Here is a 72,089-nt window from a genome sequence, read left to right on the forward strand (position 1 = left end):
TGATCTTCTGGGGGGAATCAACCATTCATATTATGGAGACATCAAATAACAGATTTCAATTTCAGACTTTTACAGAAGATGTGTCAAAATGGCTAAGATTATGTTACTCTTCAGAGCCTTGAAAAATAAGACACGAGAGTTACTTTGATGAGCATAAACAACTCAACAGTATATGTTCAGATAATTATAACATCAGTACTCTGCGGATCACCATTGAAGATGAGCTCCATCTGATTGTACTTCTCAAAGAGCTATTTGGGGGTCTATGGGGATAGAGACCATGACAACATATAATGGACCAAAAGAGAATAATAAAAAGAGAGAAACAAAACAAAAAGAGAAAAAGCCTGTGGGCTTATATGATGAAACATTCATTACTTTGTGGAAAAGCAGCCAAAGTGATTTATACTTGAACACTCCATGCTGAAATCAAAGAGAATAGGATAGAAATGTCGATGAAACTCTGTGTGGGAAGCTCTGTGAAATAGGGCCATGCAAAAGAATATTTTGATTGAGACACTTAATGGCAATTCAAACAGACTAATTATGAATTAAGGTACTAAAAATGCATGTGATTTCACTTCTGAGGCAAACAGCTGAATTTTTATTTCTAGATGCAGTATTTGGCTACTCATCCTAGTATGATTGGGACAATATAACTTTATTGTGTAAGCGATTTTGAGCCAACAATGTGAAAACTGATTTTCAGAGCCTGCCTATACATAAAATGGAACACATTGAAGATACTGGTTATTCTCTTTCAGCTCTTTAGCGTTTAGAAACAAATCACACAAGAGAACTAATGTTTTTTATGGTTTTCCAAAAATATTGTTATTAGGGAACAGCATTCTCACAAAAGTAAACATTTTAATCTTGACAACATGCACATAATTCATCGTGTTTCAATTTAGTTCCCTTTGTTGAGAATGTTAAAGGAAAGATTGTGATCATACAGCAAGTCTAGGGTAATAATAGAAGCTGAAGTTACTGGAAATTTATATTTGAAAATCCCTTGATATCATTTATTTTTCTGTAATTTCTCTTTAACATAAATATACAAATTCAGATATTACATAATAAGTATTAAGTTTTATATTTAATTTGCGTCAGCGAGGTAGAAAGTACATGTGTGTGCTTCAGGTGTGATGATTCTGTCTGTGACATGCTAGTTGTCCAAACAGCCAGATAGGCTCTTAATCATTTCCATTCTAAAAATATCTCTCGGCCTTCATCTATAAGTCATTCTTGATGTTACTCTAGTTTTATTTCTTTATGTTTCAAATTATGGTTCTCATCAATCCTTACTAGATTTCTACTTCTTCCTGAGTTATGGAAGAGAAAATGTCCGAATCGAAATTATTCCGTATCAGTTTTTGTCTCATTACATTATGAAGATAGAAATGAGCCCCAGGTTGTGCAGCTATTCAACCAAAATAAACAAAAATGCTCTACAACTGGTTTAGAATGCTAATTTGAATACATTTTGCCACTGACTTGAAAATAGCTGACTTTAATTTGGATCATGATGTAACTTTTAAAGAAAATACTATCTAATAGAATAAAAATATAATCACTATTCTAATAAAGGTAACATTTTTAAATGACCCCATTAATGGGCTTTTTTTTGTAAAATTATAGACATTTTGTATTATTTAATTGTTTAGATATTCATAATACATATTAATGTTACATAATACATGTTATATTGTATGTCAAACAAAAAAATGAATGCCAATTTTAGGGAGGATTTAAATGTATCTTTTCATGATGAACAAAAACATTTCAGTAAGTATTACGTAGTTAACTCCAAACTTGTATTCATGTGTCAAAGTTTCATACAGATAAATCTAATTACAGCAAAATATTTCCCATATAAACAAGAAATGTATTTATGCATTTATAGATGTTTAGAATTTATTAGGTTGACAACTTTTGAAAGTATTTGTCAACAGCTAAATCTAGAGAAGGTCATGAATATTTTAATCCTCAAAGTGTGGTTATTAAGAAACACTATTTTAATAAAGTATATTTAAAAATTTTTCTTACTACTACCTATGAAGGTAATCATGAAGACTAAAAAAAATCATGGCTCTAAATAACATAAAACATTTCAGTGTAAATAAAAGAGGAAAATTATTCAATTAAACATGAGTTAGTAGTAAAGGTATTTTAGAATACCTTTACATTTGAATAGGATGACCTTAACATAAAGAAAAAAGAAAGAAAATTCACAGTAAATATACCAGGTCTGATGGTGGAAGAGTTTTTTCTCCATTAAATGAATGTAAAGGAAAAAATTAAATGTGTAGGCAGATTGAGAGGGGTCAGTTCTGACGAGTGACTTGGTACGTTTAAAGTTTTTATATACCTTGAAGCATGTCTCCTGTTACTGTCATTTACCCAAAGACACTTTTCCTTATCATCTTTTCCCTGCCTGTAAATCCAACACATTTTATCACACTCTCTGTTGAGCTACCAGTGTACCTTATTCAAGACACCACTGTTGCATTTTATGGCATTAGCATAATTTTTATGCATATCTGCTCCCCTGATTAGACCTCATTTTGAAGAGAGCAAGAATTATGATTCTTTCAACAGCATATTTTGTTTCTTTAATACAATACCCAGCACAGTGTAAATGCTTCAGTAAATATGTGTGAATTAATTATAGGGTAAGAGGCCGGGAGTGGTAACTCATGCCTGTAATCCCAGCACTTTGGGAAGCCAAGGCAGATGGATCACCTGAGGTTAGGAGCTCAAGACCAGCCTAACCAACATGGCAAAACTCCATCTCTACTAAAAAATACAAAAATTAGCCAGGCATTTTGGCACATGCCTGCCTGTAATCCGAGCTACTAGAGAGGCTGAGGCGTGAGAATTGCTTGAACCTGGAAGGTGGAGGTTACAGTGAGCCAAGATCCTGCCACTGCACTCCAGCTTGGATGACAGAGCAAGACTTCATCTCAAAAAAATAAATAAATAAATAAAATTAAAGGCTAAATTAGCTCTTCCAGAGATTTTTGTCTTTGAAGAGAGCATTCCCACTGAGCAAAATGATTTTATTTCTCAGATTTCCTAGAGTTTAAATGCTGCTATGGGACTAAGTTCTGGTCAATAACGTAAAATAGAAGTGCTTTTTTCTTTTTAATAGACTTTTAGAAAGCCCTTCAAACAAAAAAGGGGATGTATCATTCTTTATACCCTTCTTGTAGAGCAGGACTTAATTTGTGCTAAATATGTGATTTGTAATAACTAGAAATCCAGCTGTTATCATGTACCATAAAGAAAAGGAATCTACTCTAAGAATATTGGAGAAACGAGCTGGAAAGATTGTGTGTGGCTTTGTGTGTCTTTACGGAACCAGCACACTAGGTCAGTGTCATGGACCAAATCATGCCTTCCAAAAATTCATAGTTAGGCCACTACCCCCGGTACTTTGGAATGTGAATTTATTTGAACGTGAAGTCTTTACAGAGGTAATTAGGATGAAATGAGGCCAATAGTGTGGCCCTAATCTGATATGACTGCTATTTCTATAAGAGGGAGTAAAGAGACAGACACACACTGGGAGGCCAGTGAAGACACAGGGATAAAGTGACCACCTGCAAGCCAAGAAGAGAAGTTTTAGGAAAAACTCTGCTTATGCTGACAACTTGATTAGACACTTCCAGCCTCCAGAATTGTGAGAAAGTAAATTTTTGATGTTTAAGCTGTCCAATATGTTGCACTTTGTTTTAACAGCTCTAGCAAACTAACATGCAACTGGGTACAGGGGAGTCCACGACGCTGCAGCAAACACTTGTGTGAGTATAGTTTTGGAACTGGATGATGCGCAAAGGCTGGAAGAATTTCGAGACGTTAGAAAATGTTTAGATGGTCTTAAAGAAACTGTGGATATAAATATAGAAATTAAAGGTAGTTCTGGCGAGGCTTCATACAGAAAAGAGAAGAGCTGTAGAGATATCTTCGATTGTCTTAGGATACGAATATATCATCATGAAAAGAGTGTTGGTAGAAATCTAAACATTAAAGGTGTTTCTGGTGATGTCTCAGACAGAAATAAAAAAAAAATGTTTGTAGAAAGAAGAGAAAAGATTGTTCTTTTTATTATAAAGTGCAAAGAATTTGGTCAAACTTTGTTCTCGTGCTCTGTGGAAAATAGAACTTGAAAAGGATGAACTTAGAAATGTAGCTTGGAATATCTCTGAGCAAAGTGTTGAAGGACATCCTGGCTTCTTCTCGGTTCTTATAACAAAATATGAGAGAGGGGAAGTAAAGAAGGAATTATTAAGCAAAACACAATTAGAACTTGAACGTGAAAAATTATCATCTTAGCCATGTCTCAAAAAAAAAAGAAAAAAAAAAAGCAGGGGAGAAAAAGTGTTCTGGAAAGAACATCAATGCTGTGGATGAACAACCATTTGCTAAAGAGATTATGGTGCGTGACCTAAGGACATAATCCACTCTCTCAGCAGAAGTCAGGAACGGAGATGGGGGGTAGGCAGGAAAGACGCATGGAGGACCCTCTTTGATGCCCTGGAGCCTGTGAATTACATGGGAGGCCATCGTGGGTTTCAGCCAGCAGAAATCTTGCTGGCTTGAACTAACAGAGATATGCAAAGAAACGGAGGCAGGATTTCAGAGTTTTGTAATTCTACATAATGGGTCAAACATGCATTATCCTTCGAGAACGGAGAAGGATGACCCCAAACTTAGTTCAGAGGTTGACAGACTTGCCAATGGCACTACAGGGGATACAGGCCTGGAGGGACACGATTGCTTCCTCCTTGGGTCCAGGGAGGTTGGTCATCTCTTTAATTAAGGTGGGAAAGAACAACTGGCCCGGGGCCAGGGAATCAGGGCCACCTGCTGGGCCCAGAGGACAGATTCCTTTGGAACCAATGAGGTTTATTCTCAAGCTTTAAAATCGAATGCAACTTGCCCTACTAGTTTTCAGACTTACTTGAAACCTATGATCCTTTTTTTTTTTTTTTTTTTTTTTTTTTCTAATTTCTTCTTTTTGGATAGAAATGTCTATCCTATGTCTGTCCCACAATCTTATTTGGAAAGCACACAACTTGTCTGGTTTCACACTTTCAGAGATGAAGAGAAATTTTTTTTCCCAGATGAATCACACCTTGAGTTGATGTCTTCAGCGTTAAGCAATCAGAAGCAATGGCAGCCCAATCCCAACGCATGCAGGCTGTAAACATGATGAATTAGAAGATTGTTTAAATGAGTAGATTTTAGTCCTAGTCAGGGCTGGCATTCTATGCCTGTGATTTGTACATTCTCTTAAGTCTCAATTTTAGAAGGGCCCTGTGACTGCTTTAGTGCTCCGTTTTTCAGTCAATCAGTTCTGCAGAATTTTAGCTGTGAACTTGTGTTTTGCAAGAGAAGTCCGAAGGAGCCGTGGAGCATGTGCGAGAGCAGAGGAGGTACAGGCAGGGGGCCATACTGGAACACACAGCATTGGCCCCTCAGGCATGGCAGGCAGTCAGGTAGAGGCCAATGTGCACATCGAGGAGCTGGACTGAAGGCCCTGCAGGCACATGTAGGAGCAGCCTGGGACACTGGACCTACGTCCAGATTGGCAGGAGTAGCAGTAGCAGCATTAGCAGAGGTAGCAGCCTTACCCAAGAGAGAGAGGGTGGGGAAACTCCTGATAGGGACAACCTTGGAAATAGAAATTAAATTAAAAGCCTGTTGTTGCATTTGCTGGAAAAAATTACAGTTTTCATGTTGAAGCATTCTTGTAGCGGGAGATATGGCTACATTTATATGCATAAGAACAAATTTTAAATTATTTCAAAATCATGAAGCCATTTTTCATTTTTGTGAAACCACCCCAAGTTAAGGAAATAAGAAAAAAGTCTTTATATATAAATTTACATTAAAAATTAAACTCAGACTTAATTAAACTGGTTTAATAAGAAGAGTTAAATCTTTTCAGAAAAATTCTCCCATAAGAACCATCCATTCTGTATATATTAAGACTGACATCTAAACTAACTTATCAGAATGTATTCATGTATTTAATGTTCTTAAAGGATATGAAAGATTCTTAGCTCCCAGAGAAGTTGTGTTAGCAGAAAGAACTTTTTCAACGTTAAAAATTATCCAAAAGTATTGGGATCTTATATTTGCCAAGAAGGACTAAAGTAACGCTTGACTAACATGACTTAAAATAAAATTGCTAAAAGAATCATTTTTTTAATTAATAAGTGAATATACAGAGAAAAGAGGCAGTAGAATTTTATAATCAACCATGTTATCACATTAAGAAAATATTATCAATTATCTTAAGTTATAATACTAGAAATATTATTTTTGTAATTTTTACATTTAAGTCTTTATTACTCCTAGCCCTACCTTATTTCATAAGTTGTAAAATATCTTCTCATGTAAAGCCTCAATATTTTAGTAACTTTAGTCCTACTTTTCATATTTTTTAACAAAGGGACTTGAATTTTCATTTTGCACGGGGCCTAATAAGTTTTACAGCCATCCTTAGACTAGCTGCCAAACAAGCAAACAAGCAAACAACCAAACAACCAAACAAAAAAACCACTACCAGTGTTCAGATGCTTTTCCACATATTGAAAAAAGGGTTATAATTGTGTTAAAGTATCTGGAGGTGCTTTAATAAAAGTTAAGCAAAAAACTTAAAGCAAACAATAAAAACAAGGCAAAGAGGAAACTGAAATGCACCAGAAAGAAAATAAATGTAGATTACACTTCATGCTTACTGTGAGCTGTGTTTATGTTATCTTTATAATGAGAAGACTTGGTATGAAAACCAAAATTTTTTTTATATCTGTAACAGAGGACATTATAATCATAAAAGTGGGAGGTAGGCAGGGTATGGTGGCTCATGCCTGTAATCCCAGCACTTTGGGAGGCCAAGGTGGGCAGATCACCTGAGGTCAGGAGTTCAAGACCAACATGGAGAAACCCCATCTCAATTACAAATACAAAATTAACCGGGCATGGTGGCACATGCCTGAAATACCAGCTACTTGGGAGGCTGAGGCAGGAGAATAGCTTGAACTGGGAGACGGAGGTTGCCATGAGCCAAGATCACGCCATTGCACTCCAGCCTGGGCAACAAGAGTGAAACTCTATCTCAAAAATAGATAGATAAATAAATAAATAAATAAATAAATAAATAAATAGATAGATAACGGGAAAATGTGTGTGTATGTGTGTGAAGGCATAGGTAAGCTAGATTATGATTTCATTTTCCAAAGTAACATGGTAATAAATAAACGCATAACTGCAAAAGAGACATTTTTTACTAGAACATGCTAATTAAAATTGTAAGTTTAGATACTAACAAACATTTCCAGCAGTGTTGAAAATTATACCTCTATGGAGCAGGCACGGGAGAGGGTTGGAAAAATGATTTTGCCTTTTTGTGTGTTAAGTCTTAAGTTTCTTTTCAAACAAATGTCACCATAATATGAATCACTTTAATAAAAACTTAAATTTAAAACTAAATACTACAAGATAACATGGAATATTACTAAATATTCAGCGAAAATGTAACAATCAACGGCTAAACAAAAACCATATTAATATTTGTAGGTAGGAATATAAAAAATTAACATTTAATATGTTCAGGGGCCCGTAGAAACAAAAGTGACTCGTTTGTGGTTTACACTTTTACACTCTTCCCTGTTATGTTGTCTTTTTCGCCACTATTGACAACTGTTAAGTTTTTAAAGCTGCAGTCTTGCCTTTATTTTAATTCTATAGGGTTCTCCAAAATGTCCTCAATGTCTTTTTCGAGGATACGGGAGAGTTCCTAAGTGCAGCAAGCTCCTCTCAGTCCCATCACCGTGTTTTGTAGCAAAAATAACTTTGCTCAGGTGTTTGAAAAAAAAATTAAAAATACATGGATTTAGTGTATTCATTATTTTTAGGAGATTCGTGACAAATTTTACAAATTGCAAAATACTGAAAAAATTTTTTGAAGACTATGGATTAGCAGTAAAGAGTCTGTTGTATTTTGATATGCATTTTACTGGATTTCTCCCTCTGAAGTGAATAAGTAAAAGTAATACAAATGAGTTCATATGCATACAACTTGATTTTAATTAAGTCTGCAGGTCACAATAATTGCTTGGAAAGCATTTAATCCCTTAAGTTTATTACATGAGATTGTTCTATATCTCTGTTTTATGTCTCTAAAAAGTCAGAATTGGTCAGACAATTGGGTCTTCTAGGTAACTAGTTTCTTTAAAGGGTGTGCAGATCATGATTCTAGCCCTTTGTCATCCATTTCAGACTTCCAATCTCCAGTAGTATAAGACAACACATTTACGCTGTTTTAAACCACTAAGCTTACAGTAATTAGTTACAGTAGCAATAGAAATGTAATACAAAACATTTCGTAACCTGTAACTGCAATCCAAATTTTATAACCCTTTTAATATACTTAGCTTAAAAAAGTGAGACTGGAAGGAAAAAAAAATTAATGAACACATCTCGTAAAAGTCGTTTCCACCACTCAGTCAACCTTTCACAAAGGTATTTCAGAGGTATATATTTTATCAAACATTTACACATTCAAAGGATATCTTAACACTATCATAATGACACCAACATTACACCTTTCTCCTCATTGAGAATTCTTATGTATTATTCAGTGCGTGAACTTTTTCAGGGCAAAGTGAACACTTATTTTTAGAAACTTTAATAAATATAAAAACAATTTCTCCTCCCAGATGTTAAACAAACCCCAAAAATTTTTATTAATAATAACTTTTAGAAAAAATTTATGGTCTAGTTAATGGCTTTATAGAGAATTCTCTGTTGAGGGTGAAAGACAGCACTCTAATTTCATGCCAACAAGCCTGCCTTTACATCTTTTTAATGTCAGCCAAGGGGAATTTCCACAGATATGGTGGAAAGAAAGCAGTCCATCATGTTCCCCCCAAAGACCATTAAAATGCTCATTAGATTAGTTGTGAAGGAAAAATAATAGAGAAACCGACACCAACGAAAAATAATTAGCCCTAAATTATATAATAAAGTTTATGTATCTTCAAGAGTCTTAGAAAATAATAGCACTAAAGCAGAAATTGTCTTTATATATATTAAAGCATATAAAAGTAAGTGTCCATTTTTCCCTGAAAAAGTTCATCGGACTGAAGAATACATAGGAATTCTAAGGCACATTTGACCAAAATATAAGGCTCAGTGTAGAGAAAGGTACAGTGTTAGTGTCATTATGATAGTGTTAAGATATCCTCTGATTGTATAAATGTTTGATGAAATATATACTCTGAAATACCTTTGTGAAAGATTAACTGAAGAGGTGGAAATGACCCTACGAGTTGTGTTCATTCATTATTTTTTCCTTCAGTCTCACTTTTTCAAACTAAGTATATTAAAAGGGTTGTAAAATTTAGATTGAAGATAAAGGTTATGGAACGTTTGGTATTACATTTCTATTGCTGCTTTAACTAATTGCTGTAAGCTTAGTGGTTTAAAAGGGCATAAATGTGTTGTCTTATACTACTGGAGACTGGAAGTCTGCAATGGATCGCAAAGGCCGAAAATCATGATATTGGCAGGGCTGCATTAGTCTGGAGCTTCTAGGAGAGAATTCGTTCCTGTCCTTTTTGGCTCTTAGAGACCAGGTTTCTTCAGCACGTGGCTCTCTTCTTTCATGCTCAAAAGCAGCAATGGTGTTTTCAACAAATCCCTTGCATAGCACATCCTTCCTAGCAAGCTGAGATAAGTTCTATGCCTTTAAGAATTTATTTGACAAGATGGGGCTCACTCAAATAATCCAAAATAGTTTCTCATTTTCAAGGTCCTTAACCTTAATCACATCTGCAAAGTCCCTTTTGCCACATAAGGTAACATATTCTTTGGGTCTGTGGATTAGGACATGGACATTTTGTGTGGGTCATTATTCTGATATTGTTGAGGTTCAGGGGTTCAGGGGAGCCCTTAGCTCCTCTGGGAGGACGTTTCTCCAAGGTTCTTGGTTTCCTGCTCTCTCAAGAATGAAAGAGGGGACCAGCTGTGCTCGTAAAGTAAATACCAGCCCCCAAACACTGTTGCAGAAAAGTGGTTTTATTTAGGTAGAGAAAGAGAAAAAAAAGGAGAGGAAGAGAGAGAACGGCCACAACTTCCACACGAGAGAGAGTGTGTGTGGAAGGGGATCCAAACATAGAGCCCAAAGGGGTGTGGAAGAAGGGGACGTTTAACCTGGGAGGAACCCCACCTTCTCTAAGAACCCTGGCCAACGAAAGGAGTTCCTAAGAACTTCCCCTGGAGTGATTGACTTTCAGTTCTTCCCGCACCTGCAAAAATTAAAACAGAGACAGTTGAATCTCCCGGATGGAGAGAGACGGGAGGGGGCATGGCTCTGGGAAGTTTTTGCCCTTAAAACTATGCTCCCTTGTGGACCCAAAAGAAAACACATTTGCTCAATACCACATCCATAAATATATAGAATGGAACCATAAACCCACTTAACTTGTTTTAAATATAATGCAAGCATTAGAAGAAGCTGTTATAATGGCAAACGGTAAAAGGAACACTTCATTTTGCTCTTGTTTATATCAGTGGTCTTTCAATGATAATTATTGAACAGCACCATGAGGTCCATTGGGAATTAAAGTAGTTTCAGCACCATACCACACCAAAACTACTGTAAGAAAAATGAGACGTGAAGCTCAGCAACCTATGTTTTACCAACGCCACAAGGGAAGGCACATGCAGGCTAAAGTTTAGGGCCAAACTCTCTATCTTATGCAATTGCAGGTTAGGAGAAGTACTTTGATATAATCTTGCTAAAAATAGTTTGTGAAGCTCCTTATTAATATCTCTGAAGAACATCAACACACTAAATATTGCATACTTTTTAACTGTGTGTTTATTTAAAAATTAGTAATCACGTATTATTAAATGCCATTTTAACTGTTGAAATTATTTATAAACATTGATTATTAGTCATATATTATGCTTAATATGATAATAATATATTGCATGTATCTCTTCCCAACTCTCCTTTCTGATAATAACACATTATAAGCATCTCTTCCTAACTCTTCCTTCAGACACCATGTGAGAGTATCTGTACCACCGTGGTGAAAAGATCTACACCATGAAAATCAATAAATGCTACAAATCAACTCAAATCAGAGATCGTTTTTCCAATGAGCTAGTTGCCAAACATTTGTCACCAAATCATTGGTAACGCTAAGGCATAAACTCCCTGTTCTCAAAGAGATTTCATATAACCTTGGATAAAAATGTAGCGAAGAATTAGAAATGACAAAATTATAGAAATAAGAGTGAATTTATATAATTTTGGGGAACAGTGAAGGTTGTTGTGTTCTTGGTTTTTATTCATTTTCCTTTTATTTAAATTTTCTCATTGTTATTACTTTACTGACAGTATAAAATGAAACATATTGAAAAGTGAATCATTCCTTCCAGACATATACATAGAGAGATCAAAGTCACATGTTAAAACTAAAATAAATTCAAAAAGTGGGTTATAAAACAAAATTAAACTCAATGCTATGTAAAAGAGACATACTTAAAAAGAGGAATTCAGAAATGCTAAAAAAGAAGGAAATGGGCAAAGTTAAAAAAGAAAAAAAGGTGCAATCATGTTAGCTGTGTAAGAATTAAAGAAAGAGGAAAGAAACATGAAAAGTCAAGACAGATTCATTTCAGAGAAAACAAACCTGAGCGGCGCCTTCTGGCTGCGTTAGGTTAGAGGGGCACTCTCTGATAGCCTAGGAATTTTTAAGGACTCAGGGGGATAGAGTTTATCAGAGGCTTGGACTGCTTCTGTGTCTCTTTGTTGTGCTTATCTGGGAGGGAGAGTTGCGTGTCTGTTCCCAAACATCTTTTTGCAGCTGCAGGCATATTCCCCAAGTCTGCTTTTTAGCTTCCCTATGCTGGTGCACCTGGAGGGAAAGGAATGTGATGATGAAGGCCCACTGTTGTACTAGGGCCCATTGCATGAGAGTCAAGTTTGGCAGTTACCCAAGAGACTTCCCTGACCTCCCTCCGTGCCCCAGCTGTCTTATCTGTGTTTTACTGTCTCTTCTTTCTGGCCGCTTGTAGTTAGAAAAGAAGTGATTTCCTTGAAATTCGCGAGGCTAGAAAGGGAGTTGGAACTGAAAGTGGCGGTGTTTGTCTGATATGACAGAGCTCCTGCCCTGTCAAGCTGATGAAGTAAAATTTAGAATAAAAAAGCATTTAACCAGACAAAAAGAAGAATCATTATTTCTAAAGCTCACACTATACAAAGCATCATGAAGTGACCTAGAACAAAAAAAAATAGTATCCTAGAAAATTAAATGTCAATATATACTAAAATCATGTCGATTCAAAAAACATAAAGGTCTTTGGAGCACTGCATAATTCCAGGTCTCTAGGAGAGGAAGAACAAGGTAATCCTAGGACATCTTATAGAACAAAAATTTAAGAAAATGTTCAAAGATTGTTTTAGAGGGATCAAAACGTCACCATGACACAGAATTTAATCTGAAGAGACAAAATTAGCTGAATTGGGACAATTTGTGTTTCAAAAATAATAATGATGCAATTTACATTATAATACTATCCAAATAAAAACCTAGAAATATGTAGTAACAGTCACAAAAGCAGAAACTAAATGCTTCCAAATAATTTTTTATGGATACAGAACAAGAACTGTATATCCTATAAGTGAAAGGCGCTATCATGAAGTTAAGAAGCATAATAATTACTAAACCACCAAAAACTCTTGCACTTTTAGGTTAAAATATCTGTTACTGCTAATTTGTTTTTTAGTATGAAGAAAACAAGAGGCAACAGTCACATAAAGCTACTATGAAAAAAAATAGAAAGTCACTTAAAAAATAGTTTTCAAACATACTACTCAAAAAATTATCATAAAGCAAAATTTTTCAAATAAAAAACCATAACAAAACACTGTAATATAGATTTCATATAAATAAATAAGCAATTGCTAAAATAGAAAATGCTCAAAGTGGACATTTAAAATCTTGGACTGAAAATATTCAGTGAGAAACTGAAACAATATGATAACAAATACCAATATAATAAAAAATTTTCAGTAAATAGAACCATAACAAAACACTGTAATATGGATATCATATAAATAAGTAAGCAATTGCTAACATAGATTATGCTCAAAATGAATATTTAAAATCTCAGACTGAAAATATTCAAAGAGAAACTGAACAACATGATAACGAATACCAAAAACAAATTGAAAAAAAGTCATTCATGAAGACTAGTAAGATATTCAAAGAAATGTAGGTGTCACTAAAAATATAAGAAGATATCCGAAAAAAGGAAAGCAACCAAGAAATAGAAAACAAAATGGAGAAAGAAGTATACATAATTATAAAGAAATTGATACATTAGATGTACTTACACAAACAAAAGCACATATAGTTGTCCTTTGGTATCCATGGGGGATTGGTTCCAGAATCTGTGGCAGATACCAAAAGCCCCAATGCTCAAGTTCCTTACAAAATTGTGTAGTATTTGCATACAACATGCACATCCTCCTGTGTACTTTACTTTATCATATCTAAATTATTTATAATGACTAACATAATATAAATGTTACACAAATAGTGTTAATACTGTAGGGTTTAAGTAACAATTACAAGGAAAAAAAAATCTCCACATGTTCTATACAGACACTTTGTTCTTTTTCAAACGTTTTTGATATATGGTTGGTTAAATCCAAAGATGTGAAATCCTTGAATACACAAGGCAAATCTTATATAAAGAGATAGATAAATAGATTGTGTGTGCATGTATTTGCATGTGCGTACATATAAACACACTTATAGGCAAACTTATAGGCAAAGACGATCCAACATAACTATAATTGGAGCCAAGGAGAAAGAATACTAAAACAATGGAGCATAACTAATATACTAATATTTTACCACTATAGTGCATGGTATCACAGAAGATGACAGAGTAGAAAGCTCCAGAATCCATCCTTTCATCCAAAAACTATTGCTACAGTGTAAAGTGCCGAAGTAACTACTCTGGAGCTCTTGTAAACTGTAGTTGAAACATGTCCAACATCCAGGGGAGAATGTGTTGAAGAGGACAGTTAAGTCACAGTCACTTTCAGCCTTTTTCATAAAAGTTACCTCATATCATATGTATGATAAGAGAGTAATTTTTTTTTGGCTTTGAACAGTTTTATCTTAAAAAAAAAAAAGGAAGAAAGAAAGAAAGAAAACCAATCCCACAAGGGGGTAGAGATTAATATTTAGAATATGTAAGAACTTTCTACAACTCTACAGCAGAAAAACAAACAACTTAATAAAAAAATGGGCACAGAATTTGAAAAATATATATTTCTGCAAAGAAGATATACAAACGGGCAAGAAGAACATGAAAAGATGTTCAGCATCTTAGCTATTATAGAACTGAAAATAAAAACCACAATGAGGTACGTCTTCACTTCTATTAGGATGATCATTATTTTTAAAAAAGACAATAACACGAGTTGGTAAGGATCTACAGAAATTGGATTATTTGTGTATTGTTGGTGGGAATGCAAAATGGTATGAACAGCTGCTATGGGAAACAGGCAGTTCCTCAGAAAGTCAGGATTTCCATACAACCCAGCAATTTCACTCCTTGGTATATACCCCAAATAACTAAATGCAGGAACTCAAGCAGATATATCTGGAACAGTGTTTATAACAACAATATTGAAAATGCAAAAGGTAGAAACAACCTATTTGTTCATTAAGAGAAAAATGAAGAAGCAAAATGTGATATATAGAAACAGTGGAACAGTATTCAGTCTTAAAAATAAATGAAATTCCAATATATGCTACAACATGAATTAATCTTGAAAATATTATGCTAAGAAAATAAGGCAGATATAAAAGACAAATATTGTACAATTCCAATTATATGATAAACCTAGTATAGTCAACTTCTTAGAGATGTAAAGCATAATAGAAGTTACCAGGGCTGAGAGTAGATTACTGTGGGGATTATTCTGTAAAAAGTACAGGGTTTCTGTTTGGGATGATGAATAATTCTGTAAATATGTAGTGGTGATGGCTACCTAAAATTATGAACGTATTTTATGACATTGAATTCTATGCTTAAAGTGATTATGTATATATTGCTACACTAAAAATGCAAAGAATACTATCACACAAAAAACTCTATAAATAAAAGTGTTGAATTTCTGCTTCAGATCAGACATGTAAATCCATGGTCTTTGTTATTCACATCCTTAAAACGGAAGAAAGAATGAAAACAAGACAAAACAGAGCACACTAAAAGATAATGACTTTTCAGGAGCCCATCAGAAAACTGAGATTGCAGGGCATTGGCTCTCCAGAAATCTGGGGACACAGGTGCATCCAAAGACTCATGTACAACAGGAGTGCCAACATTTTTGGCACCAGGGTTCAGTTTCATGGAAAACAATTTTTCCATTAACCAAGGTTGGGAAATGTTTCAGGATGCAACTGTTCCACCTCAGATCATCAGGCATTAGATTTTCATCAAAAGTGCACAACCTAGATCCCTTGCATTCACAGTTCACAGTCAGGTTCACGATCTTATGAGAACCTAATGCCACTGCTGATCTGAGAGGCAGAGCTCAGGTGGTAAGACTCACTTGCTGCCACTCACCTCCTGCTGTGCCAACTAGTTCCTAACAAGCCACAGACCTGTACTGGTTCCCTGCACAGTGATTAGGGACCTGTGATGTACAAGATCCACCTGTCTGGAGCTGAAACTACTCAAGTCATGCACTGGTACATCACTTACATGTTTATTTTGATTAATTTCTGGAAGCTGAATGTGGACTAGTGTAAGTGAGGATCTACTAAGGGCTTCAGTCGTAAAGAGTCTACACTCTTTCTAAGGTTTTACTTCCAAGCTCTCTACACAGCACTCAGAGTAAAAGTGCTGGGATAAACACTTTATTGCTTTAGGACAGAAAGGGTGGTAGGCTTTACAAAATTGATGACATTTCGAAATATGCCCATTCTGTTTCCATAGGAAAGGTCTAATATCCAGAGGAAAAGACTATCAGAGCCTTATCCACCAGAGACAAAGAATTTTCCCCCACTAAAATCCCCTCTAGCATTCTTGTTTCTACTAAGGTGAAGGTACGGTGAAGGGGAGCTATAGCACTGGAGAAACTCTCATGAAACCTGTAATGCCTTGAGATACAAATCCTCTAAAAGACTGAGATGTGATCACAACATTATGGAATAATTACCCCCCACTGGAACTTACCACCAAACCAGCAAGACTCCCAAGATAATAATGAATGAAATTAAAAAAAAAAAAAACTAAATCAGAAAATAATACTAAATATAGAGATTAGATAAAAACAACACCAGAAACATAATATCTTCAGGCACTTAGAGCTACAGAAGATATTTAACAAGCCTGGCTTCTCGGCAGAGTGACATACTACCTTACTGTAATGACGTTTTTCTTTCTTTCTTTCTTTTTTTTAACCTCAGTTTCTATTTCATGATATATTATGCCTTGCTTTCAACAAAATCTTACATGGTATGCCAAAAGGCAAGACAAAGAAGATAGAAGAGATAAAGCAAGCATCAAAACCAAACTCAGATATGAGATAAATGTGGGAAATATTGAATAACAATTTAAAATAACTATAACATGTTACGGTCTCTAAAGAGTAGACAACACAAGAAAGATAATGAAACAATATGCTTTCATTAGTATGTGAAATTAGTACATGAAAATTCTAAGAGAGAATCAAGGGGGAAATCAAAACACTGCAACAAAAATTAAGACTACCTTTGATAGACTCATCAATAGATTAGGCATAATCAAGGAAAGAATCAGTGAGCTTACAGATAGGTCAACATAAAGTTCCCAGGCTGAAATGCAGAGATAAAAAAGGAACAAAATAATTTTCTTAAAGCACAAAAATTTCAAGAACTGATTTTTTTAAAGGTACAGTATGAGAATACTTGGAATATGAGAAGGGAATAAAAGAATAGTAGAACAAAATTATTTGAAATTATAATTGGTGAAAACTTCATAAAATTAATTAACAATCACCATCTACAGATCAATAATGCCCAAAGAACACCGACTCAGGAAAAAGCCTTATACATAAATATCTCATATTTGAACTGCAGAAAATCAAAGGCAAAAAATATACACATTGAAATGGAGGGGATATTTTACTGTATTAGTCCATTCTCAACACTGCTATAAAGAACTGCCTGAGGCTGAGTAATTTATAAAGAAAAGAGGTTTAGTTGACTCAGAGTTCCACATGGCTAGGGAGATGTAGGGAACCTTACAATGCTGGCAGAAGTTACTTCTTTTATAACCATTGGATCTTATAAAAACTCCCTCGCTATCAAGAGAACAGTATATAGGGAACCATCTAATGATTCAATTATCTCCACCTTGTCCCACCCTTGATATATGGAGATTATGACAGTTCAGTCTGAGATTTGAGTAGGGACACAGAGCCAAACCATATTAGTTGTCAATGGAGGAACAAAATTAAGAAATAGAGTGAACTTCTATTCAGAACCAAAGTAAACAAGAAGAGAGTAGAGTGAATTATTGCAAACACACACACCCCACACACACCAACACACACACAATGACACACTGATGCAGCAACCTTAAATGCTATATGAGATAAAATTATCCTTTAAATGCAAATGAGTGTGAAAAAAAAATCAAACAAAAACGTAGGAAACATTACAAAACAACAACAAAAAAAACAAAAAAACAAAAAAACAAAAAAACACTTTTCCTGTAAGAAATGTTAAAGAAGTTTGTCAGCGAGAATAACAATATAGGTTAAAAAACAAACAAACCAAAAAAACCCCGGATTTACATATTTTTTTAAAAGTAAGGCATTGAAGAATTACATTAAAAAAGCCTCTTATCTATATTCTTATTTATTTATTTATTTATTTATTTATTTATTTATTTATTAAGACAGAGTCTCACTTTGTCGCCAGGCTGATGGAGTGCAATGGCATGATCTCAGCTCACTGCAACCTCTGCCTCCCGGGTTCAGGTGATTCTCCTGCCTCAGCCTCCCTAGTAGCTGAGATTACAGGCATGCACCACCACACCCAGCTAATTTCTGCATTTTTAGTAGAGATGGGGTTTAAACATATTGGCCAGGATAGTCTCCATCCCCAGATGCTGTGATCTGTCCTACTCAGCTTCCAAAAGTGCTGGGATTACAGGCGTGAGCCACCATGCCTGGCCCTCTTACTGGTATTTGTAATTGATATAAAGGGTATTGAGATTAAATTAATAATAGTAACAATACATTGGCTGATTATATCACATGGGCGAGTGTAATGAATGAAACAATGTAAAAGGTAGAAAGGAAGTAGTAGGAATACTATTATAAGGTTCCTGCCCTACATGAAAGCAGCACAGTATTATTTAAAGGTACACTCAGGTGATGTAAAAACATATATTTGATGTTCTAAATAAGTCAGTAAATTCTTTAAACATGTATGATTGATAACAAAGAAATGTATAAAATGCTCAAATAAAACCTGGGAAGAAAGAAAAAAGAGGAAAAAAAGTCCAAAAATAGAAAAGTTATAAACATGGTAGATATTAATTTTAGTATTCAATCATCTGTTAAATTTGGACAGTTTATACATACTACTTAATAGGCAAAGATGATCAACATGAGTAAAAATAACGATGATATGTTTTCTACAAGTAACCCAATGATATGTTTTCTACAAGTAACCCACTTTAAGTATCAAGATTCATGTTGGTTACAGTTTAAGAGGTGAAGAAAGATAAGCCATGCTAACACTAATCAAAAGAGAACTGGGGTTAGCTATATTAATTATAGACAAAGTTGACTTTAGGATAAAGAAAATAATGAAGGATACAGAAGGACAATTATATAATTTTTAGAAAGTGTCCAAGTCCCAAGATAGTATAGAGCAAAATGATTCTTAGTGTGCATGTGTCTAAAATTAGTGTGTAAAAATATGAAATAAAAAGAGATAAAAATAACAGAAGAAATATGCAAATCCACTAATATAGTTAGAGACTTTGACACCACTCTTTCAGTAATTATATTCCCACATAATTATACAGTAACTGATTTAATCTCAAAGTGTCCTATTTGGACCATATGGTCATTCTACAAAAGACCAATTGCAGACATTCAAAAGAACATTAGATCTATCTTGAAAGAATTTTATAGCTAAATATGGAACAGGTGAGCATCAAAATTTCTGATAATATATTAAATAAAGAAAAAATCAAGACAAAAAGAGAAAAGAGAAAAAAGATAAAGTCTTGTTACAGAATATCAGCTCAGAAAAAAATAATTGAAGTAGAAAATCACTATTTTGTAACCACAAAGATACCATAGATTCTATTAAGGATCATCAGTATAATAAAACCATTGGGTAAATGCTACTGGATAATAAAATATTTGTACAGATTCAAAATATCACCCAGGAGATTAATTCATAATTTCCTTTGTAGTGAAGATATCTCACAATTGCTACAGAAATACCTCAGAAAATTGGGGGTTGGTTTCTGAACACCACAAAAAAGCAAATATTGCCATACAGTGCGTCACATTTTTCAAAATTACCAAGTGCTAATAAAATTAATGTTTAAACTATATGTATTCCATTAAATGTGTAATAACATTGTCTGAAAAATATGCATACCTAAATTTAAAAAAAGCTTCATTGGTAGAAAAGTACTAAGTATCATCTGAGCCTCCAGCAAGTTGTAATCTTTTTGTTGGTGGAGAGTCTTGCCTTGTTGGGAGAAAAATATTCAAAACACAGTAAAAGGATATTCTTTACATTTGAGGTAGACAGTCGATCTATTGGAAGAAAAAGAAAGAACAGGTGTTATGCAAATACAAATACAAATATGTTTGTGGAATTGACCCAAGAGTCTCTTTGGCTGTTCTTTCAGATAAACATAAAAATTGTCATTTCTGATCTTAAAGCTTGACACTTACGTTGGTTTTATCTGGCTTCCTTCCTCAAGAAAGGACCCTCAGGTCTCTCAAAAAACATATCAAAGAACTGAAACTCACCAGATCACCACATCCATGCAATGAGATGCTGCCCCTCATTCATCATGACTGATTCCTTGTCTAGTCATAGTTCCTGTTTTCTTACACATTGTTACGTTTCTTTGCTGGTAGTATATAAATCCCTAGTGTTAGTCAATCAGGCAGATAGATTTCAGGCTAAGCTTTCATCACCTTTGCTTCAGTACCTGATTAAAGCCTTAATCCTTGGCAATACTTGTATTCTCAGTGACTGGTTTTCTCTGTGGGGAGCAACAGAACTTAGACTGAAAGCCTGGTGTTTTCATAACAGATTTTGGTTCCCTGACAAGGAATGTGTTGTCTGTGGCTCAGCTGCCACAGGCTGGGCTTCTCAAAATCTCTCCTAAGCAGCTGCCCACCCAATGTTGGCTGGAGGTGAGTTTCTGTTTCTCTCTGCTCCCACCACAGCTGACCCCAACCATGTTCCTGATTGTCTTGGAAGAACTGCTTTTGAAATATGATGTCTGCATCTGGATAGGTGAGTGTCCTTTGTGGGCTCAGACAGCTCCTCTTAATTTGGGAAAATTTTAAATGAATTCCCATTTGCAGATTAAACAAGGCCAAGTGACCAAGAGTGGGAAGCGCCTTGACCGTTTCAGTATGGACATTGTACCCGGGCAAGTGAGTATCCTTTGTGGGATCAGCTCCTCTCAATTTGGGAAATTCCTAAGAAATTTTTGTTTGCATTTGATCAAGCCCAAAGGAGAGAGGCACCCTGACTGTTTCAGTTTGGACAGTCTTGAGGCTTGTGGCTGCAGCAGTTGGATTTTGTTTTGGTGGTTGTGTGTGTTGGATTTAGTCATGAGGAATTTTAATTCAGTAAACTTGTTAGTTTTGGAATACTGTTTGTCCCCAGCATTGTTCGGAATTTAAAGTTTGCTGTTGAATGGGAAAGTGGGATGGAGTTGCATGTATCCAGGCTTTTGCGCTGCTGTCCTAAACAGGATCAGGCCTGGTTAGTATGTGATGCTCGTCTTTGTTGCTGTTTGGCCCCAGTGTTCTTTTGAGTCTGGAGAAGTTTGACCTTTAAAAATCAAACTGCCATGAAATCTGCTTTACCCCAAATTTCAGTTCTTCATCGGATTACCCATCAGGGCAAAAAAAGAAAAAAAAAAAAAAAAAAAAAAGCGTAACCGTGCAAAACCAGTGAGTTTCTGTTGCTATCTCATGGCCAGAGTTCCAAGGTAAAAGCTATTGGGTTTTCGTTTGCGTGTATCTATGCATGTGTAGCTGTATTTATTTGTATGTGCATTTAATATTACATGTTATGTCTACCGAGTTGGCTTATCAGTAAAAGAGCACTCATAAGTTAAAGTAAGTAAGTCCCAGCAAGTTTTAAATTCATATGACTTAAGGGAACCTTTAATAAACAAGCTGGCTTTAAAGTTATTGGTAAAATGAAAGAGAAATGTCTTCGGAATTGTCAGCATACATTTTTGAGTTTTATATTTGTCTTTATTTGGCATTTTGAGATATCAAGATTTGGTACAGAACTTTATAATAATCTATAAGCCCAGCCCAAACAAAATGGCCTTTATGTGAAACTTACTTACTTTATGTAAGTAAGGCTAATTTGATGTTGTTGTTTTAATGAAAACAGTTGAATTTTCTGGTGAAAGATTTTCATTGGTGAAAATGCCCAACAAGTAAACTTTAAGGTTCTTATTTAGGTGCACACCTGATACTCACAGTTTATAAACTGGATAACAGGAAGATTATGCATAAATAATCTAGATAAACTGTCAAAACTAAAATGTGAATGGGTAACTGCAGGAGGTAAACTTTCTGTATAATTTAAAATATGCTCATTGGATATCTGGGTCATTTACAGTTAAGAAAAAGTTATGATATGAGGAACTATGCTTCTGAAAATTGTGGAACTGTTCTCATCTATAAAATGCTAGTACTGGATAGGCAGCTCAGGATTTCTGGCTTCCTAGGTTTTTACTAAAATTTAAGTTTACTAAGGAAAAAAATTATAGTTAATATATAATTCTGTATGTAAAATGTGCCAAAAGATGTGTTATTAGTGAGAAAAATAATTTTGCCTAATTCCAAAGTTATATAAAATTTAAATTATATTAAATATTATATAATTTATTTTATAATTTAAATTATATAAAATAGTTATATAAAAATTAAATTAGGGAATTGAAAAATTTATTTATAAAACAAGGTAGTAAGGAACCAGTAAGTAGGGGAGAAAGATATGAAGAAAGTTAGGCAAATAACAATATATTTCTGGTAAAGAAGGTTATAAAGAAAATGGTAATTTTGTATGAGAAAGGATCCTATATGGTAACATTTTTTGGCCTACAGTGAAATGGCCAGTTACTTTTTTTTAAAAAAGTAAAAAAAAAAAAAAATGGGTCCTGAATGGAAAGCCCAGGCATATCATGGATGGTCTGTGTAAGTCGGATATATTTTTTTATGCTTCTCTGTGTATCTATCTTTATGCATATACAGAGAAAATAGAAAGATGAACAAATTTAGATAATAAAATATTCTTTAAAACCTGATAAAGAATTGGAGAAATTTGGCTAATTAACATTTTCATAGTTAAACCTCTTAGTCTTGATGAAGGTAAAATAATAAATATTGTGAAGAAATGCACTAGCAGTTCAGCAGTTCCTTTTTAATACAGTTAAGCATGAAGCTGAATTTAGTGTTGGAGCCAAATCTCGCATACGTGCTTGCTTTGTTTCACGCTAGGTTTGCCATTTTGCAAAGATAGTGTTATGTTCCTAGAGTGAATTTCTTGATTGCTCAAATGTATGGTGATACTGGTGGAGTTAAGAATATTGAATTGTGTGTCAGGAATTAAATATTCATCTTGTGGTTTTTTTGAGCTCTAGGTAACACTTTGGCCTTGAAAGGTAACTGGGTAGGAAAAAATTTAGGGTTGATTTCCTGCTTCTACCTTTTGTTTCTTTGTTGTTTATTTTTCTATGGGGTTGGCTTGTGTGGGCATATATAAAAAAACATAATTTTTTAAAGTTTCTACTAAAAGGCTTTTATTTGGTTCCATGAATACTTTGTTTCTTGTGCATTTTTATCAAGTCATCATTTGTTCTATTTATCAGGGATTCTTAGGCTGCCTTTGTCGGGCCTGTGGGAATTGATGAAGCACACTTGCCATTTGAATTTGGTTGGTTTTGCTTGCCTCTGATGATCTAGAGAGCTATGGAATCTGTACTGTTCCTGGCAGAAAAAAGAATACTTAAAAGAGGTTTTAAATTAGTTCTAAACAAATAATAGTATATTATTATTTGAAAAAAAAATGAGAATAAAATGTCTAAGTGATGTTTATTTCAAAGACAATTCTATTAACTTAATAATTTCAGTAGGTTTCAGATCTTTTCCTTTAGGTAATAAGGAAAAACTATGACATTGTGATATGAGTACAAAATTTTAATGTTCAGAAAGGATTGGCCTTATAATGAAGGAAATTATATTGACTGGGATTTCTCTCAAGCTAATTTAGTTGTGTTGACCATTATTAAAATCACCTGACATACACTTAGATTAAGTAGTAACTAAAAATAATTATTTTAGTGACTTTCTAGTGATATTTGATCTCAAGTCCTTTATCACTGATGGGCATTCTTCATGTATGTACTTGAAAACAAAATATGTGCAAGTGTTGCCCTGGTTTGAAGATTTTAGTTTTGAAAGTTACCTAGTCAGCTGTCAGTAATGTATCTATAAACTAATCTTGGAAATACATGACGATGTGTTTAAAAACAGCTGAAAAGAAATTATTTTTTGTTTATTCTTACTTTGTACTCATTTTGTTGTATAGTAGTTAAGAGAAAGGAGATTATTTAATCTTATATTGAATTCCCAAAACTGATATTTGCATTTACTAATTTTTAATGTTGGAGAGAAAAGTTAGCTGTCTTACTGTAAAAAGTTTGGCATAGCACCATGACATTTTTTATGCTTTTGGTCATACTACTGTCACTAGAATGCTGGAAGTTAGATACAGGCAATGGACAAATTAACTACTTTAATACAGTGGTGTGAAGTACTGCATGCAGTAGCTCCTAAGCATCAAATCACAGTCTTTTAATTTGTAACGTGGTAGAAAGAATTATAGGACTTCCTGTAGGATAATTATCTTACTAATGCTTGTGCCATTAAGTTACAGGGCTTTGACTCCTGGGTTAAAAAAGACGCTGACCCCTACTAAATTCTGAGGATTGACACCAGTTGAAGCCTCATCATCACACTCAGGAGAAGGTGACAATTAAAATGAACTGCTTTTGTAAGACACAGTGCCAAGAATTAAAACTATTCAATCCCTCTAGGCCCACGGACCATTGCAGAAAAGGAGGACATATGAGATTGTAAAGACCAATTTTTGAGTGATAAGAGTAGTTGAGAGATTTTCTATAAATTAAACATTGATATCAAAAACACTCCGATGCAAGGCCAGCATCTGGGCCCATATGTCAGAATAACAGGATTTTCTTGGAGCATTCATCTGCCATTGAATAGAAAATTGCAGAGGTTATAAAAAGCTTATGGAAATCTACCTGATTAAAATTAGGTAGATTTTTTTTACAAGGTTTTAAGATCAGCTTCACATTAATAATACATCATACAAAGGTAAGCTTTGGTTTTCTCTTTTGAACAAAATATTTGTGTAATATTGAAAGATAAAAGATTTACTTAACTACTGAGTAAACTGCAAGGAGAAAAAGGATTGGGGAGAGACAGATATAGTTGGCCTCATGCTGTCTGTATTAGAGCTTACTGTTTGTGAAACTGACTCTCCTCTCTGTCAAAAGATAAACATTTTTCTTTTATTATTTAGGCTAAATGAATGACTATATTATAGTGACCTGTGATCCAATTTTGTGATATCGAGTGTCTTAAAATTTTAATATTTGACAGAATTTCCAATACCAAAATTTTAAGTTCTCAATTCAGTCTTTTTGACCTTAAAGTCACTTTTTTGAATATTAGGTTCCCTGAAGTCTGAGACATATTAGGCTTACTTGTTATGTTTGTCACTATTATGCAGCAAACGTTGTCAAATCTGAGGTGGCATTTAGCTTTCTTTTGATTTAATTTATCACATACATTTGTCGTTAATACGTGTTTCAGGATTTTATGACATTCCTGAAATTCTGGTATGTCTTAATAAATGCTGTAATTATTGTTGTGTTAAATTGTTGTATGCTGTAGCAAAACCAAATTTCCTCGTCTACTCTGTCTTTAACTAAGACTATCTAAAGGCTTTTGTCATTCACTATTGATGTTTTGCTTTGATCCTTCTGAAAAAAAAAAAAAAAAAAAAAAAAAAACTTATATTCTGCTACAGTTCATGAAAAGGACCCTTGAATGCAAGTTCCTTAATTTTGGAGATTGTGCCATTGGATTAGAGAGAAAACTTCCAGGACACTAATTAAAAGGCTGTTGCGTTCATAAAGATTGCTAACCCAATATAAAGCAGAGCAGGAGTCTTTTTGTAACCCTAGGTTCTTACATTTGAATATAAATGAGGTGTTCAGTAATGTCCTGCTATAAAGCAGGCATCCGCAAACTTTTTACAGAGGGGGCCAGTTCACTGTCCCTCAGACCATTGGAGGGCCGCCACATACTGTGCTCCTCTCACTGACCACAAATGAAAGAGGTGCCCCTTCCTGAAGTGCAGCGGGGGGCCAAATAAATGGCCTCAGGGGGCCACATTCAGCCCACGGGCTGTAGTTTGGGGACGCCTGCTATAAAGTCTCTGGAGCAGTATCCTTGACTCATCTCAGGATACTCAGTGGGTTATGCCCTCCTGCTGATCTGGTCTGATATAATCATTCAGTTCCTTTCTGTGTCATCCAGGGCACTCCTTACATCCAAGCTGTCTAAGTTATGGTAGAGAGGGCCAAAGTTCTGTGGTTGTGTGTAGCAGATACTGCTATTGCCCTGCCCAGGCTGCTTCAGCCCCTTCCATTTCAGGGCATGCTGGCCTGACTCCTGTTCACCAGCACCTGCTTCCCAGCTGAGGACTTCCTTTATCCTCCAACTGTTAGTTAACACATACAGTAGGAGCCCTCAACTAATGACTAATGGGAGTATATTGCATGAACGAATAGAGGGCTGAGATAATTTTTATGGCTTTTTAAAATGTGAAATATTGCAGATGCATTTTGTTTTGTTTTTCAGAGTCTGAAGAGATGTTTTCTTTTGAGCTATTTATGGTCTTGAAATATACTTTAAGTGTATTGAGTAGACCATACTTTTGTAAACATAATTTTAGTTACATTTCTCTCCCTCTTGCTGCCTAATTTCTCCAGAATTTATAAACTATTTGTGAGTATTCTTAACTCATGGCATAGGGCATGTTTGCATACAGTTAATAACATGTTTTCTTTTGTAGTGGGACACATTGAAGAAACTGGTTATTTTCCCAGGGCTTTAACTGAAAAGTCCATGTGAGAGGTTCCAGAAAAGCCTATTTGGGAAGTTCCATACAGACAATGATTCTTGCTGCACTTTGTGTGGTTAATCAGGCCAATTATATGGGACTGAAGTTTATTTTGCAAGTGGATTGGCCCTGCTGTGATTTGTCTTTGATGTAAGTGGAAGACTAGAGGGATGAATATGTCATAAGAAAACTCAGATTAACCTTTGACTCCTAGGTGGCCACATGATCACCCATGGTATATAGCTGCCTATGACACCCCTCCTCAGCATGAATCAGCCAGAAAGTTTTATGACTGGATTCCTTATGATTAAAAGATTAATAAATAGGAAGTAGGGACTGAAATCCACCCAAGAATCACATAGGCTGGTCTTTTGGATAAATATAAAAATGGATCCTAGTGGTCTCAAAGCTTAAAGCCTACATTTGTTTTATCTGAGTTCCTTCCTCAGGAAATAAAAGAATCTTCAGGTCTCTCTCTCACAAAAGTATCAAAGACCTGAAACTCTCCAGTTCACTACATCCAGACAGTGAAATCCTGGACCCCTCCTGGATCATGCCTGCTTCCTGGCCTCTCCCTAGTTCCTGTTTTCATGCACATTGTTACATTTCTTCCCTGCTATATAAACTCCTCGTGTTAGTCAGGGAGATGGCTTTGAGGCTGAGCTTCCATCTCCACTGTAGCACCTGATTAAAACCTTCTTCCTTGGCAATACTCAGGGTCTCAGTCATTGGCTTTTGTGTGGCAAGTAGCAGGACCTAGTCTCTAGCGTTTTCATAACATTTGCATTTGAGAAGGTGCATTGAACATTTATGCTAAGTGGAAAATTATAGAAAAAGAGACTGTAAAGTCTGACATAATCAGATAAATACAGTAGGATTACTGGGCAGTACACTTTGATGTTAGTAATCTTGAATTTTTAGCAGAAAAATAATCTGTATCCTTTTGAATCTTTCTCTAGCAATATTCAGCTACTATGGTACAAATTATAGGATGGAGTATAATTCCTTTAGCTTTAATCAAGTAGACAAATGTTCAAAAGCAAAACAAGTGGAGTTACATCAACAAGTTAAAGGAATATAAAGGAAAAAGAAAGAATAAAAATCTCCATGTTGTTCTTCTCCTACAGGAGACATTTACTTAACAACAAGATAAAGACAAGATTGTGTTTGCAAGGATTCCAGAAATTAGTTGGGAGGTTGCAGTACCCCAGGTGCTGCAGCCAAGCCAAAAAGAGGCAGATTGGAGGAGGTAGCAAAATTTGTCATCCTTACCCATCCTCAATGCCTGACCTCTTCCCATAACTAAATTGCAAAATCAGGAGAAAACTCCTACTCACAGCTACTACCACAGCAGGAAAACATAAAGGTAGGAGACTGTGCATCCAAACTACTGGCTTTTTGCAGGGCATCTCAGGGGACTGGTTTCTGTCTTACCTGAGTGGCAATGCTGTTGGTTGAGTAAGCTGCACTCTTTTTGGGGTGGAGAGCAACTGAGAACAAAAGCAAACCACACGAATTGGTATCACAGCACAGAGACTGAAATACCATAGGAAGGCACCAGAGAAATACCAATATTAAGCTTGCTACACCACCAGACATATGACATAAAGACACAAGGGAAACTCTTCAGTAGAAACAAGTAAACTTTAGCTGGGAGAGGGCATAAGCTTTACGTGCTTTACATGCACAAGCTCAGAGGAGTGTTTCTAGAAAGGTTTTGAGAGACACCTAGAATCTCGAGCCAAGATAACTGATGAAGCCTTTCCCCAGTACAAAGATAATTCTTAAGAATTGGGAGAGGTAGTTATTCTTATATGTCCACATTTGAATGAAAGATAACAAGGCATACAAAATTGTAAAAATAAAACAAAAGAATGCCCCAAGGCTGGGCAGGGTGGCTCACACCTGTAATCCCAGCATGTTGGGAGGCGGAGGCAGGTGGATCACAAGGTCAAGAGATTGAGACCATCCTGGTCAACATGGTGAAACCCTGTCTCTACTAAAAATACAAAAATTAGCTGGGCATGGTGGTGCACGCCTGTAGTCCCAGCTACTTGGGAGGCTGAGACAGGAGAATTGCTTGAACCCAGGAGGCGAAGGTTGCGGTGAGCCGAGATCGTGCCACTGCACTCCAGCCTGGGTAACAAGAGCGAAACTCCATCTCAAAAAAAAAAAAAAGAATGCCTCAATAAAACAAAACAAAACAAAATAAATCTCTAGAAACTAATACTAAAGAAATACAGCTCTATGCATTATGTGCATTAAAATAATAAAAATTAAAATAAGCATTATGTATATGCTCAACGAACTAAAGAACATAGATAACGAAACGAATTCAGGAAAACTGTGCATGAACAAAATGATAAAATAAACAAGAGAGAAACTAAAAAACATATCTGGCTGGAATTGAAAAATTTTCTAGAGGGAGTCAACAGCATATTGGATTAAGCAGAAAAAAGCATAAACAAATTTGAAAACAGGTCATTTGAATGTAACAAGTTAGAGGAACAAGAAGCATAAAAACTAATGAATAAAATTGAAGAGAGTCAGGGGACTCATGACATGAGCCAGTTGTTCAATATAAACATTTTGCATCTCACAGAAGGAGAAGAGAGAGAGAGAGGAAGCGGTCTGAAACCTATTTAAAAAAATAATCATTGCCTGAAAACTCTCCAAACTTGAGGAAGAAAATGGAGATACAGATTCTAAATCTAAATAACTCTAAATAAGTTTATACCAAAGAGAGTTGCATTGAGACACATAATTAATCTGCCAAAAATAAATGACAACACTCTAGAAATTAACAAGTGAAAAGCAGCTTGACATGTAAAAAGAGCTGACATAGAATTATTAGTGGCTTCCTTCAGCAGAAATATTACAAGCCAGAAGACAGACAAATGATATGTTCAAAAAGCTGGAGGGAAATAAAACTGTCAATCAAGAATACTATATCCAGAAAAGTCACTTTTCAAAAGTACAGGATAAATTGATACTTTCCCAGATGAATAAAAACAGAGTTCATCCTGCCCCACAGGAAATTCTAAAGGTAAGCTTTTCATGTTGAAAAGAAAGAATACTACACAACAATATAAAATGTTAAAAAATGCATACCTCTCTTAAAAAAGTAAAACCATATGCAAATAGAGAAACCTGTATTACTATAATGTTGCTGTCTAAATAACTTTTAATTCTTGTATAGAATTTAAAGAACAAAAAAAATCAGTTAAATAATGTGTAATATGAAGGATATGATACATGACACATGCAATTAAAATTAAACTGGTAAATACATAGTTTTATTTTAATCTACTTAAAATATATAGGTGTAACTTTAAGTTGTCACATATAAACCCTATGTTAACCACAGAAAATACTAAAATAGCTAAATTTAGATATGAAAAAGGATACATTATCACAGATACTATAGAAGTAAAAAGAATTATGAGACTACTATGAATAATTATAAACCAGTTAATTAGTAACCTAGACAATGGATACATCATAGAAACATTCAACCTACAAAAACTGAATTATGAATAAATTAAAAAAAAACCTGAACAATCTTTAACTAAGGAGATTGAACTGCTAATCAAAATCGTGCAAAAATGGAAGAGCCCAGGACCAGTTCACTGGATCATTCTACCGTATAATCAAATAAAAACTAATGCCAGTCCTCTTCCATCTTTTGAAAATAATTTAAGATGAGAGAACACTGAAGCACTCCTCTTGTAAGACCAGCATTACTCTGGTAGTAAAATCGCACAGATATCACAAGAAAGCTATAATATAGCCCAATATTCTTGAGAAATTTTGATGCAAACGTTCTCAACAAAATTCTAGCAAGTCACTTTCAACAATACTTGTACCAACGCCAGGTTGGATTGATCTCTAGAAAGCAAGAATGGCTCAGCCTACAAAAATCAATCAATGTAATACATTCTATTAACAGAAAAGAAGACAAAAACCACATACTCTCAATTGATGGAAAAAAATTATATTTGCCAGAATCCAACATGTTTTCATGATAGAAATTCTCAACAAACAAGAAACAGAAAGATACTATCCCAATGTAATAAATCCAACACATGAAAAGCTCATCGTAAAACATGATGATGTTGAGAAACTGAAGGTTTCCCTCTAGGAAGGCAACATTGACAGATTTTATCACTTTTATTCAACAAGGTACTGGAAACTCTATCCTTGGAAAGTAGATAAGAAAAGTAAATAAAGGGCATTTAACTTGACAAGAAAAAGGTATTTCTTTTGGCTGATTATTTCCATTGGCTGATTAAATGATCGTACATGTAGAAAATCCAAAATGTTCTATAAACAAAGTAAACTGCTAAAACTACAAAAGAAATTCAGCAAAGTTGCAAGGCACAAAATCAGCATTCAAAAATAAGTGACATTTCTTAGACACTAATAGAGAATAATTCAATAAGGAAATTTATGATAACACTATAAAGAAGAAAATACTAACAATAAATGTAACAAAGGAGGTAAAAGACATATAATGAAATTATTACTGAAAGAAATTACAGAATACACAAATCAATGAAAAGATATCTTGTGTTCATTGATTGGAAGGCATAATATTGTTAAAATGTACATGCTTCCAAAAGCAATACACAGATTCAATGCAATTTCTATCAAAATTTCAATGACTTTTGGCAGAAATACAAAAAATTAAATTTATATGGAATCTTTAGTGACTCAGAATTGATAAAGCAATCTTGAAATTAAAAGAAGAGGCCTCACACTTCCTGATTTCAGAACACCATAAAGCTGCAATAATCAAAACATTGCGTTACTGGCATAAAAAAACACACAATGATTAGCGAAACAGAATTGGTTGTTTACTGCATTTCCCCATGGAGAACCGTGGAGTCAAATTTGTACCTTACTGCTACATATAAAAACTCAAAATGGATTAAAGACCTGAAGGTATGATCTAAAATCATAAAACGCCTAGAATTAAACACAGGTGAATAACTTTATAACATAGGATTTGGCAACGGTTTCTTAGATACAATACCAAAATCACAGGCAACATAAGTAAACATAGACAAATGGGACTATATCCAACTCTCAAAAGCTTTTCCAAATTCAAAAAAAAAAAAAAAAAGTCAACAGAGTAAAAAGACAACCAATAGAAAGGGGGAAATAATTATAATCCATACAACTGACACAGGGTTAATTTTCAGAATTAACAAAAAGAACCTGATTAAAAACATGAGTAAAAGGTCTGAATAGACATTTCTCCAATGAAGAACATAAGGTGATCAAGATTACTAATCATTATAGAAATGGAAATAAAAACCACAATGATATACCCCTCACATCCATTAAGATGGCTACTATAAAAACAAAATGAAAACCAGAAAATAAGTGTTGATGACGATGTGAAGAAATTAGAATCCTGGCATTCTGCTGGTGGATATGAGCAATGGTGCAGCCATGGTGGGATACTACGGATTTCCTCAGAAAACCTAAAAATGGAATTGCCATCCTATTCAGCAATTCCACTTCTGGATATATGTCCAAAAGACTTGAAAGCAGAATCTTGAGGAGATATTTGCACACCCATGTTTAATGCATTATTATTCACACGAGCCTAGAGGTGTAAGGAGTAATGCCTGACAATGAATGAATAGATAAATAAATATGATGTATACATACAATAGGATATTATTTAGCCTTAAACAAGATCCTTTCACATGCTACATGATGAACCTTGAAGATATTATGCTGAGTGTAATAAACCATTCACAACAGGACAGATATTTTATTATCCTATTTATGTGAGATACCGAGAGTAGGCAAAATCACAGGAACAGAAAGTAGGGTGGTGGTTGCCAGAAGCTGATGGGGTAGGGAGGGAAGAAATGGAGAATGGTTCCATGGGTGCAGAGTTTGAGTTCTGCAAGATAGAAAAGTTTCAGAGATTTGCTATAAAACAATGTGAATATAGTTAATACTGTTGAACCATATGCTAAAAAAAAAATGGTTAAGAGGTTAAATTTTGTCTTATGGGTTTTTAGCACACAAAAAGAAGCCAAATAAGATAGTCTGATATTGGCAAAAGGTTTTAGAAGAGAGAAAAGATCAAGTAGAACTGTGAGAAATGAGAAGAGGAAAAAAGAAAAAGAAATGTAATAGAAAAGTAGAAAATCAGTGTGTCCACAGGCTGGGATTAATACAATTATGGAACAAAGATCTTTTTGTCTAAAAATAGACATTTATTTATTTGTGACTTGTGATTTGAAGATTTGTGACTTGAGGATTTGTGCTGTGTGATATGTGATTAGCGATTTGAAGTTTAGAGCAGCCAGCAAATTAAGTAACCATTTCGGTAATGTAGGAACATAAGATAACAATTCAAGTTAGAGAAGTAGAAAGATAAGGTACCCTCTCTGTCTATAAGAAACTGCAGGGTAAGAGAGTTAGAGGACATTAGAACAGTAATTTGATTGGTGGATTGGTTACAATGAGTGAGGAAAGAGCAGAAGTTATTTTCATCAGCTTATCAACTGTCCCTCTCGAAGCTTTCCATTTCAAACATCCTATCCTTTGAATAATCCCTTTTATCTTTCTGATTAACTTCTTTTAGATTCACCTAGAAATTATTCAAGCTGGAAACTTCCACTCCAAATATTAATTACTGTATTTTCACTGACTAGAACCACTTCATGTTCTCTCTTTATTAAAAACTTAGACTCCAGGCAGTCTGGATTGAGAGATACAGAGATAATGTTGAGAATAGGGACATGAGGTAGTTATCTAGAAAATGGATAGTGAAATCCTAAATCCCCTCCTGAACTTGGCAGCAAAAACGCAGTGTGAGGGCTTCTATACCCTCTCTGTCACCTGTCCTCTGTTATCTCACCCAAGAGAATAAAATCTTTGTCTTTTGAAAAACAAAGATGGATAAAAATAAAGAAAAATATATTACCCTTAAAGCCCTTCCTCTGTCTGTTTTAATATTCACTGTTTGTGGTTTTAGCTTATTGTGTAACTGTGGTCCAGGCTCCCTTGTTCCATTGGGAGAGCTGTTACAAAATATCAAATACTGGTGGCCTATAAACAACAGAAATGTGTTTTTCACAGTCCTGGCAGCTGGAACATCCAAGATCAAGGGGCAGACTTAGTGTCTAGTTGACACCTGTTTTCTGGTTGATAGAGGGCACTATGCCACTGCATCCTCGCATGGTAGAAGGGGCAGACAGGCTTCCTCAGGCCTATATAATAAAGGCACTAATCCCCAAGGCCTTAGCTCCGAAGGCTTCACTTCCTAATATCACCACCTCATGGATTAGGATTTCGACATATGAATTTGGGGATACACAAATATTTAGACACAGCATTCCACCCATGGCACCCCCAATTCATGCCCTTTTTGCATGCAAAATACATACATTCCATGCCAATAGCCACAAAAGTTTTCACTTGTACCACCATCAACTCAAAAGACCAAGGTCTCATCTAAACAGCATCTAAATCAGTTATGGATGACTTAAAGTAAAATTCATTCAAAGACAAGTGCTCTCCAGCTGATAGTTGTGAAATCAAACATGTCACGTGCTTTCAAAATACAATTGGGGGCAGGGATAGACTAAATATTCCCGTTCCAAAGGGGAGCAACAGGAAAGAAACACGGACCAGGAAGTCCTGAGCAAGTCAGAAGCCCAAAAGGGCAAACGATATTAACAATAGTTTTAAGAATAATCTTCTTTGGTTTGATGCTCTGCCCTCCAGTCTCATTGCGGCAAGCATCCTGCCTTCCAGACACTCTAGGGTGATGGTCCTGTCCCCACAGTTTTGAGCAGCCCAGTATGGTGGGTAGCTCTTTGCTTGAGGACAACTTGGAAGGCGGTTCTCTGAGTCGGCCCCATCTCTGCAGTGGCTCTCAGCCTGGGCTGCATGCCTGTGGCTGGAATCACACACGAGTAGCTCTCCCTGTTCACAGTCAGTGGTAATGGCTCCGTCCCCATGGCTCCCCTGGGCACTGCCCTAGTGAGAGCTCTCTTTGGTGGTCCTTCCCTTATGGCATTTCTCTGCTTGAGCCTCGCAGTTCTTTGGAATATCTTTTGAAATCTAAGTGGAAGCAATCACGGCCCCACAACATTGCTGGGCTCTGCAAATGCTGCTCTGGGGTCCACCAAAGCTGCACCTGAGGGGTCAAGAGAGTGGTGACGGAGTGCAGGGGGAGTAGAGGGGGCTCAGTCTGGGATGCGTGCTGGTGTCTGCAAGTGAAAGCCCTCTGAAATTGTTCTGTTCCCCAGGACCTTGCACTCTGGCCTGGGATGAGAGAGGCAGTCTTTTCTTATGGAGTAAAAGACAAAGTTCATCCACAGAGGATTAGAAGAGGGAGAATATACTGAGAAAAGAATGGTTGGAAAAGGTGCTCGCATAGAACCCACTCATACAGATTCATTATTGACTTTCTTCTACCTTCCTATAATGAAGGCCATTATCATTTGAGCATTAAATAAAACATGTCTAGCATTTTGTTTAACAAATCAATGGTGTTTAATTTAGGGAAATGGAGCAGACTTTCATAAAATGTTTTTTATTCCATTGGGTGATTCTGGTGAAACCTTGAGCTGATTTTTTTTTCTTTCCCATAGTGATGAAAGCAGCTGTAGAGAGATGATGTAAGGGCCAGAGCCAGCCTTTTGATGATTTTAGTCCTCACTGTGCATTGAGTAAGCACCCACTCTCCCTGCACGTTCCAGATAAGAACTCGCTTGATCTTTATAAGATCCTACGCATTTTATTACTGTCCCCATTTCACAGATAAGGAAAAGTCAGGAGTGGAATGTTAATTAAAACTTGTCCAGAGTCACAGAGCCAGCAAGAAGAAGCCAGCTTGAAATCTACAATGTGTCCTGTGAATCCAGAGTTAAATCTAATCACAGTGATTTAACTTTGCAGAAGGGAATTTAAATACTCTATTTTACTCTTTTTAGACAGGTGATTGCCAAAGTAACATGTTGTCACGTGCTTATAACTGACACACATTCTTTGATGCTTCTGTACGTTGCAGCGTTTGGGCTAAGCTATCGATTTTAGCAACGTGTCATGGAATCCAGTGCTTGTGCAACCTGCACCTATATACCCTCTTGTCAAACGTAGCCATTGTTTACCTCAGTGACTTGCAAAAACTTCTCATCAATTCATTTTTAAAGCTATCAAACTCCTCTAAAAACCAGTGTCTTTTAAACTGGTGGAGATCCACTTTGTCAAAATAATTACGGAAGTTGAAGGTAGAAAGAATTGTGGCACATTTCTTTATATGCTGGGATCCTTTTCACAGTGCCAATTTCATTTGTACCTATACGCTTTAAATGACACTTAGTTCACCCAAACTTTCTGGCTGACGCAAAATAGAATTCTCAACCCCTGAATTGCAATCTCGGAAGATAACAGGCTTATTCTGTGCACCTTGTACCGTGATTGATTTTCAGACGCTTTTCAGCAATCCACTTGCTGTTTAATTGAAAAAAGAATTCTCCAGTTTTCAGACTGTGTAAGGTGCAAACTTAGAGCAAAGTAGATTTTCTCCTGATAAGAAAGAATCCAAATGCATTAGAGAATGGATGTGAAGAAGCAGCAATGTCTGAATGCAAGCTGCCTAGCCCCTCTGGGTAGCTGAGATCATAATTTTTTGTAGCACAATGGTTTCCAGAGTTGGGCATTCAGAATCAGTAAAGCTTCAGTAAAATATTTAGTACTTATATAGAATTGTCAACTTTTTATTTTCAAGTAAGAACACGTCAGTACATGCATACACACATGCACACAGAGTCCACTGCCACTGTACCATGTATACAAATATTACCATTTGCTATGACCTTCATTTTATAAGTGAACAGCTATTCTAAACAAACAGACTTAAAAGGATATAATTTCTGATAAAATAATAATTTTTAAAATAAAACTGGCTTCATGGAAATTTTACTTCCGTGCTCTTTATTTTCTGATTTTACCATGAGTACATAACAATGTCTTAGTAGAATAGGAATGATCACAAGGATGATTATTTTGTGGATCATAAAATCTCAAATGGAAATCCAAGTTCTGCTACAAAGAGCAATCCAGTACCTGGATATCATATTCTGAACACATCAGATTTCCAGACATTTAAACATGTTCTCCTCCAACATATTTGTTAAATTTATCCTCACTGTCAAATTTCTATATCTAAGCCAAGAAATGACAGCTATATACATAAATAAGAAACAAAATATTATAGGCCTACAGATATGAGTATTACATATATTCTGTGTGCATAATCTATTGTGCAACAAAATATCAATTCAATACAAAATAAAATCACTGCAATAAATTTGTCAAATATTACATTTCCTATTTAATTAGAATCATGAGGCTGAAATAAATCTGGGAGAAAATAGCAAAAAAAGAGAAGTGGTAAGATAGGATATCCTATAGCTTACTACTATATAGATGAGAAATGTGTTAGGGTTCTGGTGTCGAGAAATCCTAGTCTAGCGCTTGTTAGGAATCAAGGCGAGACCATATATCAATTGGACAGAAAGGTACAAGCAGCACTATATGAAAGCAATATTTTAGGATCTGAGCTGGCTTAGGAAGCATGGTATAATATGTCAAGAAGAGAGATAGTGGAGAAATGTTTGTTTTTAGTATATGTGTTCATATCTTACAGAAAAAGTGTCGGGTTAGTTTTCAACAGATATAAATTCTAGTACTGGCTGTCTTCTGTGTAAGTTAGTCTGCCTCAATTTCCCTTTTTGTCTAAAGAATAATGTTTACCCCTTAGTCTGTCTCTCAGGGACACTGTGTTAATAAAACTGTCTAATAGAAAAGTATAGCAAAGTAGATACATAGGTATCAATTGTGCTGTGCTCAGAGCAGGTGTGGCAAATGGATTTCAACCTGCATGTGAACACCAATATTCTGAATAGTGATTGTGTCTGGGAGTGACATAGTGACGGAGCAATTCAGGAGCTAAACAAGCTACTAAATAGCGTGGAATCTATTCCCACAATTATAAAAACAACTCACAATTGTGGAATCCACCGCGGAGGTGAACAATACCATTTTCATCTGCAAAAATCTTATGCAATTCTTTTCCAATGCTTTCTATTTGTTTTCCCTTTGTTCTGGTTGTAATAGCTATGGTCCATAAGTGCCTTGTATTTTATTTTTTTTTAATGGTATGATGAAACCTGATTACCTTCTATTCAGGTTTATTTTCAGAGGTTCTTTTGAACCATCTTCTTGAGATCTAACAAAGGGAGAACTGACTGTTGCTAAGGGCAACCCAAAGAAATGAGTTTTATTATGTGAGAAACAGGCTCTCCCCTTGAAAAGACTGTCAATAATGACTTCCAGTGTGGACATCTCCAGCAAGTAGACAGTGAGCCATCGATAGCCTTATCATTCCTGTGCTCCAATTTCAGGCTTCCACAGGACATCCCTTTCAACCAGCTGAACAGGTACAAGTGTGCGAGATTTCCCATCTCCCTGTCCTCTCAGCTCTCTACTGATAGGTTAACAAGAGCAAAACTGAGTCTGTGCCAGGTGTCATGTCAAGCACTTTATCAATATTAGCTAATTAATCCACATGATAACTGCATAAAGGAGGAACTATTATTAGCTCTATGTTACAGAAGATAATGTAAGAAACAAAGAATATGAATTTGTCTAGGTCTGTACACTTAATAATTAGAAGAGTCAGGATTGGAACCCAGGTGACGTGGATGTATTGTGCCTATCCACCCCACTAGGCTGACACCCAAGACGTGGAGTGAGGATTTATGTAAAATGAGGAATAAATGCATGTGATTAAATTTAAAGTTCTTTAAAAAATTATCTGATGAAGTAGATTTCTATCATTTCCATGCTTGTTTAAATTTCACTCTTTTGTTTAAGCTTACTGTGTTTGATACAACCACGTGATTTCAAATCCAGTGAGGATTGAGTCTGTGGCAGCAGATCAATTCAGGAGCGGCATGGGGATTTGCTTGGTAGCAAGTAGCACCCTAGGGTGTGCCGCTATCTGGACACAACAAGCCTTTACTTCTAGGAGAGCTTTTAGATTACTAAATAACAAACCTAATGCTAAATCTGTAAACTTAGGAAGGTCATTAAAATGTCCTTTTGTGGCTAAATGTTAAAGAGGGGCCTTGTCCCATCTTCCAACATGGAGGAGACATGTAATTTGCAATTCCTGTAATTGTGATTGACTTGAATGCAAAAATGCAAGATGGAACAACAGGGCACTTTCCCGAAGCTCTCAGCCCTCCCTCTCCTTGAGCTTCCTTGAACCAGCAGGGCTCATTTGCTGGATTAGAGCCACAGAGTTAGCTTGCCATTTGTTTACCTCAAGCAAACTGTGATCAAAAGCCCCTAACACAAGCTAGAAAGCTGGCTTAGTGGAATCAACATCTGGTAGATAATACTTAAATTCCCTGCAATCCTGCTTTTACTTACTAGTAGAGTAAAATCAATCTCCCCTTTACGGGAAAAATACAATAAATTATAACTTTCTCATTGTGAGTTTGTTGGTTTTGAGATTTGTAAAACGAAATTGTTATTTTTCAGACTTATTTACAGAGACATGCAGTAACTTTTGAAGTGATTTGTAACATTATCTTCAGAAAAGCTGGGAATATGATGAAAATCGGTCAATATCATTTTATGACTGCTGGATCAAGCATACATTTTAAATTGAGAAACACGCCTCAATAAACTTTTAAAGTGTATTTCTTTTTGTTACAAAATGACGATCATGATGCAATAAAAAACCAGAAAGTAAAGCAGTATTTGTTCCCTAACATAGGTGTAAAGAAAATTGTATCAAAAACTATAAGTGATAAGAAGAATAATAAAATAAAATGACATTTTAATTTGTATTTTCCATAATTAAGAAATTAACTTTGAAGGTGTTTTTTTTTTTTTAAACAACATGGGTCTTTCATATTTTTAAATGAATCTCAGCAAATAAGAGTTGTTATTATCATAGTGAGTCACTGCTACTGACGAAACTGAGCTAGTTCGGTATCTTGGGAAAGAAAGTATTTGAGAACTACTGACTTGAGTATCCTACGTCTTCATTATAGGCGATTGATACACCTTTTGTACCTTCATTGTACCTGGATAAAGATACAAGTAAGTAGAAAATGTTACATTCGGAAGAAAATGAACCTTATGATTTTCTATAAAAATAATCTTGTACTCAGTATTTTAAGGCATATGTGATTCTAAGAATACATAATTCGGAGTGCAAATTCCAAAGGGAAGGCAAACTAAATATCCTTAAGATGTGAGTTTTGAAATCGAGGTACCATAAATGATAAATGAGAGATAAAATTATTTAAACCAAAATTTATTATCTTTGTAACTTTCAGTTATAAAATAAAGTTGATTGAACCCCTACACCAACACGGCAAACCTGAACTTAGATTGTTAATTGAACAAATATTACATGTATACTCACCATGTGCAAAACAACTTGTTAGGTTCACAGACAGTGTTAGCATACACTGCATAAGCCCATGATTTTAGAAAGCATGTTTGCGTTTGGTTACCCTTGTTGGAGAAACAAGATCTTCGTGCAGTTTCTGAATAGGAACTAAATGACCAGCCCAATTATTTAACTATCTAAATTCCTATAGTGTTTCAGTAATTTGGGATTTTACAAAGGAAATCCACATTATTCGTGGATAACTGGACTTGTATAATGGATTGAGAGCTATATACAATTACAGTGTAGTTAAAGTATGATTATATTAAACACAAACCCAGTACAATCTTATTATGTCACATAACAATTGCAACACCAAGTACTACGTATTAGGATTCCAGTACTAACTTCTTATACATCCAAACATTGGTGAAAAACTTGGGGAAACATGGCCCTATGGCCAAGAAAACCTGCTTCTCACTCTTCTTTGGTTAACACTGTTGTTTGTGACCTGCTTCCCATATGCCAGTGGAAGGGCAAGGTCTTTCTGTGTGTTTTATGACTAACTACAGGGAATTCTTTATCATTCGGATTGCAGTTGCTCCATATTTGACCTCAATAAAATTCTTATCAAGTGTATTTCTGCACAAGATTTCTTTTTGAACATGTTTTGAAAGTACTTGCTACCTATTGCTCAGAATATGTTATAGCCAGCATATCAGGTGTATCAATTTCAAATAAAACATCATCTGTCTGTGTAGCCTGATCTTTCTCTCAATTGTAGGGCAAGAAGCAAAATGTTCAAAAATATTGCATTCCGTAACACTTCTTGAAGAAGTCAAATACTGCTTCACCCCTTACCTGCAGCCTGGCTGCCCGCTTGTTAAAGGTCATAATCTCTGAGTTGGCAGAAATCTGGTGAGAAAGGTAAGATGTCTGGGTGTTCACTACACTGCCTTCACTGCCTTAGCTGTGATTGTCCCCTTGCTGCCCTCAAAGACCCGTATGTCTCACCTGAAGCAAAATACTTTGGTTGAAGAGTATAATTTCGTCATGTCATACTTCAGTTAATTGGGAAGTAGGCAGTACATTCTGGTACTTGCCCAAAACATCAGTTTTCTGTTTGACAGCACAGTTGCTGCATTAATTTCTCTCTGCCTAATTAAAAACAGATGGAGGCAACCGTGTGATATTCAGGACTCCCTGTGAAGGAAGTAAACCAGTATGGGAAACTCAGGTCTGTACCAAGACACACTCCATTAAAAAAGCAAATACCTGGGAACCATGAGGTTGACCCTTAAAATGGTCTGAGGGGTCACAACTTGAAAGTTAAGTCAGACCGGGAGGAAAATAAGTTTAGTGCTGAAATGTGGTGCGGTCTGGAACAGGGCAGTCAAGTGGTAGCCAGAAGTACAGGTGGGATCATGACATGTTTGGCAATTAATCTAATGACAATAGGATTTTCATTGTTTCTTACTCAAGAATGATATGTTATTGTGCAAAAAATCTTCTTAAATCTGACAAAACATTTCAACTATTCCAGATACTTCTGTGCCAGCTCTGGAAGGAACAGGGTCACAATGGATTCTCTAATAAAATAATGACACATACCTGAGGCAATGCTAAAAATGACCATTCATCGAGCTCTTATCATGTGCTATGTACTCGACTGTGTTATCAAATTTAATGTAATCAGGCTGACAATCCTATGAAGTAGGTTTAATAATCTCCATTTTACAGATGGCAAATGTGAGGGTTAAAATAAATAAGTACCTTTATCTGGTAGTTAATGGTGGAGACAGATTAAAGCTTTTCTGACTCTAAAGTTTCAGGCTGTTCTTTGCTTTCATGGAATGGAATGCTTCTGGTCTTTCCTCTTTTCCTTCTTCTGATATTTCCATTATGTGCACATTATATCATTTGCAATTGCCTTGTTCCACAATACTTGGATATTCTGTTCTTTCTTCTTTGTCTATTTTTTCCTTTTTCCTTTTTAGCTTTGTAAATTTCTATTAATAGATAACTTAGCTTCACGATTCTAGCCTCAGCTGTTTCCAGTCTACTAATGAGCCCATCAAAGGCATTCTTTATTTCTGTTACAGTGCTTTTTATCTCTAGCATTTCTTCTTGCTTCTTTCGTAAAATTTCCATATCCCTCTTTTCAATGTCCTTTTGAAACTGCATGTCGTCTGCTTTTCCCTTTAAAGGTTTTGCATATTTTTTTTTTTTGAGACGGAGTTTTGCTCTTGTTACCCAGGCTGGAGTGCAATGGCGCGATCTCGGCTCACCGTAACCTCAGCCTCCTGGGTTCAGGCAATTCTCCTGCCTCAACCTCCTGAGTAGCTGGGATTACAGGCATGCGCCACCATGCCCAGCTATTTTTTTGTATTTTTAGTAGAGACGGGGTTTCACCATGCTGACCAGGATGGTCTCGATCTCTCGACCTCATGATCCACCTGTCTCGGCCTCCCAAAGTGCTGGGATTACAGGCTTGAGCCACCGCGCCTGGCCTAAAGGTTTTGCATATTAATCATAGCTGTTTTAAGCTATTTTAGTTCATTAAGTATCACAGTTTGATACTTTCAACATCACTGCCATATCTGAGGCTGGTTCTGATGTTTGCTGTATCTCTTCAAACTGTGTTTTTGTTTTGTTTTGCTTTGTTTGTTGCTTTTTAGTGTGCCTTGTAATTTGTTACTGTTGTTGAAGCTTAACATGATGTGCTGGGTTCGACTAAGTCCTCTGAAAAAGGCAGTAGTGTTTAGGAATTAGTAGTGTTTAGTGCAGTAGTGTTAAGGAATGGGAAGAGGAAAAGCACACTATAGTCCTATGATAGGTCTCAGTCTTTTAATGTGTCTGTGCCTGTGGGCTGTGAACCTCACCCACCTCCCACCCCCTCAAACACACACATACTTAGGTGAGGCAGGATGGCTGGAGAGAGCTGGAGTTGTTTGTTTTCCTTACTCCACGTGGAAGGCTAGGGCAGCCAGAGGTGGACATTTACATCCCCCAGGTCAGTTAGGCTCCGATCAAACCCAAACAGCCTCGGTTCTTGTAAAATAATTTCTTTCAACAGCAGGCCTTCTTAAGAAGAGCAAAATGCTCTTGCATGTTTTAAAATAGTTAATTCCTCCCCCTCATCTGTGCCCAAAGCACAAAGGGATTTTTCTCTGAGGCTAACTGTGAGCATTTTTTAGGGTTCCAGAAGGTAAAATTCACCAAAAGTGTGGGTGTGTAAATTAGTTCAACCATTGTAGAAGACAGAGTGGTGATTCCTTAAGGACCTAGAAATAGAAATTCCATTTGACTCAGCAATCCCATTACGGGGTATATATCCAAAGGATTATAAATCATTCTACCATAAGGACACATGCACACGAATGTTCATTGTGGCACAGTTTACAATAGCAAAGACCTGGAACCAACCCAAATACCCATCGATGATAGACTGGACAGGGAAAATGTGGCACATATACACCATGGAATATTACACAGCCATCAAAAACGATGAACTCGTGTCCTTTGTAGGGACATGGATGAACCTGGAAACCATCATTCTCAGCAAACTGACACAAGAGCAGAAAATCAAACACCACATGTTCTCACTCATAGCAGGTGTTGTACAATGAGAACACATGGACACAGGGAGGGGAGCACTACACACTGGGGTCTGTTGGGGGGAAATGGGGGAGGGACAGTCGGGAGTGGGGAGTTGGCGAGAGATAGCGTGGGGAGAAATGACAGATACAGGTGAGGGGAAGGAAGGCAGCAAACCACACTGCCACGTGTGTACCTATGCAACAATCTTCCACGTTCTTCACATGTACCCCAAAACCTAAAATGCAATTAAAAAAAGTAAAAAAAAAAAATCAAAATAACCAAAAACATCGGGTAGGCACACCTTTCTCAATATTCAAATGAATAAAGAAACCCACAGATGACTTCAGCCTGTTCTTTGAACCTGGCTTCTCCAGTTCTCCAGGAAGAACACAGTAAAACAGCGTCGCTAAAGCTGACATTGTTTCAGGCTTAACGCAAGCGATGATAAATGCTATTTGTTACATCTTTGTCCTGAAATAATGCTCTCCAACCTCTAACAAGGCATTGCTGACCTTTCGGATATATCTAAAGTTGCTCTTTCCAAAAAACCTTTGGTCTTCCTTAAAAGATGCATTAAATACCACACAAGTTTTAAAAATATTTTCACTGACCCCTAAACACTGATATTCAGTAACTACGAACCTCAATTTGATTAGGATTGTACCTTCTCAAGTTCAATTTTGAATGTTTTTGATTATTAAAGGGAGAGTTGCTCACTTTTTTCTCAAAATCTGACCAAGACAATTTATACCTGAGTAAGATATTCTGTCTGAGGGAAATGATGAAGCCAGAAACAGTCTATTACCTAAAATGTGGCCTGCTGGCAGATGCTGGGCTTCAAATTATGTTTTCTTTCTGACCTGTAACAGGATAAGCATAATAAAGTTGAAACTTTGGTGCTATCTCCGCTCACTGCAACCTTGGCCTCCCAAGTTCAAGCGATTCTCCTGCCTCAGCCTCCCAGGTAGCTGGGATTACAGGCATGGGCCACCACACCCCGCTACTTTTATTTTAGTAGAGACGGAGTTTCTCTCTGTTGGTCAGACTGGTCTCAAACTCCCGACCTAAGGTGATCCGCCCACCTCAGCCACCCAGAAATGGTGAGATTACAGTCGTGAGCCACCGCACCTGACCAAAATTTTTATAGCAATTTGAATCTTATAATTAATAGATGGGATTTTGAGTTGCATGTTTTTTTATTTTTGATGTATTAATTTTTATTTTATTTTATGTAAGTATAAAGCTGAGACATACGGGAAAAAAACATTCTTTCACCTTAGAAAACAGATCAAGAAGCAGTAGTCTACAAAGGATCTGAGGGCTCGGTAAAAAGAATTTCCTGGCTGGGCGCAGTGGCTCACGCCTGTAATCCCAACACTTTGGGAGGCCAAGGCGGGTGGATCACCAGGTCAAGAGATCGAGACCATCCTGGTTAACATGGTGAAACCCCGTCTCTACTAAAAGTGCAAAAAATTAGCTGGGCATGGTGGCTCGTGCCTATAATCCCAGCTACTCGGGAGGCTGAGGCAGAAGAATTGCCTGAACCCAGGAGGCTGAGGTTGCGATGAGCCGAGATAGTGCCATTGCACTCCAGCCTGGGTAACAAGAGCGAAACTCTATCTCAAAAAAAAAAAAAAAAAAAAAAAAAAAAAAAAAAAAAAAAATCCTGTTTTCAGATGACCTAGTGGATGTCCAAATGAAGTGGGAAATTTTTTTTACGTTAATAATGCCTCAAGGTAGAACATCACTTTGCTTGATTGTAACAGTGGTTAAAATAGAAACCACAGCTGCTGCTGAAACTGAGATGTAAACCTCTTGACAGTAGGTTCCAAGCATATGAATTGGATGCAGTAAGTGTGGATTATAACAGCGGTCTTTACGAGAGGTGTAATATGGCCTTAGGGAAACAGAACCAATAGATAATAGTAGATTATATATAGATCTTTATGAAAGGAGATTTATTATGGGAATTGTCTTATGCCATTATGGAGGGAAAAAGTCCCACAATATGATGTCTGCAAGCTGTAGACCCAGGAAGGCTGCTGGTAATTTAGGCTGCATTCATGGCCTGAGAACCAGGGGAGTTAATGATGTAACTCCCCTCTGAGGCCACAGGCCCGTGGTGCATGGGTGGGGGCTCTGATGTAAGTCCCCAAGTGCAAAGGCCTGAGAACCAGGACTTTTGTTGTCTCAGGGCAGGAGACGTGGATGTCCCAGCTCAAGGAGATAGAGAATTCACCCTGGCTCAGCATTTTTGTTTAATAAGGGCCCTCAGATTGGAAGATGCCGACACACGTGGGTGAGGGGGGCCTTTACTCAGTCTCTGGTTTAAATACCAATCTCTTGGAAACACCTCACAGACACACCCAGAAATAATGTTTTATCAGCTATCTGGGAGTCCCTTAGTCCAGTCAAGTTGACACATTAAATTAACCATCATAGGGGGCTGGCTGGAGAAAAGGTTAAGGGTCCAGAGGTTAAGTGGAAGAGGTCAAGGAACACCTGGAGTTCTAAAGATAGCTATCAAATTCCCAGTTCCCCTAATGGCTAATTTTCCTCAAGTATAGCTGTCTTTGGGTGCTTTACTATCTATTTTTCTGATCTACTTATTGAATGGGAGTTTTATTTTTAGCAACTGAATTCATTCAATATGTATTTCTATAGAGCATTTTTTAAATGGTTCGATTTTAGGAAAGATAAATGTATTTTGTACAATCTGAATTTTTTTCTTAAACACTGTATCTTCTTATAGCTCTTAGAGAAATGTTAAGTTTACATAAAAGCTTCCATTAAGTATTTAATCCTGTTTTAAAATTCGTTCACATTTCAGAATCAATAAGTATTTTCAAATTACATTGAAAGTTGTTTCTTTTGTACCAAGACTATCATTGAATGATTCTTTCATTTGGAACCTGGCTGTAGGTAAAGAGGTCTACAAAGAAAGAGGTGAATGGGTAAGTAAGTTTAAATCTGAGTAAGTTTAAATCCCTCTGAGTAAGTTTAAATCCCTCTTTAACTGTTTTTTTTGTTGTTTTAATTTGCTGTAGCTTCCTGACTTGTTTACTTAACCACATTGAAAATTGTGCTTGTGACTGTTTTAGGTAGATTTACTACTGTCTAAGAATTATTATTGATTGTGATTTTGCTTCATTCTTCATCAGGGTAGAGGGCATTTTGCTAGAGAGTAGTGATAGTTAACCAGGGTGATGTGGGGCTTGGGGGCGTTTCATTTTATTTTCTCTTTTGCCAGTTAAAAATATTAAATCATAAAACAGTATATCTTTCCCATGTTAATGCATACACGAGGAAAAGTAAATGGTGTTAGTGACTTATGAGCGATGCCACTGGAAGTTGCAAATTAATGATTGCCTGCATGCTATCTGTTCATTCCAACATGTTTTAAGTGATCCTTTGCTCAGGATAGATGCTCAATCTCATTGAATTAGCTCCTCACAAAAATCAGTTCAATGAGCAATAACATCAGAAATGCTTAGTGGTTTTTTTTGGAAGGTGGATATGTTACTAATATTTGAAGACTATTCCCTCTGTGAAACCCCTTCTTACGTTTCTCCAGTTTCTTGTTCAATGGCCATATGTTAACGTCATCTAGGTACTTAGTGACTAGTTCCAGAGAAGAAATCAATAACGTTTTCTTGTATCAGGCATTAAGAACATGTACATCTTTTTATGTTTTGATGTATAGGAAGCTTATAGCCAAATTGTCTATGATACTAAAATAATAATAACCACAGTTTATGTATTTGATATATATAATCGCTACCCTTGGGTTGAGAAGTTTTGTTTTACTTTTATTCTATTCATCTGAGGGCAGTGTTCCTTTTATATTTAGAATTCTCAAAGTTTCGTCAGTTAAACATACATTGTAATTGAATATGTTATTATTGTATTGCATGCTACTTTTTCTAAGTAACTATAATTTCACAGTAAAATTTTTCACTTGATTCTCTCTAAACAGGAAAAAATGCTCCCAGGTTTACAACTGAAAATACTTTTAGTTTAAATAGGTAGGTTTTATATCAAAGATGTGTGTGTGTGTGTGTGTGTGTGTGTGTGTGTAGGTGTGTCACGTCTAACCCTTCCCACACACACAAATTATCAAGCAGGCATTTTGAACAGGGTCAACAACATAATGACATACTCAACTGTGATAGTATCTGCCCTACAGTCCAAATATTTGTTAAGGATTCCACTTGACTTTCTAACACTGGTTATCAGTTACTGCAATTTCCACAGAACATCACTATGGAGGCTCTAGGAATACTTGAAGCACTTCTTTAAATTTGAATTATGAAAATACAAAAATCCTCTACAAAAATTATCAAATTCACACTACTAATACAATTTTACAAAAATTTACCTTAAAATCTTACACAGGAAGGCTGTATTTTATACATATATATATATATATATATATATATATAATGTATCTATAGTCATACTCACAAATATATATATGTTATTCATAGAAATGTCATGCTAGAGATTATAGAATCTATATATGTGTATATATATGTGTATCAATCTAATATCTAAATCTCTCTCTACACACACACACACATAAAGAGACAGAGATTCTATAAACAATGAATCTCTAACATGACTTTTCTGCATGGAAATGGTTAAATCCTGAGAAATATGTGTTTAAGTCATTTTCTTCTTCTGATTTCTGTGTCTCAAAAGGTGATTCTCATTCATCTATCTTCTCTGCCCTATACTTCCTTACGTGAACTTGTCTAAGAATTTTTCAATAATTAAAGAAGAGGAACTTTATTATTATTATTTTTTTGTTTCTTGGGTTATATTTCTATCTCTACCTATTTCTGATTCTTTTTGCATAGATGCTAATCCGTTCCTGTAACTCATTTTTGCATGTGGTGTTTCTCTGTCTATAAAGTGTTGCATCTCTTCATCTTTCTGTCCTTACAATTCCATAATCTATCCCACTAAGTAGAGGGGTTTCTAATCGTGACTTTCACAACAAGGGCTTTCAGAATGATACTTGTTTGCAATTGTTTTTCCAGCAGATAGAGTTTAGGATGCTATAAACTTTTCTTAAACCCTGTCCATCTTTTAATATAAACTTTTGACACTCTCAAGCATAAATTGATCATAGAAAGTAATCTACTCTTTTCTTTTTTAACTTACTGTTTTTTAACTTTTTTTATTGACCTATACACTGGTAGCAAAATAAGGCCTAATTCCCAATTGCCACTGAGACAAGGTCTCTGCTTTACACTGTTTCTAACCTTGTAAGAGTTTAAACTCCTCCTAGACAGCACCCCTATTGTGAGCCACATGCTTCTTTAGCTCCATAAAACCACTCCCAAAGAAAGAATAAAACTGTATCCTCAGCATCTGACCTCTCTGGCTGGTAGGGATTGCAATTTGGATGAAAATGTCCATAGTCACTGTGCCAAAACTCAAGTGAAAATCAAAGATGGCAAGGAATCTGTGACTAGTTGGCTGATGTTATAAATAAGCCTGGACGTCTCAGGAGCTGAACAATATAGAGAACTTTTTCTTACGTAAAACCAAAAGCTGGCTCCGATTTGGGGGCGGGGGCCTTTGCCTATGGACACTCAGGAACCCAGGCACCAGCAATTTGTGTTCTGCATTCTTTAGTGCCTGGGACTTCTTGACATTCAGCCAAAGCATGGGACAGTGGAGGAATAAATCTACTTTTATATTATTTTGGACATAGATGAAACAAAAGATTCCACTCTCACTGTATTTGAAAGAACAGATCTCATGGCTCCAACAGATGGACAGAAGCCTGGGAAGCATATCTCGATACGGACAGAGCCCTCTTCAGAACTCTGCACAACCACAGGTGAATGGAAATGGTGGTGGTTAGATGCTGTTTCAGCCACATGCGGAAAATAATTTCTGTTTGATTTCTTAATTTTAGAGATAAGAAAACTGAGGCCCAGAGATGTAAATGATACATTCAATGTCAGCAAAGAAAGTGGATGCCGATAGAACTGGGAGCGGCTTACTGTCTCAGTGCTGCATTGTGTAAATCTCATCATGATGTTTGACCTTAGGGAGTGCTTAGGCTCTGCCCATCACTGATAACACTGTTTCCTCTTGAAAAGACAAAAGTGACTGAGAATTGTGGTTTTTACTAAGGCTGAGAATTGTGGTTAAAAAACAAAAAACAAAAAACACATGTCATGACTAGAATGAGCATATAATTTATATTGCAACCAGAGATATTTTACAGATTATCATGTGCAAAAAAAAAAAACATGATTTCAGTCTGACTTTCTTGGCAACACTCTCCTGGGAAACGTTTGTAACAAAGACCTCAAGGAAAGAATTGACAATTTATAGAATTTTTTTCCAGTTTCTAGACCCAATTTAATCATTATTACATATTTTATGTTTTCTTGAGCAGAAATTCTTTGCTGTTGACACATCCATTGATTTTAGAAAAGACTAAAAAATGTAACTTAAAACATTCTGAAAAGAGCATGAAAGAGAACAAGCAACTCAAGTTGAACATAATTCAAATAAGTTGCTTCCTTATAGTGTCTGAAAATTTCAAAATGATCTATTACTAAGAGATGGTGGGAAGGCAGAAGATGACAGGCAAGGCTAGGGATGGGGAAAGCATTTAATCTTCCGTCTCCAAATTACTCCAAATATAAAGTCTTATAAATACGGAAGAATGCTACAGAAAAATAGACTTGATAAAATATGCTTTTGTGTCATCTTTTCTTGGCAAACTTTTCCACATGCCAAACCCTACAGCACAAAGAATCTTTCCCTCAAAGTATCTATAAACATTTGCAATTCCTTGTAGAATGCCAACGGGAGCTAACATATGTACTCTCAACGGAGCCGTCCAGAATGACTGCCCACACAGATAACTTCGCTTTAGCAGTCTCCTCATTCCAGTTTAATGATGTAGTGTTGGCTAACTCTTCTGATATCTTCCAGCAGGAGAGAAGGCAACACGGTTTTCAAATCCCCTTTCAAGAACATCCTTAAAGTAAGCAGATCACACGATCATCTGTATGAGCTTTGTGATGCTGTAACTAGTTCTGATCAGTTCTCACGCATCATTTCTGCTTGTAGCTGTTGGCTCTATATTTAATTAACATAATTTGAACAAATTCATAGCCATTATTATTTCCAAACAGCCTCCGCACCCTGCCACCACTCCAGTGCCTGGACTTACTGCAGAGAGAAAAAGCATCAATTTTAAAAAAATTAATAGAGAAAGTTTCAGCGAGAGTGATCCTGGGTAAGCCCTTCAGATTTTTCAGGATTCTTGTTTTATTTTATTTTTTATTTTTTTGAGATGGAGTCTCACTCTGTCACCCAGGCTACTGTGCAGTGGCGTGATCTCTCACTGCAACCTCCGCCTCCTAGGTTCAAGCAATTCTCCTACCTCAGCCTCCCTAGCAACTGGGACTACAGTTGCCCGACACCTCGCCAGGCTAATTTTTGTATTTTTAGTAGAGATGGGGTTTCACCATATTGGCCAGGCTGGTGTCGAACTCCTAACCTTGTGATCCACCTGATTCGGCCTCCCAAGTTCTGGGATTACAGGCATGAACCGTTGCACCCAGCCAGGATTCTTATCTGTAAGGCAGGGTTACAACCAACTTCACAGTGCTGATTGAATCATTTATCATTATGTAATGAATCTGAAAATATTCTGTAAACTGAATCATATCAATACTTTCATATTATTTTATAATCATACCTTCTGTGACTAATTTTAGGTATTTCCTGCCACAGAATAGCATTGGCATTGTTAATACCCAACACAACCCTTAAAATATTTTTATTCTAATAAAGAAAAAGATATAAGCAAAGCATGTGAAAATACAAGCAGCAGAAGAGTAGCATGATGAAAAGTGACTCCAAAGGGACGAGGTCACCTGCAGGGTCTGTGGAAGGGCAGGACCCAGCCCCTCCTCCTGAGGATGCATGCTCGAGGACATCACCTTATCTTGCAGAGAGGCACTGGGGACATCTGTCTCTGGTTCTCAGTTACGGAGCTTTCAGCAATTTGCTTCTGTGATTCTCTGCTCTCGGTTTCAGTCTTGCAGACTAAAAGTAAGGCAGTGAAAAAGAAATGTCAGCAAGATTCCTCTGACGTCTAACTTTAAGATGCTCAAACGTCCCAATTCCCACCGTGATTTCAACATGAATGACGGTCTTGCCTTTATTTTGTTAGGGGTAGTTGCTCCCAAAATTCCAATCATGCATTTAAAACAGTTAGCTATAAAGTCAACTTTTCTTTCCCAAGCCAAGAGGGCAGTTAAACTTATGTCCAGAGGGGAAGCAAAGCCTCTGGGCATCCTCATTCCACAGGATTTTGTGCCTGCACTGCGGGCACCTCTAACCGTTCCCATGCCATCTGTGGGGAAGACGAGAGAGAACAGTAGGCATTGCATTCCCCAGTGAATACCTTCATGATTTTTTTTTTTTTTTGAAATGGAGTTTCACTCTTGTTGCCCAGGCCGATGTGCAATGGTACCATCTCTGCTCACCACAACCTCTGCTTCACAGGTTCAAGCGATTCTCCTGCCTCAGCCTCCCGAGTAGTTGGGACTACAAGCACGTGCCACCACACATGGCTAATTTTGCATTTTTAGTAGAGACAGGGTTTCTCCATGTTGTTCAGGCTGGTCTCGAACACCCAACCTCAGGTGATCTGCTGGACTTGGCCTCCCAAAGTGCTAGGATTACAGGCCTGAGCCACTGCGCCTGGCCTCATTTGATTTCATGAAATTCACAGTTTAACAGGAAGTACTATTTACTGGGTGCCTATTTCTCAGGCACTGTACTAACTGTATTACGCATATTTTCTTTAACATTCATGGGATTTTGGAAATGAATAAATCTGTTAGAACATGCTAAGCTGATGCTAAGAGAGGTTGTTAATACATTGCTTACGATTCACACCACAAGGAAAAGAGAGGGCTGTGGTGCACACAAGTCAGTCTCGAATGACAGAATGAGGATCATCCAACCCCCAGGCAGACACTGGCAAAGGTTGATTGATTCCATAGCACTGTGAACTGAATTCTGTGTCCCTCTCAGATTTACCCACTGTGATGATACTTGGAGGTGGGACTTTGGAGTGGTAGTTAAATTATAAGGATGCAGCCCCCATGCATGGGAATAGTGCCCTCAAAAGGGAATAAAGAGATTGGAACTCTCCCTCTCTGTGTGCCATGTGAGGACATACCCAGAGGCTAGGCATCTGTGAACCAGGAAAACAACCTTCACCAGAATGCAACCATGCTGACACCCTCTGCTCATACTTCCATCCTCCAGGCCTAGGAGAAGGACGTGTCTTTAAGCCATTCTAGTCTGTGGTATTCTGTAATAGTGGCCTGAGCTAAGACGTGAAATGAACGATGTTTAAACAGCATTGCCCTCTACACCAGGGGTCCCAAACCCTGGGGCCGTGGACTGGGACTGGTCCATGGCCTGTTAGGAACCCGGCGGTACAGCAGAAGGTGAGCAGCTGGAAGGGAGTGTTACGACCTGAGCTCTACCTCCTGTCAGATCAGCCAGGGTATTGGATTCTCATAGGGGTAGGAACCCTACTGTGACCTGTGCAGGAGAGGGACCCAGGTCCTGTGCCCCGTAGGAGAATCTAACTTATGCCTGATGATCTGAGGTGGGACAGTTTCATCCTGACATCACTCCCACCTCCTGGGTCCATGAAGAAAATGTCCCTGGTCAGCTGTTCCTGCACCAGTCCCTGGTCCCAAAAAGGTTGGGAACCGCTGATCTATGTGACCGCTCCATCTTGCTGGGATGGGCCTTAGCAACAGGTTTCCATGGTTACGTTATACCTATTTGTAAAATACACAAACATAACGTTATTTTTATTAATGTGTGTCTCATCTTCAAATTTTAAAAGCTTCTGAGTCCACAAATAGATGTGCCCCTGCTGATTTGGTGCTTCAGTTCCGTCCCTTTATGCCTGCCTCATGTACCCTTAAATCCTGGGAAGGTGGCTCCTGAAGACTTGCACATGAGTTTAATTTAGTCTTCTCTCAGTGTCTGTCTCACGGTCTCTTTCTGTAATATAGACATGCACACACCACTTACACATACACACACACACACACACACACACACACACACACGGTCTGGCTAGGCAAAATACATGGAGTACTTAGCATATATTAACGTTTAGTGCAATTTTGCGCTAATGTTACTGCACTCAAAGAACATTAATCTGATCAGTGAGATCCAACCAGTATAGACGCTGATGGGAAGATACTATGTAATCAGTATAGTATTTTACATGAATTCAGGTAAAATTCTTGGACATTGGATTATCTGCAGATTAGTCTATCATGTAGATTATTACAAGGTATGGATACAGTATTTTACATTCTAATATAATTAAGCAAGAAATGGTTATGTATTCAACTGAATACTGATTTATTTTGTTTGCAAGCAAACACATTACTTTCACATAACACCTTTTCAAAGTCAAATACTTAAGTATATTTTCAAAGAATATTCATTGAAGTTAATATTCTTAACTACTGTAACACTATACTAGGTATAGAATTTTCAAGTTTATTTTTAACTCTTTAATGAGTTAAATGAATTTATTACATGAGTTGTATTAATGAATGTATTCCCTCAAGGAAACATTTAACCATGATTACAAAAAATTGAAATTGTGTTGAAACTTACCTGTGCGATGCTGAAAAATAGAAATCTGGTCTAAAAATTTCTGCAATCTGGCCTCAGGGTTTGTGGCAGAGAGATTTCCTGGGTTAATAATTGTACTCCTGCCAGAAACAACAATTGTACAGAAACCCTCCATTTTCTAGGTTTGGACAAAACTAACTGAGTCTTAGGTACTCTGAACTTGCTCCTCTCTTACCACTATTGCTAGCCTAGCATGGAATACGAGCCTATGGATGACGTTTATATCTGCTTAATATGTGGTTTCTACATATTAAGAGAAAGATAGCCGTATCGCAAATATTGCCTGCACTAAACAAACCCTCAACAATTTTGTTGCTAAGAATTCCTCAGTTGCAGTGTTTAGATCCTACAAACCACCACACATCTGGTTCTAATGCAAAGAATTCCCACTGCTATCAGACAGAATATTACAGGAGAGATATTAAATCCATCATTGCTCAGTTCTCATGGTACATGATGACAAATGAAAAATAGAATTGGAAGAGCTGTCTGTTTTCCCTATGTGACATCTAGCAGAACATCTGTAATGGGATTAACATGATTCCTCCCAGTCTGAGTCAGGAGCATGCCTGCTTTATCAGCAGGATGTATCCCTCCACTCCACTTAATTTGCTTTCCCTGTGATAGATGTAGGATCCGATTTATGAACATCTAGGGAATCAAATATGCACACTCAGAGTGGAAAGGCAGGTTGAAGAACTATGAGTATTACGTTACGGAAGTGATATTTTCACTGGAGTCACATGGAAAAGACAGAAGAAGCAAGTGATATAAAATAAACCTGCATAGCCATGCAGCCATGACCTGCTGTTTTTGCTGGTCCCTAAGAAATGAGAGCTTGACACTTAAATCAGGGCGACATGAATACTCTTTCTCCCAAAGAGGATCAAATGATCTCTAGACCCCTAATAACAGCATTCTCCACTTCTCAGAGACATCCTTCTGTTAACCATGAATTCCAATTTCCTTTTATAGTATTGTTAAAATATAGTGATGCCAGGAAAAATAATACATACAGGCCTACGTGCCCAGCATGCAAGATGAAGTTAGCCCCTACACTTCGTATGATGTGTAGTTATAATTCATTATTATAAAATAAACATGAGAAATACATTAACATCTGAGATAGTCTCTGTTCCTTAAGTCTTAGCAGCCATTTACTTTGTGGAGACAGGATGATAAATAATATTAATTAGCTTAATTTAAATGCCACAGGGTAAATATTTTAGGTCATAGGTATTGGTGCACTATTTTTTATAAACGTTGCCAGAGATAGGTGAGTGTGTTTTACATATACAAAGTCTATGTACATTTTTCAAACAGTGAGATATGATTAATTTAAATCATTTATAACCTAAATATGAACATTTTAAAATCTCATTAACAAGACCCTGGGTTTTCAGATACTCCTAAGAAAATTATTTTACCAGCCCCTGATAAACTGAATTTGACAGAAAAAAATGATAGCTCCTTATAATACAGAAAATTTGGGATATATCATTATATATATCTTGCTTTTATTTATCAAAATGTAAATAATAAATGTGAATATTAAAATGAACAATTATCATAAAATCTGTTGTTGGAATCTACAATTTTGGTGACAATTGTATTGAAAAACTCCTCTTCCCTCCAAGCTCAGCTACAAGTACTTCAATTCAGTCTTTGATTCTCTCTTCTGAGACTTTGCTGAGTCACCTGGCCTTATTCAGCTGCGTTTTATGGATCACGATATCAGGGTGCACCCATCGGTCACATAGCACTTTAATATCCCACAGTTGATTGTTTCCAATTACACTCTTATCCTTTCTGGGCCCCTCCCAGTGTAGGTGTATGGGGCCATGTCTATTGAAGAACCTGAAATAGACACTTCGTAAGTGTTACCTGAATGAGTAAATAGGCACCGAATGAATGAACGCACATATAAATAAATTAATGCATCAGGAGAGGCACGGTATGGCTACTATTCCCACCTATACTTGCAATCTTATGGGTGTCTAAATTTTAAAAAGTAATAATGTAATGAAAAACGAAGTAAGTTAAAGTGTTACAAAATATCCAATTATTCATCAGTTCTAAACATTGTATAAATCTTTATGTCTAATGGCAAGTATGAGTATCTGGGTCTTTAACTGAAAGGCCTCTACAGGCCCTGAATAGCCTCCCTACTCAGGCTTGTAATTCACAGATTTGACCATATTTTCATTTTTTTTCTCAACAGTTGTATGTCCTCTCTTCTCTTACCACATAGACAAGCTCAAACTGCTTGTTCCTTTCAAATGTTATCATATGCAACTGACTCAACTTCAATTCAGGATAAATGCAAACATCTACCAGCCCTGCCCACATCTGCATAGCTCCTGACGGCTTCCTGTTTAATTTACAAAAAGTGAGCAGTGTGCAAAGAATAGCCAGCTGTATTTTTTCCCGTCACATCTACCCACTTGCCGATATATGATGCCTTACACTCTGCTTTCTCTAAAGTTATTGTGAATACACTGTTCACAAAGGTGGTTTAAGACAGCACAAATGTGTAATCATACAATTGTGGAAGTATTTTCTGAAGTCAAGATGCTGGCATAGTAGTTTGTTGATGGAAGCCTCAGTGGAAAATCCGTTAACTTGCCTCTTCCAGCTTCCAGGAGCTGCTTACAAATGGATCCTTGGTCCCCTTTTCATGTTGCTCCCAACTCTGATTTCTGCTGTCACATGTACGACTGACTCGGACCCTTCTACTCCCTCTTATAGGACCTTTGTGGTTACATTGGGTGCACCCAGATAATCCAGAATAATCTCGCCGTCTAAAGACTTTTCACTTAATCAACCTGCAAGGTCTTGGTTGTTGCCGCTGTCATTGTTTTGTCACATTAGGTCGCATGGTCTCAGGCTCCTGGACTTAAGACTTGGACATCCCTGAGGACCGTTCTTCAGCACATCACGTCTCTCATTAAAAATAAAAGACGCTGCTGGTCTTGCTTCTCCAGGCACAATCGAATCTCCGTGTCATCCTTGACATAGAATCCCCTCAAGAAGTTGTCACGACTTTTTGTCTCTAAATCTTTTCTTCTTACTGTCTCTTGAGCCCGCTTGGAAGCATTCTTTCATTTCCACCACTCCTCTGCCAGGGTTCTGTCCTTCCCACCAGCATCGGCACTGCCGGTTTCTTGGATCAGCCCGTCTTCTGAATGAGTCCCATCAGCAGCATCTAACAGAGGCTGTGAATATCTTCTTCGATACCTTGTTGTATGAGTTTGCCTTCTCCTGTGTTTTCTTCTATCTTCTCCATTTCCTGTAGCGGTCCCTCTCTTTATCCTGTTACCTTTACAGTATTTCTGGGCTCAACCTTTGAATCCTTCATCTTCTCAGTCTACACTCATTCCCTTGAGGATTTCATCTGGTCTTTTGATTATGAACGCCAATCGTGTGAGAGGCTAGGCATTTTCCCCAAACATCCCCATGCAATCTAGACTCTTCATTGTCTAATAGACACTATAAATGGAATTTCCAAGACATAAATGCCTCGTCTTCACCTCTGAACACCCTCTATGCTCAGTGCTAACTCAATTTTTTAAAAATTTCTTAAACAAGTCCTTATACTCATTCTTGACTTCTCTTTATCTTTAAAAATCCCAGTGCAATCACCTAGTAGACCCTCCGGTTTCCACCTTAAAATTGTACCCCATTATCTGGACATACCAGCCCTCCTTCCAAGCCTCCATCCCCCATTGCCTGGGTTATTGCAATGGCCTGCGAATCCGTCTCTAAGCATCTATACATTTTCTCTGCAGGATATTCTCAAAGCACTGCTATCAGGAGATCATTTTAAAATGTAGTCAGATCGTGAACCTCACCCACTGAAATATCTAAGTTATCCCTATATTATGCAAATTATAAGCAAAAAATTTGGCTGGGTGTGGTGGCTCACACATGTAATCCCAGCACTTTGGGAGGCTGAGGCAGGTGAATCACTTAATGTCAGGAGTTCGAGACCAGCCTGCCCAACATGGCAAAACCCTGTCTCTACTAAAAAAAAAAAATAACCAGGTGTGGTGCTAGGTGCCTGTAATCCCAGCTACTCAGGAGGCTGAGGCAGGAGAATCCCTTGAATCTGAGACAGAGGTTGCAGTCAGCTCAGATCTGGCCACTGCACTCCAACCTAGGCAACAAGAGTGAAACTCAGTCTCAAAAAATAAAATTCACTGTGGTCCACAAGGCTCAAAAATACACACATACATAAAAAAATATTCTTTCTGCATTTACTTTTCTTACTTTAACTCCTTACCCTTTCTCCTTTGCTTTTTCTTCTCTGGCTGCAATGACTGGGACAGAGCTGTTCTCACCTTCAAGTCTCACCCATCTCCAGGTATCTGTAGATACCAACTCACTACATCCAGAGATTTGTCCTGGTACCTCCTTCTCAACGATATCTATCCTGACTGCCCTGCTTGAAATCTCACCCTACTTTCAACTTCACTCTCCTACATAATATTTACCACCACAGACTGTGCAACACTTAATTTCACTTATTTTGTTTCTTGTCTATTTTACTGAGGCCAGAGATTTGTAGTGATTTTGAAAACTGCTTATTCCTGGTACCCAAAACTTACTGGCATATTTTGTGGTTGTTCAATAAATAGATGTTAAATTGAAGAAAAGAAACTAGTGACAAAGGCAGACACAGAAACAGATATTACACAAGGTAGCAATTAGCAACAAAGATATTTTTTGAATTAATAGATGCCTCAAGAAAGGCACTGTTTGTGACTGTGGCTATGGAATGTGTAATTTACTAAGACAATTTTACTGCCTTCCATGTCTATCATGGACATGAAATCAGTACGTTTACTTGTATCAATCATGACAGAATATGTCCCAATGAGAAGGAGTGAAAAGCATGCTATGTTGCTACGCAGAACAGATCACATATAAGTGGAAGGCTATTGAAATGTGCATGAAGAAGATGGGCCACAAAGCTGTCATTCTTCAGATTAGGAGTGTTGAGCACTTTTGGCATTGGATTTGGTATCAGCACAAGTAGAGATAAGGAAATTGTGAGTAGGATACTTTGATTGTAGCATGAAATAAATCTAAGATGATAAGAGGGAAATAATAGTTTGTATATAAAATTTAGGGCCAGAATATAATAGTATACCAAAATCAGTAGATCGTAGAAAGAGAATCAAAAGAATACCAACAATGTCAATACTTCACTCAATTCCATGAAAATGAGATTTCTTTAATCCTCATAAAGATTCACAAGAAGGTGATATTATTAAGTGAAGGGTCATTGAGTCCCTTGTCCAGGGTCTATAGCCAGCAAATGGTTGAGATTTGTTTTTCTTTTGCTAAAGGTCAGGCAATTCCCTGGTTCTCATTAGCAAAGAGACACACCAAAAAATGTTCTGTGGCTTAGTGTACCGCTTGTAATGGCGCTTTGGAAAGATTAATTTAACAGGAGAGGGCAGGGGGCCATGATAAGAGGTGAGAACACAAATCAAAAGTTCCACTGAGTGGCTATAAACAAATTAAGAGGAAATGGTGGCAGGAATGGGGTGGCTTGAAAAAGAAAGAACGTGTTCAGTTGAAAGGAAGTTGTCAAAAATCAAGAATTTTAGTCTCTAAAATTCAGAGAGGATGTCCCTGAAAGGGTTCTATGAGACCATCAATTTAATTCAATTCCAATAATACAAAGCAAAGGTATCATCTTCATTCCAGGATATAGTATAATTTATGCATATATGTCAAGACAATGACTAACCGTATGTTTAGCCCCCAGGCTGACAAATCGTAGCATCATTGATGTGGTTCTTTTAATTTCCCATAAATCTTGTCACTCAGTTTCATTTATCAGTGTTTAAAAACATTGATTTATATGCACCTTCTTAATCTAAATTATATTTTTGAAAAATTCCCAATTGCCTGATATTATCCCTTCCAATTTAAACATTTGAAAACTAAAACTCTAGAAACATAAATGATTTGCACAAGAAAACACTGCTTAATACTGTCGATCTGAAAATGCTTATTTCTTAATTTAAAGTTCTTCTTTTTTTGTACCAAACCGTGATGTCTTAGGTGACACCTAAAGTTGGCAGTGTCTGTCCTGACTTATTCCAAATTTCAGCCTTTTCACGACTTCAGCTTTGCCACGTGAACTTTCGGTGCAGGGATTAACACATTGTGGTGGTAAACATTTCCCTTGACTTGGTGATTTGATTATTATAGATAATAGGTGAAGTATTTAAGATACTACCTATAACATAAATATGGCAGTAATTAACTCTTTAGATTTATTTTAAATATTTAAATATTCCCAGGTGTCAACGGAAATAATTTTATTATCTTCTGCTTACAAGCAACCCTTAGTAGAGTAGAATAAGTCATATTTCAGCTGGATAAAAGATGTGTTTCTAATCATCCATGTGAGAAGATAGGTCAAACTCAACAATGATGGAATGCCCCACTTATGGATACCCAGAGTAACAATTATCACTACAACAGCATCCAACACCCTCCCTCCTATACATACACATACTGAAAAGGATTTGTTCTCTATGCTGATGGTGATGGAGGATTTAGGACGATAAGGCAAACTAGCTTGCTCAATAAAGGACATCAACAAATCTGATTTTCAGATTTGACTTCCTGTCTTTTTATTCTCCGATGTCACGGGGAGTAAAACACAATTTGACAAGACACTGTCGGCTGGCAGTTCTGATGATGTTGATCTAGCCTACCTAGGCAGGTGACCCTTTTGCTTTGGCCACGTGCATCTCAAAAGAAGGCTGCAGGCTGCTGCCACCTGAAAAAAAAAGAGCTACCTGGGAAGGTGAATATTTATATAATTTCTTTATATGTCAGTAATAATTGTCATAACCTATAAACTAATACGTATATAAGAATATATACTAAAATAGAATTTTTTTAAACATGCTACTGTCATGCCTCTTTTCTCAGCTGTGATTATAATATGAATATGTTCCTTTTAAGTGATGGATAGAGGAATTATTTTTCACATTTGCTGGAGAAGTGATTTTTGCACCTCTGGCAGTATTTTATTTTAATATAATCATGTCATTGCTATGAAAAGGTATAGCTTGCTCTCTTTATGATTTAAAGGAAGTTGTTTTCTGAAACTTAGGCATTGTAGTGCATCTGCTGTAATTACGGTTCCACAATTATAGTTTAATAAGCTGTGAAACACCTACAGGTCCTACACATGGTAACTTTTGTGACTGCACAGACAGTGGATAGACACTGGCATATGTATTTACAGGATTCAAAACTGCAGCAAGTATTTTAATGGTTCATGTTAGTAATGGCTGAGTGCACACATATCTCATATATTAAAAATATTTAAAACCCGGTTAACACCTACCTAACTGAATTTTCATCTTCCCGACAAATAAGTGACAGGTATTCCTCCTTTCTGAGTTCCCGGAAGCACCCTCTTCTCATAGATTTTGAGCTCCAAAGCAGAAATTATTTTTCTTTCTTTGTTCAAAGTAAGAAAGTCCCTTTGCCCTTTTATGGACCTAAAATTTATTGACTTAACCATTTGAATAAATACATTTGGGAAAGAAATTTGAACTCTTAGGAAGCCTCAGTTTCCTGTCTTATCAAAGTATGATAATTATATCAGTCTTATGGGATTAGCTTAAGAATATGTGAATTAAAGAATGTAAAGCAATTCACAAGGTGGCATAAAATGGCAAATGCTCAGTATTATTTGTGCTCTTGATGGCATCGCAGCACACCTGCTCACTGTTTCTAGTGTGCCCGCAGTGCCTGCTTTTTCTTTTTTCTTTTTTTGTCATAGAGTTTTGCTCTCTGTGTCCAGGCTGGAGTGCAATGGCATGATCTCAGCTCGCTGCAACCTCCACCCGCTGGGTTCAAGCAATTCTCCTGCCTCAGCCTCCCTCGCTGCTGAGCCCACCATCACACCCAGCTAATTACTGTATTTTTAGTAGAGACAGGGTTTCACCATGTTGGACGGGCTGATCTTGAACTTCTGACCTCAGGTGATCCACCTGCCTTGGCCTCCCAAAGTGCTGAAATTACAGGCGTGAGTCACCACACCTGTCCTTGCTTTTGCTTATCCTATTACCTTACTTATGTATCGCGATATCATGTTTGTGAATCTGTGTGGTGTTTAAAAAGGCAACAATGCCAACTATTACACAGGTATACATTTAGCTGCTCTGTTGATTCCATCTGGAAGACAGCTGTCGAGACAAGTGCCAGATGAATGGTAACCACTGTGTATATGACATAGTCCATTGCACTCACCTGCACGTAAATGGCTGGCTGTTGGCCAAGGCAATGGCGCCAAAAAGCCATGCCATCACAGATTTTGCATCTTTGTAAATCTAGATAAAGTGCTTGAAAGAAGGCTTGGAAGTTAGTCACTGAACGTTTGTGAACATGTTGGGTTTTATGCTCTCTTCACGTCCCATAGAAACGGGACAGTTTCTATGGGGTCCATCTACTATTCCTGGTGAGTTATTTCGAGCAGTCCTATCAGCTGAGACAAGGGCACAAAGGAAGTGCATCAGGAGTGTCTGTTTTGGATTGTGTCTGTCCAAATATGTTAAATAAGCCTGCAGATGCAAACATTTGCTTGCATCCATCAGAAGCTCCAAAACCTTGAACCTCAGAGGAAAGTCGAAATATTCCATACAAATTTGTAGGAAAAAAAAAAAAAGTTTTGTTGTTGTTTTTTTTGTTTTGTTTTTTTTTTTTTTTTTTTTTTTTTTTAAATCCTCACTAGGGCCGGGCGCAGTGGCTCACGCCTGTAACCCCAGCACTTTGGGAGGCCGAGGCAGGTGGATCACAAGGTCAAGAGATCGAGACCATCCTGGTCAACATGGTGAAACCCCATCTCTACTAAAAATACAAAAAATTAGCTGAGCATGGTGGTGCGTGCCTGTAATCCCAGCTACTCAGGAGGCTGAGGCAGGAGAATTGCCTGAACCCAGGAGGCGGAGGTTGCGATGAGCTGAGATCGCACCATTGCACTCCAGCCTGGGTAACAAGAGCGCAACTCTGTCTGGAGAAAAAAAAAAAAAACAAACAACTCTCACTAGTAGGTTTAGATAATGCCAATTTTCCTTCCATGGTGGGCAGGCCTCTGCATCCCTGCACTCTTCTTACAGATGTCTCAGGGGTGACGGCACAGAAGACATGAGCACCTGACTATGGACAGGGATTTACAGCATGGAGCAGGGGGCGGGCAGTAGTGGAGAACGTGCCAGTCTCGGCTCCATGAGTTAGTGTAGATCATTAATAGGCAAAGTTCTCTACCCACCGGGACATTAGGGATACCCCTTCATTTGTCATATTCTCTCTCAGCCTAACAGCCCTTTCTTCTTTGAAAATTTATAGAGTATTTGTTAGCTTGTTTGTTTTTAGTTTAGAAAATGAAACTTTCACTTCAGGGAACTAAGATCAACCGCTGTATCAACTATTATAAATGATGTGAATCTGTATCCTTTCTCCTTCAGCTAAAACAGAAACTCCTATGACATAAATGTTATCTCCGTTTTTCTCCATCTTTTTATTTGAATCCCCCAGCTAAAATATCTCAAACACTCAAAAACTCCTAGAATAGTGCTTCCCTAACTTTGCATAGCCTGTCAGTGAAAATTGATGTGAAATGAAATCACCAAGATAAGATTGTTGTGAATAATATGCATACATGGGCTGAGTTTCTGTGACTGAGGATTAAAACACACTATGTATTTCAATAGAATATTTTCAGATAACCCATTTTTGCATCCTGTGGTTTACACTCAATGAAATAATATTTTAAAGGGATTTTGCCTTAGAATTTTAGCCAAAATTTGATCATAAATATTATACGTGGTTATAGCCGGTAAATCACATACCTTCAAATTCTGACTTATAATTTAAGTTTTCAGAAGGGCTGCTCTATGGGTGTGCTCAGGCTGCAGTAGCCAAGTACCACTGACGGGGTGGTTTAAACAACACACATTTATTTTCCCACAGTTACAGAGGCTACAAGCCTAAGATACAAGTATTGATGGTCAAATCCTCCCTGCGTCCTCACATGGTCGTCGCCCTTTAAGTATTCATGCCATAATTCTCTTTTAAGGACACCAGTTGTACTGGATTAGGGCCCACCCATGAGACCTCCTTTTAAGGTAGTTACTTCCATTGAGGCCCTGTCTGCAAACACAGTCACATTCTGAGTTTACCAGGGATTAAACTTTCACATGTGAATTTTGGCAAGACGCAATTCAGCGTGCAATAACTGAAGTACGCAAAATGAAAAATGACAAAACAAGCATTTTGTGGGTAGCCCTTTTCTGGTACCAAGAGGACTCATTGATTGCTTGACCTAGCCCCAATTCCACACCGCTGCTCCTGCCAGGGCCGGCCCCTGCAGGTTTGCTGTCCAGCATTCCTGAGAGCCTGATTGACTTGACCTCATTTCCTATTTTCCATTCTGCATCTTTAAGTGTTGCATTCATGAGAGACTTTCTGCTTCTTTCACCTTCTCTGAGTCGGCATTTTAATGACTTGGTATCTCCTTCACATTTTGAGACCAACCTCTGCTAATCCGGCTATAGTATCTTAAAAAAGAGTGAGACATCAGAAGAATAAGAAAAGATGATGTGACATCTTTTCCCAGATTGAGGCAAGGTCAGTCTCTGTAACGAACCTTTTTAAAGGTTTCCATATTTTTCAGCTTTATACTAGTAGCTGGATTTATAAGGCACTATTTAAAAAATGTGTGGCAGTCATTCTGATTGTTTTGATGTAAGGTAACCTGGCATGTGACAAGCTTCTGGTTGCGTCGTCTGGATAGTTAGAAATTGTATAAAGAGTCTTATCAACTCTTTCTCAGACACACTGTAAATATTTAGATTTTTTAAAGTTTGAGCTGTTTCATTCGCAGAAGGCAATATTACCTTTCAGGTTATTTGGAATGATTTTTTTTTTTGATCACACAGAAGTATGCTTTATTTTTCAAAACCTAAGTAGAGATACAATGTAATACAACTTGGTAGAACTGTAGCTTCCATGTCTAGGGAAGTATGTCTGTTAATGTAATTGATGGTTATACCAAACATGTATCTCTTACCAAAGAACTAAATAAGAGAGGGCGGTAATTTCCTGGAAAGACTCTCGGCTCATCATTTAAATATTGTGACTTCCTCTCTGCATGGGAAAAAATCTCCAAAACAATTCTTTCGTACATGCTCCAAAATTACAGATAATCTCTGAACAAACCACATTTTTTTTTTCAATGAATTGGATCAAGGTTCAGCACAAATTCTGACCCTTGGGGAGTGTTTGAACATGACTTCGAACACAAAATTCCCTCTATCATTTGGATCAAGGTTCAGCACAAATTCTGACCCTTGGGGAGTGTTTGAACATGACTTCGAACACAAAATTCCCTCTATCATTTGATTTCTGTTACGTTTTCTAATAGCACTTTTCAGTTTAATATTCCTAAGCTATTATCACTCTCTAAGTGATCAATGTTTTATTGTCACATTTTCCCCAAAGAGAAGCAGTTGTCATCTTTGCAGACACCCAGACTGCACTCCAAATCCGTAAAACTTGTTCCATAAATGCTAGTTCAATGCCTGATTGAATCGTATGATTTTACTAAAGTTACTTTGCCTCGTAATTATGCTTTATTTATTTCGTTATGAAAGTAAGTTCTAATTTTCTCACTGAATAGTAGGGATGTATTTCCTAGGAAATGATTACGCAACAGACTGGAATACAAAATGATGGGCATGGAGAGGAAAAACTGCCTTTGAGCAGCTCAGTCAAATAATCTACCCACAGTTGAGCAAGAGAGGATGGCATCATTCAGGTTGTTTCGTGCAGAAAGAAGAGTATTTTGTAAAGTTCTCATGGTCTTCCAGTCGGTGTGAGGTACATAGGTGTGTAATCCCTTGTAAAACTGATGAATGCTATAAAATCTGTAGTTGAAATGTGAGGACTTATTCACATAATGTTTATGCATTCGTAAATATTAAACATTTTTTAAAATCTGCAATACAATAGAGATTCTACAAATTACTTAGCTTGTAAGTAGCAAATAATGAACCTGGGGATTTGATATCTTTATATATCGTGTAAATTTGACTTTCATTTGAAAATCTATGGGATAAATTATTTTAAGTATTCTCCTGAAATTATCCGGAAAATCTAAACAGGATTAAACATAAACAGAAACAGAACGACCCCATAATCTAACTAAAGATCATGATCTCCTCTTAGTAATCTTCTGCTGATATACAACATCTCTAAGATATCAGATTTATCAAATTGTATTCCAAATTGATATTTTCACTAAAAGTTTTGGAAGTATGTTAAACCAAGTTGAATTCAAGGAAGAAAGCTTTGAAAGATATATAAATGGTTGTCTTAATATGAATTAAAGATACACCTACAATCAACTTACATCATAGATGACCTATCATTGTGTCAGATAAGCTCCCGTTGAAATACATAAGCAATCATATACACAGTGAAAATGTCAGCAAAACAACGTTACATGAAAAGTAACTGAAAGATAGAAAATGTGACCAAAACATAGCCCCATTGTCTATAGTAGCAAAGATGAAATTTATCCCTTTCTTTATTTTTGTCTGATTTAGTCAGCAGACAATAAACGGCAATAAAGAAAAGCCAAATAAAATACCTAATAAAAGCCTAAAAGGGCTGGAAGAAAATATTTATATAGAAAATGATATAGACTTTTGGAGAGACAGGGCTTTTCATGTGGAACAAAAAAAGAAGAATTTTGCAGGAAAATAATAGAATTATTCTGGTACATGAGATTTATAAACTTTTGCATTGTGAAAAAAAGAATAATTAAAAGATACACTTAAAATATGCATAATTGGTGAATAAACAATATCTGTGGAGTTAATGATTATAAGGAAAAAAAATAACAGAATTTGAAAAGAGGTCAACAATGGGTAATTGACAAAATAACTGTGTATCATTAATAGACATAAGAAAACACATTCAAAATTTCTACTATTCCAAACCTGGGTTATGTCTGAGTGTCCCCTATATATGCCTAAGGGAAGTTTCCATGGTCCACCCTTGGCAATAGGCTCTCATGACCTCCATGGCCTCAGGGACGTTGCCTGAGCTTGCTGCAATGGTCAGTCACCAGTCCATCTAGCTGGGAGATATGAGACAACGTAGATTACTAAAAAAGCGTCTTGGAACAGCAGGCTCCAGAAAAAGCATTATTAATAAAATAAACTCCCAACATTTTTGTAGCAAAATATTCCTCCACGTTTGAAGATTCAGGAGTCCTTTTAGTGTATTCATTTAAGTCTTGTACGTAAGGAACTGGTCTAACTTGGTCTGAATGTTTCCCATGCTGGGGCGCAGGCCTTTTGCTGGGTGTTGCCTCAGGGACATCCATGGAATAAGGTGAATGCCTGTAGAGGCAAGTGTGGAAAGAACTCCTCCAGTCACAGCAAAAGACCAAGCAAACATTGACTTACATTGCCGCTTGTCCACGTCCCTAAGAGCTGTCTAGAGACACGGGAAAGCATCATCCATGTTGCCCTTCAACAGGCAGGAATTGCTAACACTCAGCTCAGGCAGTAACAGAAGGAACATCTCCAGCATTCGTTGGGAGGAGGATTTTGTTTAATTGCAATTACAGGAAGTGCCCTGTGCTGAGGACATAGTATTTTATTTCAGCTATGCAGCTATCAGGCATAGAACAGGCTCCTTTTTCATTTAACCTTCACTCTTCCAGAAAGATACATACACCATCGTGTATGTTACGGAAATAAACACATGATTTCCATTGCTGCTACTGTTCATTAATTAGAAATTAATGGAACAAATTTCTTTTTTTGCTTTTTGAGAGGCTCTGCAAATATCTTAATATGATGCTGTCTTCAAAAATGCAGTGTCAGTGAGTTTGTGTGGGCACCTATATGTAGCCTGAATTGCATACAAACCTATGTGAGTGATTAGTCCATTTTCATGCTGCTATGGGAATTTGTAGAAGAAAGGGGTTTAATTGACTCAGTTCCACAAGTCTGGAGAAGACTCAGGAAACTTGCTTGCAAGTATGGTGGAAGGGGAAGCAAACACGTCTTTCTTCACGTAGTGGCAGGAGACAGAGGAATGAGAGCTGAGTGAAGGGGGAAGCCCTTTATAAAACCATCATGTCTTGTGAGAACTTACTATCATGAGAATAACGTGGGGAAAAGTGACCCCATGCCATGATTCAGTTGCCTCCCACAGGGTCCCTCCCACTACACATGGGGATTATGGGAACTACAATTCAAGATGTGGTTTGAGACACAGACACACCATACCAGTGAGCAAACAGCAATTTACCAAAACACTTCATTTCAGATGATGACGCTCTATAATTTTTAAATAAATTTATGTGAACATTATCAACATTAGCTCAGTGATATATGTGTTTTTAGCTCAGCAATATATGTGTTTTAGTCTTTACTTGAAAAGGGGGTTGAAAACTAAATGCAATATCATAGGTTTAGAAAATTACATTCAAATATTTGTTGTAAAATGCCTGTGTTTCCTACTACTTTGAAATACATCTCAGAACAATACAAGTAACAAAAGCTTTCTATAAATCTGCTGAATATTGACAACAAATGCCTTTTTATCATCATTTTATAATAGGAACAAAATAAAACATAAGTCTCAAATAAATTGAGTACATATTCCTCTTTCCGCACATTTTCAATGTTAAATCTAAAGCACATTTTTGGAAAAGACTATAGTTGCTCAACCATAACACACAAACACACACACACACACATACACACGCACACACATATGTACATACACACATGTATATTCACTTTATGTATCTATGCTCAATATTATATATTGGTTACTATATAAAGAGTATGAAATACAGCTTACATTATTAAATTTTGATTTAAGAAAATAATCTGTAATACTTGCTGACTTTCTATCTCATTTGCAAATGGAGAATACCTCATTCAATTATAACCTATTGCTGTGTAACCTGCAAAATTTTGCAAAAAGCAAGATATTTCAAGAAATGTTGGTATAAATTTTGTAGATTTTGATCAGATAAAAATGCGATACTTTTTATATTAACTACTCTTAATTATTTATTTAAAATACAAATAACATATAATTAAACTCTCCGAAAAATGGAAGTCTCTAGTTTATACTTGAAAATTCAGGCTGCAGAAAAGGAGCTCAGAAAGTGAACATTATGAATCACTTTAGCAAAACTTCAGAACTTTTTCATTAGAGTTTCTACATTTAATATTAAGAGCAAAACAAGTGGTGAACCATTACTATTTAGGGTCCATTCAAATCTATGCACTAGTTTAAAGTAGGCTCAAGATGGCAACATAAAACCTAAACAATTATTTTTGTCACTCATACTTTGAAGTCCCCATGTTACCTCATGGATATATTTAGAGAATTCCAATTTAAAATAAAGTATTTCAATATCTTATTTTAGTATAAATAAAAAATAGCAAATTATTGATTAAGTTGAGTCCACTTTCTTTTATTCAGCTGAAGGATTCAAATATATTCTACTTATTTTATTCAGTATTTTTTTTTTAAAAAAAGATTTAAGAAAATACTATCCTGGAAACAGATACTTATCTTCAATTCTTCAATTTATCGTATTACTTTCAACAATATTTTGCTCAGAAGTGTGCTTGCACATTTTCTTTCCATATTCAGTTGAATATTTTGTCAATTTTTAACTGATTCGTTCGTTGAACATGATAAACTCACTGGCCGATTATAATGCAATACTCTCTCTTTCTAACAAACTCCATTATTTTTTTTGCTGATTTTGCTAATAGACAATCTCATGGCTACTTTTACTTGACAAGTGTTTTCGATTCATTAACCAAACTGTCCACTGCTCTGTAATTCACAAGACTTCGTCCCTGACATATGATTAAGTCTCATTGCACAGGCAACCCAGGGAAATGAGGCCAGGCTCTCTGCTCTCTCCTTTCACCAGTACCTTCTCTGCCCTTGCTGGTAACTGCTGTCCAGCGTCAAAGCTCACAGAGGGAGGAAAAGTAGGGACCTCATCGCTCTCATCCTAATAGACGGCTTATGGTTCTGGTCCCAGCAAAGATAGAGTAGCTCCAGTGCTACCAGCTCCTCCCTCTTAAAACTAAAATGTTTGTATATGACACAACAAACAAGCATGAAAAAACTCTGGTAAGTGAAAAGAAAAGAAGGAGGACCTCTTCAGAACCTCAGGAAATGTGGAAATACACGATGATGACTTTATTGTCTTCCTTATCTTGGACTGGACTCTAAAGGGCCTGGAATCACCAACAGGCACAAACCAAAACAGGCCTAAGAAAAACCTGTGGCCCCTAGACAAAGAACAGAGAAGAAGGTGGACCAACAAAATAGAAACCCTTCTGACAATATCGAGCATATTCCCATCACAGCAGGAGTGGCACAATTTGAATGAAATCAAACAGTCAAAAGACACCAATGCCAAGATGAATTAGATGTTGGGAATATCAGATGAAGATGTGTAAATAGCCAACATAAAAAATGCTTCATTAAGCCATTACTAGTGGTCCTGAAACCCATGGTTTCAAAAAAAACACACAACAACTCAGCAAAAAATAATAAATTAGAAGAAAAAAAAGGAAGTTATAAAACTAAAAAATAAAATCACTAAAATTAAAATTAGAAAATTCAATAGATGGTCACTATAGCACAGTGAAGAAGACAAAGGATAGAATCAGTGAATTTGAAGACAAGCCAAAGGATTTATCCAATATAAACAAGAGAAAGAAAACACAATAAAAAACTGAATTTTTTGGACTTTGGGACGAAGCTAAACCATTAACATTTGCATAATGAAAGTATAAGGAAACAAGGAAAGAAAGATAATTGAAACAGTTCCTTCAAATTATGACTAAAAATTTTCCAAGGAGGAAAAGTGTATAAACTTGTGGATTCAAGAACTTGACTGAGGCCAGCTGTGGCAGCTCATGCCTGTAATCCTAGCACTTTCGGAAGCTGAAGTGGGTGGATTGACTGAGCTCAGGAGTTCAGGATCACCCTGGGCAACATGGTGAAACCCCATCTCTACTAAAATACAAAAAATTAAATGGGCGTGGTGGTGTGCTTCCGTAATCACAGCTACTTGGGAGGCTGTCAGGAGAATCATTTGAACCTGTCCGGGAGGCGGAGGTTGCAGTGAGAGTAAACAAAACAAAACAAAACAAAACAAAAACTACCAGACTGAAACACCGATAGTATAAACCCAACACATCCAGGCCAAGAAAGGTCACAGTTGAACTTCTAAAGACAAAAGACAACAAAATATCTTAAAAGTAGCCAGAGAGAACCACCAATTCAAATTTCATACTTCAAACAGTGGAGACCAGGTAGAAGTCACAACATTTTTCAGAGGTAAGCAAAAGCGAACTGTAGTGGCTACACTAATATCAGACAAAATGGACTTTAAAACAAAAATATTACTAAACAAAGGACATTTTATAATGCCAGGCATGTCAACCCATTAATAAGATACAGCAATTATTAATATACCCAACTTACAACAAAGCCCAAAAGGTGTAAAGAAAAACTAATGAGGCCGGGCTCGGTGGCTCAAGCCTGTAATCCCAGCACTTTGGGAGGCCGAGGTGGGTGGATCACAAGGTCAAGAGATCGAGACCATCCTGGTCAACTTGGTGAAACCCCGTCTCTACTAAAAATACAAAAAATTAGCTGGACATGGTGGC

The sequence above is a fragment of the Saimiri boliviensis genome, chromosome 10 (genome assembly GCF_048565385.1).
Source record: "Saimiri boliviensis isolate mSaiBol1 chromosome 10, mSaiBol1.pri, whole genome shotgun sequence".
Taxonomy (NCBI): domain Eukaryota; kingdom Metazoa; phylum Chordata; class Mammalia; order Primates; family Cebidae; genus Saimiri; species Saimiri boliviensis.